General features: G+C 36.5%; 1 pseudogene; it reads left to right on the top strand.

Moving 5' to 3' along the window:
- The first annotated feature begins 34,493 nt into the window (after positions 1–34,493).
- Positions 34,494–51,275, top strand: LOC103159506 (annotated as a pseudogene).
- The last annotated feature ends 20,814 nt before the right edge of the window (positions 51,276–72,089 follow it).

Genomic DNA, 72,089 nt, shown 5'->3' with positions numbered 1-72,089 from the left:
GGACCTGTGCAGATGCCTTATGGCTCTCCCTGGAATGCTTCTCCTGGAGTGGGAACTACTTAGCTCTTACCCCAAGTCTGTGATCTATTCAAAGGCTTCAGCAACCTCCCACACTGGAGTTGACCTTTGCTGCCTTGCTGAGTAATTTTCTATCTTTTACTACAGTGCACTTCCTTCAGAATGCTTGTCACTGAATAAAATAGCATAGCTGTCTCTAACCTGACAAGTCACAGCCTTTCTGAACTTTTAGCCTAACACATAAAATGAGAATAAAAAAGGAAAGAAGGAAAAGACTGAAAATTTTTAGCTCTTTCACTACCTCATAGAGAAAAGGGAAGGGCTAAGCTCATACTCTTCATTTTTAAAATGATTTTTTTTCTGCACCAAGCAGTTCAAGTGCACTCATTAACTCTGTGTCCGTAGCTATAAACAAAATGTATACAATGAAAAAAGACTGCCTCTGGCATTAATAACAAAAAATATGCTAAATCCATAGATGTAAAATTCCTGATTGACTAGGGGCCCCAAAGGTGCATGGAGGAAAGAAGAATCTGGAACAATGTTTAACTGATGACAATGTCCACAGTTAGTCCTAAACCTATTCTAAACAGGAGAATGCCTGTTTATAGCTAAGATTTAGGAGCTGGCTTTGCTAGCTTTTTGAAGAAGAGTATGGTCAAAGCAGCACGCCACTAACAATTTATGTGGTGCTATATTTTTATAGTGTCGGGACAGGAGATGCAAACCCACTCCTTCCCACTACAGCTTTACAGAGAAGACACAAGCTTAGAGTCCCTTACTGGAAATGCTTGGGACCAGCTCTACATAAGTATTCTATTTTACAGTTTTAGAAATGTTTGCAGACTGTACTGGTTGAGCTTCTATAAATGAAAACCTAAAACTGAACAATTTTGACTTTAAGATTGTAGAGCCTTTGATATTTTGCATTTGATGTTTAGGGCTACTCATTCCTTATTAATTATGAAAATGGAAACAGTTCCAATGTGTAACTTAACACACATTTTCTCCATTTGAAATCTCTAAAAACGGAAAAGGTATATAATATATATATTATATATATATATATATATATATATATATATTTATAAAGACAGCGATGTATCTTAAAAGTCAATTGAGAACTTGGACACAACTGAGTTTCTTTTTGAAGGCTGAACTTTGAAGGTAACGAAATGAAAATAAGAAAGGTAACTGTTGTAATAACATTTTGTGTTTTTATTTTCTTGTTTGTTTATTTGTGTCAACTTGACAAAAGCTGGAGCTATCTGAGAAGAAGGAACCAGAGTTGAGAAGATGCCTCCAGAAGTCTGGCCTCAAGGCAAGCCTGTGGAGCACTTTCTTAGTGAGGGGATGTGTAAGGGCCAGCCCACTATGGGCAGTGCAACCTCTGAGCATCTGCTCCTGGAGTGTTTATGAAAACAGGCTGAACAAGGAAGAAGCCGGTAAGCAGCACTCTTGAATTACCTGGGCATCAGCTCCTGCCTCCAGAATCCTGTTTTGAGTTCATGCCCTGACTTTCCTGACTGATGGACTACAAGGTATAAAATGAAATGATCCCTTTCCTCCCCAAGTTGATATTTTGCCATGGTATTTTCTCATAGCAATAGAAACCCTACCTAAGTCACACAGTATTCTGAAATACTGTCACAAATTTTCTTTATTTCATAAAGCAAGAGAAAAAATAGAAATTATTTCCCATTGGATACTAGGTTAATGTTTGGGAAAACATGTTCATTTTTCCAGTAGGTGCTGTTTAAAGAAAATTTATTTAACTGATTTCTTTTTAAATCCAAAATAAGGCAGGTAGTTACCAAAGAAAATGGTTAAATGTGGGACATTGGGAGCAGCTCTTATAAAACAAATGGTATTCTGTTTAAATATACTTAAGGGATGTTCACACCCAATAAATATTGCTCCAATAACTGTTTTCCACTTAGGCAGAGACTGATCTATTTGGATTCAAGTCAGAGTTAATTGCCATAATATTTTGAGTAATGTTACTACATAGTCTGATAGATTTAATTGTCTTCTCTGTGTGTACAAGACAGATCTGATTTCCTGACCCTTGAGAGAGAACAAACAGTTTACTGCTTTCTCATGGTATGTCTACTTTTGTTATTTGAGGAAATAAACTTCAGTCTTAACTGATCTGTGGATATTTCAGTCCATGTCACTTCAAATCTCTGTACATTTGCCTACTTCATTAACTATCCCAGAGAAAGTGAAGAGAGTTTACTGTAACAAAATGTGATACAACATTATGAATACAGAAAATTTTAGTTAGTGTATAACATTTCACAGATAAACAAAAACCTAGATATGATAGTGGGGTTTTTCCTTTGCAGTGGAGATTTTTCAGATGATTGTAGAAGCCATGATGGTTCCCTGATCTGCTCTTGTTTTGTTGTCTACCTGCTGGCTGTGAGCCACCATGTGGTTTCTGGGAATTGAACTCAGGCCCTCTGCAAGAGCAACCAGTGCTCTTAACTGCTAAGCCATCTCTCCAGCTACCCCAGTGCTGTCTTAAGATTCACTACTTTGGTAACTAGTGATGGAGAGCATTAGCTCACATCTGCATCTTTTATCATGTCTTTCTGTTACACAGGTTGGTTATGCACCTCTTAAAATGAAGATACAAGACACATGTGATTCTGAACAATATAATTGTCATCTAGCTACCAAATAGTTTAAAGGCAGCTTAGTTCTTTTGGTTAAAATATGAATAATGCATAAAAGGAGCCTGTAAAGAGAAGTAACTGGAGGGGAGGAAGGATGCTGCTCAATGTATTTTTTGATGAAAATGAGGTGAGCTTTCAAGTATTTTGTTTTCTTTATATTCCCATAATTAAATTTTGTTTTGTTTTCCTAATGCTTTTTCAGTTAGCCTTGATATTTTTAGTACTTATCTGGTCTTGGTGCTTATTTCAAAGCCCTCTTCTTTGATTCATGTGTTGTAAGTTGGTTTATCTGTACAAATGCTAAAACTTGCTGACTTGTGTGTGTGTGCATGTGTGTATATTTGTGTTATAACAAGCCACTGACTAAGTTCTTTTTTTTTTTTTTTCGAGACAGGGTTTCTCTGTGGCTTTGGAGGCTGTCCTTGAACTAGCTCTTATAGACCAGGCTGGTCTCGAACTCACAGAGATCCACCTGCCTCTGCCTCCCAAGTGCTGGGATTAAATGCATTCGCCACCAAGCCCAGCTTACTTTGTTTTTGTTTTGTTTTTGTTGTTGTTGTTTTTTGTTTTTTTATGTTAAGTTCTTGAGGGAAATGAATAAAAATACATGTAATTTCTGAAAATTAATATAGAATGTATATAAGAAATCTTTTTTAAAAATCTGTTTTATTCAAGCATTTCTGAAATTTCCCCAAAAGAAATAATCAGGAAAAGAACTTAAATTTGTATATAAACTGTTGTGTATTTCAATTATTTATTGTGTAGAGTTGTGGACAATAACTTGAATGTTCATCATTATGGCAATAAAAATGTTGCTAAATTCATACAGTGACATGAATTATAGTTTTCAAAGAACACTTATGAACTAGTGGGCATTCATACAGAGTATTGTCAAGTTAAGAAACAGGTAATGGATTCCATGGTATTACATTCAAAATTATTCTTGTTTGGAGACACATGGGTGTGCATGTGATTATCTGTTTGCATTTGTGTGGGTCTAGCCTGTGATTTTCACATTCACAGTCAAGTAGAAAAAAAGAACACTAGGACAGGAAATCCTCAACATGGGTGTTGTTTATTTGTTTTGGAACAATGTGTATTTTAATAAGATGTTGTCTTTGTATGCATTTTACAGATTTTCTATATTGAACATCTATCAATTTGCAATTAAATAATTTTATCTAGGCATGACCAACAATCTAATAATAATAATCTCATATATTAAAGGGTATTTTATCTGCCAGATTAAAGCAAAGATTTATATTCATAAATTGCAAACCACTAGAGTTCTGAAATTGTTCATCTTAAATAATTGTAATATTCCTTTCCCATATCATCTCACTCACTCACACACACTCACACACACACACACACACACACACACTCACACACACACACACCAAATACAGCAAAAATTAGCATTTCCTTATAATTTTATAGTTTGGTATTCATTTTCTTAATTTAAAACTTTCTAATCACATTAAATATATAATTGAGTCCTGTAATCTCAAAATTAGATAGAATATACCTTTGGAGTTAATCTCCAAAAATAATGCACTTTGTAAAGTTTAGAATTTTAATTTGCACAATGATTCTTACACTGAAAACATGAAAGTTACGAAAACATTTTTACAATCTAAAGAGACTCCAGATTGCAGCTGCTATCTGTGTTTAACAATGAAATGTTATCAACATTCATAGCACTGATATTCAGGGGAAAAACTCAATGTACAGTAATTTGTCAGATTAAATATAGCTGTATATAATTTATGTTTTGCTAATAAACTTGTTAATCAAATTCTAGACATTCATTTTATATTATCTGTGCAACTGTGTATACAATCATCGAAGTCATTCAACATAACTGACAAACTTTTAAAAAATAGTATCAATTGATTCTTTTCTTTTTGCTTGAATCTTATCAATTATTGACTTGTGAGGATAATAAACATGAAATGTCTAATCTTCATTTACAAAAGTTTCAGGCCATGTGCAAACATCCAGTAAGATAAATGAAAAGTAAAATAAATTTAATCTTAATTGGCTTTCTCTCAACCTAACAAAATCAAAATAATCAAATCATTCCAATGTCAAATTAAATTACCCTGACATGATCAATGGTCACAAAACAGAATATTTTGCAGTATCAAGTAAAGTACATCATTTCAGTAACTGTAAAATAAAATGGTTAATATCTAAATCCAGACCCAAAAGTTCGTGAATTTTAAATTTTAAATTCAGTTTTGTCACTTAAAGGTGACTCGAAAGGTCAGAAGTTATTGGTCATTCTGAAATTTTAGATTTTTGCCTTTAAAGTATGACCCAAGTTGTACCATGTCTTTGGGCCTCTGGAAGACAGGGTGACGGGAGTGCACACAGTTTTGATCTATGTACCAGGTACTTCCCTAAACACTCAACTAATTGTAAAGACCAGAATGCACTCAAAACAATTTTCTTTCAGACATCTTCCTTTAAGCAAACTTAACTGATCTTTGGTCCTTTCACACAGCATGTCAGACCTTTGTCAGCCATCTGGGGATGGGTCAAAGTCAGAACCATGGAGAGTCCTGTACTCTCCAGTACTGCCCAGTCGTCCAGGGGGTGAGGGTTAAAAAGGCACAGCACCTGCTTTTCCTGGCTTTTCTGCTTATAATCCTTTTCTAATTTCATCTTTGAAATAGTAAACAAAATGAACAATAACAAAAATTAAGGAAAACAAGTTATTTAAAAGAATTTATTTTGGCACAGATTAAATTTTTCTTAAATGCCGCCATCTAGTGTTCACGAGTCCAAATTCTATAACTGACTTATATGTGTTGGTGGTATGGAAGTAATGCTTCCCAGCTTCCCGGAGTCCAACAGCACAAACACAAATTTATTTTCTCTTCCTAAGTATTTAAAGAAAAGTTTTCCAGTATTTAAAATTAAAACCTAATGGTGAAATGAGGAGGAATCCCACTATTTGAAAGCTAGGAATAGACAGTGTATTCTCCACAAAACACAAGCTTCCTCTAAGTTAATTATAATTTTGAATTCCACTTTCTCTCTGTCTTCAACATTTTTTGAAATGTTTTCCTGCCAAACTTTATTCACACAGAAAGAATAACATGTTTAAAAAACATGGACAAATAAATTGGATGGTCATTTACCCCAAACTGACTGAAAATGTCTGGCTGTTACATGCTCAGTACACAAGCTACATGAAATACAATCAAACTAAATGGACCTCTTGGAATGACTGTTTAAGATAAGCATGAGAATGGTGTCAAGCAAGGTGAGTCTTTGGACACTGTTGATGGCAATGTGAAATGATACAACCAACAATTGCAAATGGGCTGGCAGACCCACAAAACTTAAACATAATTCTGCCATGTGACCTAAGTATTTTAATTCTGAGCATACATCAAAAAGAACTAAAATTAAAATAACAAAACCTTTTTGCTCTCCTAAATTCATTATAGCAGTATTGAAATAATAAAATGTCAATAGGCAGATGGATACATAAAGAAAAATGTAATTAATATATAGATTGACTTTTTTGCTTTAGAGGCATTCATATTTACATATCCATCCTCCCATTCCCTCCCCACCCCATCCTCCCATGTTCCCCACCAAGCCACCCCCCACCTCCTCCCCAGGGATAGCGAGGCCCTCCACGGGGAACAATCAAAGTCTTTCATATCATTTGAGGGAGGGCCTAGGCTCTCTTCCTTGCAGTATCTGGGCTGCAATAGTACCCCTCCATAGGGAATACTATCCAAACTGAAAGATGGCAATTTTGCCTTTAAACCAACATAAATGGAAGCATGAGACCATAGAAAAGCTGCAGATGTTAATCATAGGCAAATTTTTCACTATTTCACTTAGACCTAAAATAGCCAAACTCATAGGAGAAAATAGTATGATGGTTCCTAGAAAATTAGGTGAGAGGGATATGGAAATTTGTAGTTTGTCCGGTATAAAGTTCAGATGATATAATGTTTAGTTTCTTTAAAATTTCTTGTGGGGCCACTTGAAGAATTGTGGGTCATGAAAAATTTGGCTAAAGTTAAAGGTTTTTGAATACCCAACAACCAAAAATCAAGCACAGGGCTGAAGAGCTGAATGTATGGTTAAAGAGGATTGGCTGCTCTTCCAGGGGACTGGATTTGATTGCCAGAACCCATATGATGGCTCACGGCCATATTTAACTTAAATTCAGAGGCCCGGCATTCTCTTCTGGCCTTTGCAGGCCCGGTATAATGTAGTACACAGAAATAATCAGGCAAAACACCCACATGCACAGACGTCAATGAGGAGGCCTCCACACAATATGGGAGCCCTGGTAGTGGATCAGTATTTCTCCCTAGTGTAAGAAGGGACTTTGAGAGCCCATCCCACATGAAGGGATGCTCTCTCGCCCTGGACATATGGGAGAGGGACTAGGCCCGACCCAGGGTGATGTGGTGGACTTTGGGGAGCCCTTATTGAGGGCCCTACACTGCCTGGGGACTGGAGGGGGAATGGTGTGGGGGAGAGGTAGGGGTTGGGGGAGAGGGGAGGGAAAGGGAGAAGGGATTGACATGTGAAGCAAACTTGTTCCTAATTTGAGCTAATAAAAAAGCCTCAAAATTAAAAACACAAGGAATCCAAGGTGTTTCTGCCTGTAGTCTTCCATGTTGTGTGTGTGATATCACTGCAGCCTGAATTCTGGGAACACAGGATGTGCACATCATACCGCAGAAGACATCACATTGAGATATGCCAACAAATGCTGCCCTAAATACCTCAGCTGAGATTCAAGACTAGCATATGTTATCATTTACAGTGAATTTTTCCTGCATTTGTAGAAGCAATGGATTAATTATGGGACAGAACATTGCACCATTCCCCAGCATGTATCAAATTATTGTACCTTTGGATAGTATTGCATTAGAATGGTTCATCATGAAATCAGTTTGAGCTGCTAACTCAGTTTTAGAAAGAACCACAAAATGAATTTTGTCTTGAGATTAGGATACAATTTCCAATAATTTCTAAAGTAGACCTAAAGGTGCCTTTACATTTTATGTACTCCCAGCAGTGAAAATTATAAACCAAATTGCCAGTCAGCTCTGGAAAGTGTTGAAGAAGCTCTATACCCTGAAATCTTAAATTTTGAACCACAATTTAATTTTCTATGTACAAGGAAACAAGCATGTGCACCTCAATATTTGCTGTATGCAAATTTGCTTTCATATTCAAAAATTAGAAAGTTAATTTATAAATAATTTGCCAGCTTTTTCAATATGATAAAACTCAATTTGTATAAACTGGTATGGTTTTAATTGCACACTTCTAATATAATGTTATGATTATGGACACATATCTAGATATTTATATATACATATATATTTATATATTGTCCTCTCCTTTCTTCTAAGAATTTCTTTCAGTTTGGGAACATGTGGTTTGCTTATTGACAGTAAATAATAAGCCACTGTACCACACCATTATCTCCTGTATGAGTGAGGGAAAATGTCACATAGTTAGCACAAGACTTCATGAAAATGTAGTTGCTAATTTCCACAATATATTTTCAAAAGAAAAGAAACCCCTGAGAAAAGTACACCTTTTTCCTCTTATTAGGATATTAGACAATATAAATGGATGTATTCACTTCCCTGAAGAGATCTTACTACATGGTACTAATTGGAGTGCTTGGCATGACTCACTTATGAGCCCATCTTATGCCTACATCTGCAACAGAAGAGTATTTCCAGAAAAACATCAATTGTGTGATATTTATGAATTGCAACTACACTCAATTAAAATACAAGGGCTGAAAATTACGTTAGTCATCAAGAAAACAAACAGCATTCTAAGAGAAATGCAGTATTCTTTTGTTATCCTATGTGCACTGGGTGCTGAAACTCAGAGAGAACAGCCCTGCACACCCTTTCCTAAATAGAAAATGAGAAGAAATATTAGAGTTGTGTACAAACAAGAGACCCTCATTTAGTGAATGCTGGGTCTAGAAATCCTCGGCTTAGTAGAGTACAATGAACTTTTCTTCACCCAGGAGCCTTTAAAAGTTAAGAAAACCTTGTTAAAAATATACACTAAGAGAACATTGGTGGGTTTAAAGTGATAAAACCAAGAATGGCAGGGTAAATAGAGAAGAAGTCATGATTTCTTTTACTATTCATTCAAGTGGTTATTCTTAGCAAACATTCATTACAAAAAGGGGCTAACAAATGAACACTGATATCCATTTTATTATATGTAGCTAATTATAATATATGTTGAAGTAAAGTTTTACATACTTAAGTGTGTGTGTGTGTGTGTGTGTGTGTGTGAGAGAGAGAGAGAGAGAGAGAGAGAGAGAGAGAGAGAGAGAGAGAGAGAGAGAGAGAGAGACTTTCAGATGTAGGAACGTGGAACCCTTAAATACACTTAAACTGTGCTTGGAGAGTTTGCTCAGGAATTAAGAGCTCTTGGTGCTCTTCCGGAGAACCCCAAGTTGAGTGGCACAAAAGTGCCTGTAACTTCAGTTCTTAGAGATTTGATACCCTCTCTGGTCCTCTGCAATGAGCATATATTTCAGCCACTGATACTCATGTGTTTCGGCCTAGATAATGTGTTTCTGAATAGCCTGTTTTGTTTAATTATTTAAGACTTTGAGAAGCACATTGCCCAACTAAGTCATGTATAATCCACTATCTTGTCTGAACAGAGAACATTTCTTGTCTGAAATGTTCTGAACAGAGAACATTTTGCTTTTCAGTTGATCAAATCTAAATCAAGGCCTGTACTGCCGTCCACAGTTATAATTCATAGAAGGACAGATTGGGAGACCTCCTTGTGCCATGTTACAAATCAAACATTATAAATATTAATGGAAATTTAAATGTAAACATCCCTTTTAAGGCAAATTAGAGCCAAAACAGATTCTCTATCATGTTTTTTTTCTCAGGCAACTTGGTAATTAAACTTGCTGTGTATACCACTATTTTTCATTTTATAATTTGAAGAGAACAATTCTAATTATTGCTCAGTGGTTTTTATTGTTTCCGAAGCCTGAAGCAAATAAGATGTCAAGGAGTCAATACCTCGATGTCTTATCTTGACCCAACATTGTTAAAAAATTATTTTCAGTACCTACATTGTATTTAGATATGGCAATCATCTAAAATTTACACAATTAACAATACCAAATGCATTAGTAGACCAAAAATAAAGCAGCTGGGTAAAAAGTTAAATATATTGCTGGTAGGAAAGCCTGTGGCACTTCAGACAGGAACTGTTTGGGCTGAATTATTTCTACCAGCCAAAAGATTCTCAAAGTTATATTATTACAGAAGCACACCCATACTTATTACTTAATAATTCATATAGTTTTTAAAAATTCATATACATATATTGCTTCCATAAACGTTTATTCATAAACATATACTCATATATATGCACATATGTGTGTTCTTACAGTGCTTTATATTCTAATATTGTACCTTATTTTATAAGTATAGGCATAATGGCCAATTTAATTTCCTACAATGCCACTCATAGTCTTGTAACTATTAAGTCATTCTGAATATAAATATTGAAATTGTGGAGGAAGTAAGTTCTGGAACAGTTTTCTCTGGAGCTAGTCAATAAAAAGAACATAAATTTATGGATGTTATTTAGAATTATTCAAGAAATCTTCCAAAGGCATCATGTTATTCAAATTAAAGGTGGAGTATTCTGGCCATGTGTTTATAAGCTTCAATTTAGATGACAGCATTGGTCCTAATCAGCAATCCATTGTTAAATCAAAGTATAAATAGAGCACTGTGGGGGAGTGAGCCACCACTAAGAATGTAATACAGTTCTAACCTACATATTGTCAGTTTAGTTGGAAAAGAGGCATCATCTGCAAGTTTCTAAGACATATGAATATTTTATCAATCAATCTTAGAGTCAAAACATGACAAAGAAGTATCATTAAAGCAAATCAAAAGAGCAAGCACTTTTATTGCTATGTGTGCAAATATTAGTCAGCTGAGAGCTCCCTTAAGAAATTAAGACAACAATAAAAATGTAATAAATCACTCAGGTGTACAAATTTGTTCAACTTTATAAAGATACAAACTTCACTAAATTGAAGACATGAAATATTTGATGGAATATATATTTATAATAAAATAAATTTGCAATATAAGAGGGAAATTATGCCTTTTGCTAGAAAGAAGATAACCTAGCTTAAATTTTGAAAACGAATAATAGTAATTCTGTAAAGATGCTCACATTTTTCTTGTACACAAACTTGTACACAGGTTACTCTTGCCATGGTTAGTGTTTGTCTGTAATTTGTGGCTGGTTGCCAATACTTCAGCATTAGAGTGCACATAAAGTGATATGTATACAAGACAGTAGGAGCTCCTTCTTCACAAATACCTCACATAACAACAAGTAAACAAGCAAGGCAATGTTTGTGAATGTTAATAATAAATGCCCAATTACAATGACATATTAACTCCAAGATGAATAATTATCTATTTATATGAAAATAGTCAAATTCTCAAACTTTCCTTATCATTACACAAAAGTGCAAATTTAAAAATATGAGCTTGCCATGGTAGCACATGCCTTTAGTCCAGCACTTGGGTGGCAGATGCAGAGGCAGGAGGATCTCTGTAAGTTCAAGAACAGCTTGGTCTATATAGTGAGCTCCAGCTGAGTCACAGCTACATAGTAAAATCTTACACCAAAAAATAAAGAGAAAATAGTAATATGAAATACTGAAATATTTCACCTCTCAAATCTCTAGTTAGCTCTTTGAATGGTCGTAATTTAATACCATTTAAAAAAATAATCTCTCCAAGCCTTGCTGTGTGTAATGCACAGTTTTTATTGCTTTCTCTTCTCAGTATGGAAAAAAATGAGCAAAAATTTCAACTTTGATATACTTCTTACCTATAAATGTAATTTCTGCATAATCCTCATTAAAATATCTTTCATATGAGCATGAAAAGATAAATAAATAATAATCCACTTCATTATGACAATGACAAGCTCCTTAAAATCAAGTCAGGAGGAAATAGACATTCAGAAAGAAAAAAGTCAATGGATTACAGCACTCATAAAATTATTAAAAATGTTTTAATATGGAAGAAATTTATTAATCTGCATGATTTCAAGATAAGAATCTCAATTCAACCACAGTGCAAAACAAGACAGAATCTATTTTATACAGCAAAAAATATTATAAATGCACATTCCAAAGTGTAATCTGTGGTCATATTTAGTAGGTAGGACTCTCACATGTTTTACCTGGCCTTTGCTCTTTAGAATTTTCTAAACTTTCCTCAGAAGGCAAGTCTAATAACACACATGGTTATTTGTAAATGATCCAGTTGAAAATGTTTCTGAGGAGAAAGGAGAAAGAGGTAAAACAGTATTGACTAGGGCCCTGACCTTTCTTCGCAAGGGCTTATTGCTCATTCAGTCTTTCAATGAGCATTGATGGGCTTTCTGATCCATTTTATTCCATAAGCTAGATGCAGACATCCAAAGATAAGTCAGTCGCAATCACTTTCACGTAAGCCTCAGGTGCTGGCCTGCAGAGGCAATGTTAGTATGATTGCCGCAGAGTGGGTCTTAATGTCAAATAAAAGAGCACACAGGAGTGAAGCTATAAGAAAAACAGAAGGTAAGGGAGGGTTCTAAAATGTAGGCAGAAAATTTCCACGTATAAATTCCAGGTAAAACTGGCTTCAGACTAAGAATACAGCATGAGAAGCTGAAAAACATGGTGTAAATAGAATCATTGCTTAACAAATATTCTCATAAAACTTTCAAATAGTCACTGGAAGTCCTGACTGTGTCCTTGTGGGTACTATCACACTTTTACACTGTGGCTGCAACCAAGAACTTCTGTGACCATGATACTCCCTAGATGTGCTAAGGATCTCACTCAGCTTTGTGCTGATACCAACCTATCATCTGTGGTGTATTACTTCATTGCTCATGAACATAATATGCTACTTCATCCCAATATGCCTAGATCCTGTTCTATTAACAAAAGAGAAACAGAAAAGAAAAAAAAAACAGAGAGGAGAAGAAAGAAAAATCTCAGAAAGTGATCATCTTAACAAGATATCCCTGCTTCATATTTTCATGCATTTATAGGTGTTGCAAAGCATCTTTTCCCATTTTAACTTTTAGTGTTTGTGTCTCACGCTATTTGGCATCCAGCATCTAAAACAAACCACTCTGTGTGCAAATGAATAGCAAACATTTGTTGAATAAACTAATAAATAAATGTTATATTTTATGTAAACAAACTAGGGTTTCTATTGAATTTACAAGAAAGTATCTCAGTCCTAATCACTATGGAAGTATCTGTATAGAAAAATCAGGAAGTAATAAAGGAAAAGATAATAAATCGAAATAATGTAATTTGCTACACCTCCAGCTATTTTAAATTAGTTAAATTCAAATCAATTTTTAATAAAGGAAACAAGTTTAAAAGTTCTGTTTTAAAGGAGGCACATCGATTTCATGAAAAATTTTACTGAAGAAATAAAAACTAGCCTAAAAGCCTAAACCTAACTTATTTCACCTATATTTCAATAACTGTAGTATTTGATAGATAAAAACATTTTAGTGCCGGGTGTTGGTGACGCACGCCTTTAATCCCAGCTCTCGGGAGGCAGAGGCAGGTGGATTTCTGTGAGCTCGAGACCAGCCTGGTCTACAAGAGCTAGTAACTGGGCAGCGTCCAAAGCCACAGAGAAACCCTGTCTTGAAAAACCAAAAAACAAACAAGCAAACAAACAAAAACAACTAGTTACATTGATCTTAAAATAAACTCAGAATGTCTAGCTACTTTTATTGATTCCTCAGACTCCATAAACCCCATGAGTAATGAATGACCAGGGAAGGATTCACTTATTCTCCTCAACTGTATTTGCTGCTTGGTGGCCCAAGAACTTCTCTACTTTCTGAATTCTTCTTTTATATTTACCCAGTGATCCTGTAATGTCTGCACTTATGTAAAAGCAGGAATTTGAATAGAGACATTCCTTATTCTCATGGTGGCAAAATGTCCTTGAAAAATAACAAGAGAGCTAAAAGCTACACAGCAGTCTCTGGAGATTTTTTGTTGTTTTTGTTATATTTACTCAGTACTGGAACATATCTATCCTGTGTAGAAGGGTCAGAAAGATTGTCAGCAAGTGAGTTATATAGACACAGGCAATGTCAGGAGGCTTTGGGCAAGTAAGCTTTCTCACAAACATAAAGTTGCTCTCTTTAAGGCTTGGGCATGTATACATTGCATATGTATGATTCTAAGCTGATGATCAAGGGGCTTTAGAGGGCATGATGAACCATGCATGAATAACTACAAGAATGGATAAATCGTCTTTAATGAAACATGCTTTGTTATGAGGCTATCAGTGATACACCTCTAATCGGCAATATCAGGAAAAAATCTCAAGAACTAAAATCAATGTGAACAGCAGAAATTATATATAAGCATAAAACTGGTAACATAAGCTATGTATGTATGTATGTATGTATGTAACAGTTCTTTATGTATATATTGACTTGTAAAATCATTTTTGTATAAGTTCATTCTACCATGTGTGTTTATATAAATACATACTCACAAACAATAACAAATGAATATCCTTAAGCAACTAAATAAGAATATGATACAAAATGTTGATTTCCTTCCAGAGAATATGATCATTTTAATTTCTCAATGTTGCTTCTGTGTTTTTTCTGTCTATTCAAGAATATATGTATTATTTCAGTAATCTGATCTTTTGGCTTTGTTTTGTTTGTTTTGCTTTTGCTTTCTGCAATGAGACTTCATGTAGCCCAGGCTGGCCTCATGTTCACTATGAATCTATGGCTGGCTTTGAAATTCTGACACATCTGCCTTTACCTTGCAAATTCCAAGGAAAGAAATTATTCATGGGTAACTGAGCGGAGAGAGACCACTGTCTCCCTTTCTAGATTAAGACTAAATATTATTCAGTAGATTGAATACATGAATATAAAAACCAGTGCAGTAGTGTTTGCTTTGATATTTTCTTCTGCTGTCTATGGAGAACACATTGGAAAAGATACTGACATAAGTATTTCCAGTCTCTGTGATTTTAAGCAAAGTTAGAGCTGAAAAGGATTATCACTGGGTTAGGAGGAAAACCCAGGCAACTAGGAAGTGCAGTGTGACAAAGGCAACATGATGAACACAGGCCTTATGCTGCTCTGGCTTGGTACTGGAGCATACTCCCTCAACTTCTCCCAGAACTGGTCTAGGAAACAAGATAGAGTACAAGAAAAGGAGGCCATGTCCCCTTCAAGGAGAGAAAGGATTTGCAATGAACTCAGTAGAACATTTGGCAAGAAAATTAAGAAAGACCTTGGACTCTCTGGCTGCCAGATTAAACAAAGTAAAAGATGTCGTTTATTTTACTTAAGTCAGCTCAGTTGATTCATAATACTAGTGGTAAAAGCCTCTTAAAGGACAGGTCAGGGATCACTAATCCTTTCTTAGTGCCTCTCTTATCTTATTAGACTTAAACTAAAGGAAAAACAATCCAATAAGCAGCCAAGATGCTTACAGAGAATTAAAATGCTTTTGGAGATTGTTGCAGATAGAACAGTTTTACAACTGAAGCTTGAAATAACAGACAACTTTACTTCCAATGAGTTGAATAAAAGGATACTGTACTGAAACGTGAAATATTTGGCAATTATAGCCATTTTTACATCCACAGAGATCACCTTGTAGGTGGTCTCCCAATCTCCCAGACCTCATTCCTGCATGTCATCTTTTACAGTGTTGAGTCTTTTCCAGCTGCCTCCCACTTACAGAATCTGAGACTGCTGGAAGGCCAGCCCCAGAATTTCCTGGGGTTCAAACTAAATAGTGCTGTGGATCAGCCAGTGAATCTTCCAGTGTCTCATTTGCAAAGTAACTGTTGAGAGCTATGCACTGGAGGCTTCTATATAGCACATGTTGTACAGGGCCAGCCCTCTGAAATCTGGCCCTGAGCTAGGGCTTTGATATTTTCATCCTCTCTCTTTGCATGCATATTAAGGAACCATATCAATCTGTGAGTAATCTTCCTATGTCCTCACAGACCTCCATTTTAACTTGGCCTTTTCAGCCTGTACTTTGCCATTCCTTGATACACTTGGAAAATCCTGATTCTATCTTGTAAACATCTGGCTTACACTAGAGTTTCCTCTGGCTGACCACTCGCTTCTAGTATACTACTTAGTATTGCTTAGGAGCACCGTTGCTCTGACTATTATGTCCACTGAGGTGTATGACTGAGCTCAGAACCAATCACTTTTTAAACATTTCATTCTTAAATCTTTCCAATAATTGTTCTATAGCCGAGTCTCTTTGTGCATGCCTGTGGAGTCAGGCTTGCAAAAAGAAATTGAAATAAGAGAATTATGGGCTTTGGAATTTAATAGTCATGAGCTTAAAATACTTTTTATGATTTTCAGCAAAAAACTTGACCCTCTTTGAACTCAATTTATTTTTCCTATTTCTAAATTAGGGGCACTATATCTGGGTCAATGTGCATGTAAGCAAAATAGTATAAATTTCAGATTTTTTCCCCAAGCTAAACTGTTTCCAGTTTTGTTTTGTTTTTTTTTTAAAGATACTTATCCTACACAATCATGATGTTTTGGGAAGGAAAAGGGCAGACAAGTATTAATAGTAGACAAGAATTTTCAAACTCCCTTCTTGTGTAGATTACCAAAATCAGAATGTCACCAGAAAACCCAATGTAGTCTTCATCTGATGCTTAGAAGAGGGTTGGTATTTCACATTAAGAACGTTATTTAACAACTTTTCAGGAAATGAAATGAAAATGGCAGAATTATTAATGTGGTGATGCACAGTTTTTTTATAAAAAGAAAACCACTGCTCTTTTGAAGACAATTAGTGATGTCACTGCAAAGTCCACATTGTCTAATAGATTGGCAAAAGCAATTTTAGGGGGCTAGGTTCCAACAGGTCTCTGGTTTTAAGGGGGTTTATGTCTATGTTGACAGGTTACATACCTGACACTGAGGCTTTTACTTGACTTCAGGAAGGAGTATTATCTCCTGCATAGTATAACACCTACTAAATTCTTCTATATGAATATGTATGTGTTCATAATATATATATATGTATATATACATATGTATACATATATATGTGTGTATATACATGCATATATATCAAATTCATAAAATTGAAGCTTTCTATGAAGCTTTTCAAACATATTTAGTGTTAATTATTCTCTCTCATCTCCGTCTGTATCTTACCCATCCATTCCTCTCCCCACTTAAATCTCCCTCAGGTTTTCATTTTATATGTGTTTCTATATTCTATTTTTTTCACAAATTAATATACAGTATGCTCCAATTTGATATACAGCAAATATTTGTTAAATTATTCTTAAATAGTAAGTGGATAAGTTACCTAATATACTGGATTAAATCCCCATGTAGTGTTTTTACTGTGTTTACTGTAGTTGCATTAACATCAGATCTGTTCTTAATTGGTTCACAATGAAATGCTAGTGTGACAGTCTATAGAGATATATTAATGTCTTTATAGGTATTATCTTAAGGTAATATCTTAATATCATATCAACTAAAATAAGATCATTAAGATAGTATTAACCTAATGTAAACAGTACCATCCATTGTAGAAATAAACAAAGACAAATACATACTAAGTAAATGCATGAAAATGCATAGAAAATTTATCTATGTATAAAGTTGAAGTTTTAGAAGAACTAACCCCTTTAATATCTTTTGTAGTTTGTATGTGTGTGTGTATTTGAGTATATTCATCTATGTGATTGCAGGCATATGCATTCCATATTTTATGTGTAGTGGTAAGAGGACAACCTCATGTGTCAGTCCTTATCAACTAACTTGTTTGAGCCAGGGTCTCCTTTTATTTGTTGATTTTCTGCTGTGTATTCCAGGCTAGCAGCCCTGTGAACTTTGGGGGATAGTCTTGCTTCCATTTCTCCCATCTCCATAGAAGATTTTATATGGATCTTGAGGTCTAGACTGAGGTCCTTATGCTTTTATAAGCTTTTTCAGACCCACTGATCTTTTTTCAAGATCCTATGTGAAACTTCTAGATTCCAGTAATATGAAGCAATACATTGGTATAATTTAAATCACTTAATCTGTGGTTTTTACTATGACATTCTTAGAAAATAATGGGCTAACCCTCGATTCTAGTTTTAAAATTGCTACACTTTAAAAAAAAAACCTAATTTGTGTTCATGATATTAGGGTTAATTTGTTTAATATAGCAATACAGCATTTAAAATTTGAATTATCATCTGGAAACGATACTTTCTTCCTAAAGTAAGCAAATATGGTGTGGTGGTTAAGTGTGTCTTGTTTAGGCAACCATGTTGTTGAGATTAATGGGGACAGCTTCCCTGTCAGCTGATGTCCTGGAAGTCTGGCTTTTACAATCTTTCTTTTCCACAATAACACTCTTCCATGATTTCCCCGAACCTTATCTATTGGGGATTATTCTCTGTACTTTGACCAATTGTGGATCTCAAGGAAATTTTATAAGATCCCAATCCTGGATAAGGCAATCAATTGCTACTTAGAGAGAAATAATCATTTTTTTCTTTTTCCAGGGATTAGCCCCCAATAGATTATACAATCCTAATCGGTCAGCTATACATGTATGTATTTGGACTCAAGTAGGCAGTGTAGGCAGTGTGTGTGTGTGTGTGTGTGTGTGTGTGTGTGTTTGCAATAACAATAATTAAAGAGTAAGAGGTAGTGAATTCAAGTGGAAATTGATAACAGAATGGAGGAAGTTGGAGAACAGAGAGGAATGTAAATTAGTATACATATATGACATTATTAAAAAATAAAAATTAGGCTGGGCAGTGGTGGCACATACCTTTAATCCTAGCACTCAAAAGACAGATCCAGATGGATCTCTGTGACCTTGAGGCCCAGTCTGGTCTACAAAGCTAGTTCCAGAACAGCGAGACTACACAGAGAAACTCTGTCTCAAAACACAAAACAAAACAAAACAAATTAAATTAACAATGAAAGAAGATCTGTCTGTTTTCTTGGTCAAGGGCATGTGATTTGGAGGAAGAAGTGTAAAGAATAAAAGTTTTGACTGTGTTTGGGGGATCAGAGAGTGAATGTAAGCAAAATCCAAAATATATTCCATGACTTTAATACACAATTCTTTCATGGAGAAGTGTGCAATGATATGGTAACTACTGTATTTCTGTTGGGTTGTTAGCAGTGATGCTAAGAACGAGACATGAATGAACTGCAAAGCTTTGGAGAAACATGAATAGCCCTTGTTTCATTTTCAGAGTGTTGTATTCTAGGTCAAGTTTGCTATTAGTACTTGACGGGTTCCAAATAAACAGAACATACATTTCTGGAGACTTGTGACACTCTAACTTAATCTATTTCATTTTTGCGAGTGATGAATATTTTTCTGTATTCTCTGTAGTCTCTAGGCATAATATTTTTTTTATCAATTCACCATGTGTATCCAAATGCTCAGAACTAATTGATTTCTCCAGTATCATTGTAAAAGAGCAGCGAGAAACTAGAATTTTAACTCAAATGTCCTGTTCATCTCTCACTGCTGTGGCTGCTGAACTTTCATTGTAAGTTGGCACTGGCCCAACACTTGATCCTATAGACACACATAAAAAACACAGCACAAGCTTAAAAAAACTGAATAATATAGTTTCAGACTGTTTGAGATGGTAGTAATTGGTGCATTAAAGCATTAAAATCTAGCTGAGAGTTGTGGCACGTGCCTTAGATCCCTGCTTTTAAGGCAAGGACAGATAGATCTCAGTGAATTTCAGGCCAACTTGGTCTTCATAGCAAGTTCTGAGCCAGCCAGGGCTAAATAGTGAAACCCTGTTTCAAAGGAAAATCACATATTAAAATCTAACAATATATATTTACATTGACAGAAGGAAGTGAGGTTTTCCTAACATTTCGTACATCATTGTCTTGATGAACAGTTAAAACCAGTTTCTACTTCCCAAATGAAGAAAAAAGAAGTTATTTATTCAAACCAATAATCATCACTATAATTAGTAAGTAGATCTTCTGGATCCACTCTTTGTAACTCTTCCCTGATACCATCTTGTTCCCAGTCTTCGATTTGATCTGAATGTGCTTACTTAGAACAGAGATAACTTAGAAGAATAGATATTGTGATCATGAAAATAATCTTCATGTCAGAAGAGAGTCTTAGAGTCTTAAAAAAGGAACTAGCAATTATCCCTTCCATACCTCCTATTACCTTTTTTTTTTCTTTTTTTATCCTGGCACTCACTCTGGAGACAAGGACCTCCTATTTCCCTTATGAACCTCACCTTTATTTTCCCAATATAGGTGAAGCTCATGGTACAGTCATTAATAAATTACTAAATAAATAAAAATAAAAATTCAACATATAGTATTCATTATATATTATAATTCCATCTGAAATGCCTATAAAATGCTACAAGGTAGATATTATTAAATGAAACTGGAAACTGGGGGATTCAGAGATTAAATAACTTGCCTAAAATATTAAAACTAGCACATAGAAAAACTGAGTTTGAAGACTAGATATTCAAGTTGATAGTCTTGTTTTTTATGTTTTAAATTAAAGTAGTTCAAATAACTCTATAAGTTAGTATCATGCTGCCTAAAGGTTGTCCTTTATTTAAAAACACCACACACACTACATACACACAAGAATACTTACTGATTTATGCATAAAATCAGTAATAACCTTCCATAATGTTATGATGGGCATCTATGACACACTCAATTCTTCTAGAAGTTTCATTTATAGAAAGTAAGTATTAAGGAAACATGAATCCTAATTTAAATATACTATGTGCTATATCAGAAATATACAGAAAAGTATTAAATAATAAGAGAACTAAACATTTATTTTACTGGGAAAAATTTCCTTTTTCATCAGTTAATTTACTTAATCTAACTTCTAAAAAATATTCTGCCCAGCATACATGAAATTCATCATATTTCTGTTCTTGTACTTATCATATACTAAAGTTACAACTCAAGTATCACTTAAAATAATGTGCCAAGAATATAACCCTTTATTAAGCTGATAATAATGCCTTTATTTACATTGTTATTACAGCACATTGGTAAGAATTTTGCTAAGAGTTATAAAGTACATCAAAGACTTTACTTCATGCATGTGGCTCAGATGTTCACATGGTTAACATTAAATCACGAATGGTTTCTTACTGATAATTTATATTACCTCCTTGACCTTTTTGGCTGTGACAGGGATATTTTCATTGCATCTCAAACTTCCAATTTGGACATCAAGGACTGAAATTCCTTTATGTTCTTGGAGGAGATTTCTTTTTGTCTGTCAGTGTCTGGAAATGTCTATATTAAAACTCTATTAACTACTCTCATTGAGCAACGAAATTCAAGTTTATCAATCCATAAAGTAACATTGAAAGAATTAGGCATTTGAAATATTTCAGATACAAAGTTAAAAGAGAAGCTTTTATTTTTCTTAAAATTTTCTATAGGGAAATACACTTCTCTTACAGTGTAGTATATAAATCATATCTATTTATCTTCCATCTTGTTTCCTATTTAAATATGATTAAGATAATGACAGCTACTTCCCAGTGTCCACCTGAGATTAAATAACAAAAATATCTTAAGTATCTGAAAAATACCTGATGTACACCAAGTATACAGTGTGATAAGGGTATTTATCTGGGCTACACTCGTCATTCAAATTTAAATCTCAGACATTAGTAATGTCAAAGGAACTGTAAAAAAGCAATGCAGGACAGTGTATTGCTTTTATAATGGATGTAATTTCTTATGTAGTGAGCAGAAAATAAATGGACTGATTGGCTGGTGTTAATTTCTGAATTTCACAAGCTCATCCATAATCAAAAATACATCATTGAGCATAAAAATATTGATGCTGGGGACTGGGGAGATGACTCAGTGGTTATGAGCACTGGCTGCGATTCAAGAGGACCTGGGTTCATTTCCTAGCCCTTACATGGTAGATTATATTCATGAAACCCCAATTCCAGGAAGCTGACACTTCCTCCTTCTGAAGGCAGCAGTCATGCACATGGTAAATATGCATCCTTGCATGCAGAACAGTCATACAGAGAAAAGAAAACAATGAATCTTTAAAAAAATGTTGATGATAATCTATGTGCTGGAATTATTCTATCACAGTTAAATTGATATCAAAATTATTAAAGTCTTTGTAAAGAAATATTATAGGGTATGGAAATGGCTAGTGGGTAAAGTGCTTATTGTACAAAAATGAGGAACTGAAATGAATCTGCTGTAAAACAATTTCTTTTATTGTTTTACAGAGGAGAGGAGGTAGAACCCACAGGGCCTTTCTGCCACAAAGTTTGTAAGCACAGTGGCAAGGAACGGACACTCTGTTTCAAAGAAGGTAGAAAATAGGACTGAGATTGGAGGTGGTCCTCTGATCTTCAGTAATGTTCTGTCTCATGCAAATACTACACTCACATAAACACATACACCTATGCATGTGTATGTACCACACACACACACACACACACACACACACAGTATAACAACAAAAATAAGTCAAATGATTTTTGCCAAATGTGGATATAGAAAAACCAGTTTTAACAAGAATAGAAAATCAGAAATTCTCTATATCTTAAGATGTGCTTTAGATTTCAAATATCGCAGCATGATTGAGCCATATTCAATGAACTACCAAGATGCAACATACTAAAATTAGACAATTATCTGTAATTGATAAAATCACTTATAATCAAACTTTGTTCCTTTCTAGAATATTCTCTATGGTGTTGCCACATCTTTACATGCAGATCTCTACAGCATTGAATTTGTGTAGACTTCAGGAACTATGTCAGCAGGAAATTTAAAAATATTTAATCTTCTCACAGTGTTTATATATATTCAAGAAAGTAGAAGTAATTATCTCTCAGTCTTTCCACATCATAGTCATTAACATTATGACAATAAGTAACAACATCTCAAACACTCACTGTGCCTATTTTTGGATTCTTCAGTAAGGACTCAATCATAGTGAAAACCATAGAACTATGAGGATCAAACAACTAATATGTCATTGAAGAATTATAGTATTCATTGGAAGGTTATATATGATTGAATCTTGAAGAAATAACATTTTCCAGTGGTGAAACTGAATAACAAGGATATTTTGAGGAGGGTTTGTGGTGAAGCAAAGCAAAGCAAATTTGAACCTTAGGAATGTCATTTAGCCTATGAAGATGGTGCTCTCTGTCTAGTGGGATATTTCACAAGGTATATTTGTACTTGCCTTGATGGTCCATTTTATTTCAGACTAAGATGTATCCCTGCCTCATAACCATAAATTCCCCCCTTGTGCTGTCTCCATACTACTCATTGAGTGTTAAATGATGTGATAAAAAAAAATGTTGACTTATCTCATAGATAAGCACAAAAAAAGATAAGTACTAATAAGAATTTGAGTCTTGGCAACATCAAGGAGCTGTGTTTGAATCCAAGCACATATGGCAACCTCTTGTATTTTTCCAATATGATTATTGAGTTAAAGGGGAAACTGCTATTAATTAAAGCATTTATTCAATGAAATCTTCCTGGTGATTTGGTACATAGAATTGAATTATAGACCTAAATTATTTAACCCATAAAGAAATTGAGATTGAAATGGGAAATATAATGAATGTGGAAGGTTAAAGATACCTAAATTTGCATAAATAAAGTATAATACGCTAAATAAATTGTGAAAACACATTATGTATCAATGCCTTAGTCTAGCTTGGGAGAGTGTAACAAATTGCCCAAATTTTTGAAGAATTATATTCTCAAAAGAGTTTATTCATCTTCTTAAAGGAACAGATGGACTATGTTTTATTTTCAAACATAGGAATATACACTAGTTAGCTACTATGACTACCACTTGGTAGTTGCATTGCCTTTGAAATTTAACCATTTTAAATATTTACACTCTGTGCTTCATATTCTCTCCTGTTTTGAGGTCAACTAGTATTGAATGTAGATTGTGGGTTGAGTTCAAGCCTATTTACTATATTTTCTAATTTTATTGTTTTTCTATGTTTAACTAACTTTTCCATTAATTTTTTGAAAATTTCACATTTTAATCTTTTTGATCAGACTTTTATCAGGCCTCTATCTACTCCCAAATCCAGCCTTACCTCCCTATTCACTTTGTACCCTCTTTTTTTAAATTAGTAATTACTTGTTTCATGTTATACCTACAGCAGATAATATCACTGAAGAAGACAAGATAAGCTAGGCTTGTCTCTAATCAGGAGGCAAAAGCAATGGACTCACAAGTTCAAATCCAACCCACACTACAGAGCAAGTCTAAGACAAGCCAAAGCAACTTATTTGAAGTGTATTTTAAAAAGTAATGGTAATAACTCAGAAATATAGTATTTCCTTAGCATCCAGCAGGTGTAACAGATAGGAGTGAGTTTATTTCAGTTTATTCATTACTACAGGATGTTGTTATTTGCTTATATGCCTCCATGGGAAAACATGTTTTTGTCACTTGTGCCTTATTTTTGTGATTGTACATTTTATTCACATGATTCTTATTAACCTTCAGAGTATAAATTATCTGATGCTCTGAATAAAGTGGGCTATTATATGAGATGAGACTTTAGTCCACTTTATTTATTGGCTCCATTCTCCAGGTCCCACCACCTCTAGAGCAGCAAATAGTGCTACGTGATACATTATACAGATATAGTTCATTTATCACATTTTCAGAGAATATGATGTCAGCACATTTAAACAGGTCTTTTATGTGAAAAGTGAAGTGTCTCTATGATTATTCATTTTTGTAGTCTCTGAAGTTAGATGATCAACCAAGTTTCTCTCTTTCTTTCTTTTATAATGTGTTTTTAAGGAGGGATCGCTCAGTAGTTAAGCACATATATTGATCTAATGAAGGACCTGAGTTCAATTTCCAGCACCCACATGGATCAGCTTATAGTTGTCTGTAACTCCAAGTGAACATTACTCAATACTTTCCTTTGTACTCTACAGCACTACCACTCATGTATGCATATACATACATAGACACAAACATACACACATAATCAAAACAAAACAATCCCTTTACAAGACACAATTGTTATTTTATCATCATTTCTTGTTGGTATTCTATAACTAAAAGAACTGAAAGCTAAAATGAAACATGTTATAAATTTCTTTTGGCACACATTACTTTAACTGGGATGCCTTTCACTGTACTGAAAGCAATGGAAAAATAATGTGACCATCTCAGATTTTAGAGTTTGTTCTGAGGTCTCTATCTGCACCTCATGTCTCAAGAACATACAACACACAGCATCTTGCTTTCTAATATATAAAACTCATAGGAAGAATTAATTGCCAATAAATATTTATAAAAAGCATGAAGTTTTTAATAATATTAGTTAATCAATTAGAGAGTACCACCTAGGGAGTATGTTACAGAGCAATAATTAAAATCCTAAACTTTGTAGATTAATTTACATAATTATCAGTGGATTTTATTTTTTCTATAAAATAGTAATAATGAAATCTGCATTCTTGAGCCTAGAGACATGGCTCCGTGGTTAACAGGATTTGTTGTTCCTGCAAAAGACCCTGGTTGATTCCAAGCACACATTTGATGACTCACAACCATTTATAATTCCAGCCCCAGGGGATCTTCTGGATCTAGGCCACCATCTTCTGGCCTCTAGGCCACCATGTCCATATGATGCACAATCACACATGCACACAAAAAATCCACACACAACAAACATGAAACGAAATAAAATCTGCTTCCAAGAATTATTCTACAGATTAAGCAAGATAGCTGCTGTAACAGCACACACATCAGTGTTCAGAATGTAAAGACATATCAATTACTATAATAATCTTAGTATCATCACTGCAGTCACTGAGAATCCCAGTTTTTTCATCTGTATACTAGGGAATGTACATGCACATCTAAAGGATATATGGACATAACCTATATGTGTCCAGGAACCAGAACCCTGCAACTACAGGTTTCATTAAACCAAGTAATATGAAAGAGTCTTCCCCAGCTTCTAATTAAACACAAAAGGAGAAACTATCACAAACCCAGAAGATAGAACTAAAAATACTAAGACAAAACTCAGGAAATTGTAGTCTGACTGGAGGAAAGAGAAGCAACAAGCTGAAGGAAGTGAAAAGCAGGTTTGGAGTAGGTGATAAAATGAGAATGGATTTCATAAAGAAAAAAGATGCAAATGCAGATGAAGATGGAAATCAACTGAAACACCCTACAAAGGCTGTTTGAACTGTGAAGTATATTTTTAACATTTTTAAAATTTATTTTAGAAGTACTCTTACTTACATATCCATATCCCCACTCCAGCACCCTCCCATCCTCCCATGCTCCCCAATGACCCCCACCCACTCCCCAGAGACAGTGAGACCCTCCATGGGGACCATCAAACTCCTTCACATCATTTGTGGGAGGTCCCAGGCCCTCCTTCCTGTATCTTGGTTGCAATAGAATCCCTCCATAGGGAAAAGCTCCCAAAGTTCATTTGTGCTCGAGGGATAAACAAGGGCTCCACTGTTAGAGGTCCCATAGACTGCCTTGGTCTCCTAGCTGGCACCCACATTCAGAGGTTTGGTTCTGTCCAATGCTGGTTCTCCAGCTTTACAAATAGGGTCTCCTTGCTCTTACTAGGTCAGGTCAACTGTTTCTTCTGGTATCTCCAGCAACTTCTTGGCTCCTTTGCACTCCTCCCTCTCTGTAACTGGATTCCAGGAATATGGCTCAGTGTTTAGCTGTGGGTTCCTGTTTCTGCTTTGATCAGCTACTGGGTGAAGGCTCTAGGAATTGTAAACAAGGTAATCATCAATTTCATTATAGGGTAAGGGCATCAAAGGAAGCCTCCCTACCACTTCCTAGATTCTTTTTTGGGATCATCCCTGTGGATCCCCTAAAATTTCCCCTGTGCCAGACCTCTCTCCAAACCTGTACTGGCTCTCCCTATCAAGGCATCTCCTTTCTTGCCTTCCTCTATTACTCCCCTGTCTCAGTCCTCCTATTCTCCTCTCTCCCTCCCCTTCTCCACCTCTGCCTTTCTCACCTCTCCTCTCCCCCTACCTGTACTTCCAATTTGGTCAGAGGTTCCTGTCCCCCCCTCCTTTTTCAGGGGGACCATGTGTTCTTCTATAAGGGTCCTCCTTGTTTCATAGCTCCTCTGGCAGTGTGGATTGTAGGCTAGTAATCATTTGCTCTATGTCTAAAATCCATATATGGAGTGAGTACATAATAATATCTTTGTCTTTTTGTGACTGGGTTACCTAGCTCAGGATGATTTCTTCTAGTTCCATCCATTTCAAGATTATATTGTTTTTTTTTTCCCTCTGAGTAGTACTCCATTGTGTAAATGTACCACATTTTCTCTATCCAACTTCAGTTAGAGACATCTAGGTTGCTTCCAGGTTCTGGCTACTACAAACCACACCGTTTTGAACATAGTTGAACATATGTCATTGTTTTATGAATATACATTCTTTGGGTTTATACCCAAGACAGGAATTGCTGGATATTGAGGTAGACTTATTTCCAATTTTCTGAGAAACTGCCATACTGATTCCAAAGTGGTCATACAAGTTTGCACTCCTACCAGCAATGGAGGAGTGTGCCTCTTTCTCCACATCCTCTCCAGCATAGACTGGCATTGGTATTTTTTATTTTAACCATTCTGGCAGGTGTAAGATGGTATCTTATGGTTGTTTTGAGTTACATTCCCCTGATGGTTAAGGATGTTGAGCACGTTCTCAAGTTTCTTTCAGCCATTTTGGATTCCCCTGTTGAGAATTCTCTATTTAGTTCTGCACCCCACTTTTGAATTGGTTGGTTTGGTGTTTTGGTAGCTAGCTTATTGAGTTCATTGTATATTAGGAAACCAGCCCACTGTCAGATGTGGACTTGGTGAAGATCTTTTCCTAGCCTGACGTTTTGTCTTGTTGACTGTGTTCTTTGCCTTGCAGAAGCTTTTCAGTTTCAGGAGGACCCATTTATTAATTGTTAATCTCAAAGTTTGTGCTACTTGGATGTTCAGGAAGCTATCTCCTGTACCAATTAGTTCAAGGGTACCTCCCACTTTCTCTTCCAAGAGATTCAGTTTGCCTGAATTTATGTTGAGGTCTTTGATCCATTTGGACTTAAGTGTGTACATGGCAATAGATACGGTTCTATCTACATTTTCTGTGTACTGTGTACACATCCAGTTATACCAGCACCATTTGTTGAAGAGCTTACTTTTCCCATTGTATAGCTTTAGCTTCTTTGTCAAAAATAAGGTGTTCATAGGTGTTTGGGTTAATATCACTGTTTTCAATTTGATTCTATTGATCTACCTGTCTACTTTTGTGCCAATACCAAGCTGTTTTCAGGACTATAGCTCTATAATAGAGCTTGAAGTCAGGGATGGTGACGCCTGTGGAAGTTCCTTTATTGTACAGGGTTGTTTTAGCTATCCTGGTTTTTTATTTCTCCATATAAAGATGAGTTTTGCACTTTCAAGGTCTGAAGAATTGTGTTGGTATTTTGATGGAGCTTGCACTGAATCTGTAGATTGCCTTTGGCAAGATTGCCATTTTTACTATATTGGTCCAAACTATCCAAGAGCATGGGAGATCTTTCAAATTTCTGGCATCTTCTTTAATTTCTTTCTTTAACGACTCAAAGTTCTTGTTATACAGGTCTTTCACTTGTTTGGTTAGTTTTACCCCAATATATTTTAAATTGTTTGTAGCTATTGTAAAGGGTGATGTTTATCTGATTTCTTTCTCAGTGCATTTATTATCTATATATATATTAGGGCTACTGAATTTCTTTTAGTTAATTTTGTATCCTGCTACTTTGCTGAAGGGGTTTATCATCTGTAGGAGTTCCCTGGTAGAGTTTTTCCAGGTCACTTATATAAACTATGATATCATCTACAAATGGTGAAAGTTTGACTTCTTCCTTTTCAATTTGTATCCCCTTGATCTCCTTTTCTTGTCTTATTGCTCTAGGTAGAACTTCAAGTACAATATTGAAGAGATATTGAGAGAGTGGATAGCCTTGTCTTGTTCCTGATTTTAGAGGAATCCCATTGAGTTCCTCTCAAATTAGTTTCATGTTGGCTGTTGGGTTGCTGTATATTGATTTTATTATGTTTAGATAAGTTACTGTTATACCTGATCTCTCAAAGACCTTTATCATGAAGGGGTGTTGGATTTTGTCAAAGGCATTTTCAGCATCTAGTGAGATGATCTTATGATTTTTCTTTTTTAGTTTGTTTATATGGTAGATTACATTGATAGCTTTTTTTTTTTTTTTTGATGAGACATATTGACTAGTTTATTATATGGCCCAGCAGAGTAGGGAGACTAAGAGAGAAGAGGAACAGGGGTAATGGCTGACCGCCATGGCTGGTCGCCATAGAGGCAGAGAGAGTGCATAGGTGAGAGAGAGCCAAGAAGAAACAGAGAAATAGAGTAGAGAGGAAGCAGAGAGAGAAGTAGAGAAGAGTGAAGCAGGAAAGTTGGGACTTTTAAAGGGAAGACTGCACGTGTGCACTGAGGTTCCACAAAAGCCCAGAGTACTCAGCAGGCCGTAATGTATGGCAGGTGATGTGACAATGACTTAGCAAGTTTTCCTGTGCATGCCCCGACTGTGTCAAGGGGTGGGGTCTGTCTCTTAAGGAGGTAGAGCCGATCAGCGTCAAAGCCTGAACCTTTCATTCCCACTTCTACTTATTATAATAAAAAAAAAAGTGGGGTGTTAGACATGGCAAGTTAAGGAATAAGGGTGTCATATTCTCAAGACTGCTTCCTGCTGACGTGGGGGGGCATTGACCATCTTTGGGGGACCCAAGAAAGTTGGGGTGCTGCCATGTCCTGGGGTAGTTGATTGTTTCATTTCAGTCCAGGCTGTACAGAACTCCCTGACGCCTCTTAGACCTGTTTGTTTGGATCCAATTCAGCTCCCTGGAACTTGCAAGAATCCTTAGAGTTTGTGGAAACATAAGTATTAGACACATTAGCAGCATGTTCATGTTAGAAGCAACTTGGCTGAAAGCACTATCATTTTAAAATTGACAGATTTTTTTTAGGACAATGAAAAGTGTCTTAATCTGACCTTGTAGTTATGATCGTATAGTGGTATTGTTGAACTTCGCTATGAACAATAGCATGAGAAATAGAGAAATCAGGAACATATTTCATTCTTTTTAATGTTTCAACTCACTTTATCATCACTTAAGCCTTTTTATCCTCAGACCTTTATAACTTTAATTCATACACTTTACATTACCAACTTAGACCTTCCATTCTCAGACCTTCATAACTTGCATTTATCCACCCTGTTAGACCTTTCCATCCTCAGACCTTCATAAGTACATTCTCAGACCTTCATACATCTTACACTTTCCTATCTTCACATAGATAAACCCTAAAATACCTGTTCCTGGAATCTCTTTTGCTTTAAGCTGGCAAGACTACCAGTCATCAAAAAGCATCAGAGTTCTTGAGAAGGATAAGATTTTACCTGAATCAATGATTAAAGAATAACAGAGACCTGCCAGCAGGCTGCATGGACAGCCATGCCCAAGGGCCTCCATCCATAGTGGTGGGCTGTGGGACACCTGCTTTCTTGCTGATAGCATGTGACCTGAGGATTACAGACTATAAGGAAGACTCACCTACCATTGGCCCAAGCAACACGGGGAAAGTCGATTCCACTGTCATCTTGTCCACGGTCTGGAGTACCTTGTAGAAGGTGAGGTGAAGGGCAGGGCTGTTCAGTGACTAGTGTTGTCACTGATTCGAGATGAAGTTTCTTCAGTGCCCATCAGTCTTTTTGGAGGAAATGGGGTTGAGCCAGCAGCTGGCCTATCTCTCTGTTATAAAAAGCTTTTTAACAAAACATTTTAAATGCCATATTCTCTAGATCTCTGGGCATTTGAGGGCTGTCTGTTTAGTATCTCAGCAGTTAAGTTTGCTTTTAAATAGAGAAAAATCCATTTTTATAATAAAAGCTGTACCTTTGTAAACGGCTTACAGGATGGACTGAGTGGTATAAATATTTTGTTAGTTTGAAATAGACCTTTGATGGGGGAAATACTTCTTTGTATGTTTATCTTATTGATTGTTAAATAAAGTACTTGCTTGGCCAATGAGACAGCAAGTTAGGCTGGACTAGGAGTCAAAGAGGATTCTGGGAAATGTAGTAGAGAAGTGGTGTTCCAGGCAGGAAGTGACATAGCAAGGAGACTCATATTTAAGAAGAGTAAAAAGGAAGTGTCGCTCTCTTTTCCCGTTCCTGCTCCAGTGGCGGGATGTAATTCACCAGCAAGGAGGGACGCCAATAAGGCGTCCGATAAGATAAGTCTCATAAAATATATAGATGTATGATAATTGAGACTGAGCTAACAGATGAGAATCATAGTCATTGGCCAAGCAGCTTTGTAAGTAATACAAGTCTCTCTGTGTATTCATTTGGGCCTAATTCGGGCGGGTGGCTGGCATAAAGCTCACATGTGGCAGTGGGGCTCAGGCAGCTTTTGGTGGAAAGATTTATCGTAACAGACCTTTGTGATTTTAAACTTTTATCATTTAAAAATACATGAGTTACATTTAAGTTGTATAGACATAGCTTATATTTTAAGTATAGTTAAATTAGACCTTTATGACTTTAAATGTTTACCATCATTTTAAGAAACATAGCAATTTAGAAATATGAGACTTAGCACTGTTTAATTTAAATTGCATTTAGAGCTAGATAAGTATAAAGTTAAATTACAGGTACAGAGACAAGCAGGACTGGATTACAGTAAAGGGGGAACTAGAACGCAATCTCTGATCTGTACATTGTAGCAAATAGACAGGAGATTTAAAGGGACAGAGTAGACTTAAACAGAGGGCCCTGGAAAGGCACAGTATTTAGTAAACAAGCCAAGAACAACAGAGCCAGTGAAAGAAGAAATCACAGACAAAAAATAAAATAAAAAGCAAAAAGATCTGGCAGAAATCAAAAATCTGTTAGACAGGTTTGCTGACACAGGCTGCTGGAGCTGGGTGTGCCTACAGGTAGGTCACATGACCAAGATGGCGTCCCCCAGGTCAGTCCATATGGCCAAGATGGTGGTGACCATAAGCTGGTTTTGTCTGTTTACCTGCTTGTTGGCTGCAACCAGAAAGGTTCCTCTATGCATTTCCCATCAGTGAGGCAAGTGGAAAACCGGCAAAAGCTCCTCTCTGGATGCACGTCTGCCTGTGGTAGTTGCCAGGGGCCTGGCCCCGCAGGGGACACAGCTGTCCCAAAACCGAAAAAGGACCCAGTGGTTGGAACAGATTCCAGCGAACAGGTAGATGAGTGAGTTACAGACACCTTAGTTGGAAAAGCGGCAAGTTGAAGTATACAGAGTTCTGGTATCTCAGGCTGCTGCAGGGAACTGTCAGAAAAAGCCGAGATGGAAGTGGGTTATGAGTTCAGATTTTAGGATCCCCGAAATTTCCCATGCCCCTGGCAGGAGAAGTTAGAGAGAAAGCCTATCCCACCAGCAAGCATGGAAAGAGTTTACTGAGAGAGCCTAAACCAAGTCAGGAGCCAATGTTATGTTTTTATTTAAAAAAAAGGAAAAGAGAAAGCTTTAAGATGAGACATATTGACTAGTTTATTATATGGCCAGGCAGAGTAGGGAGACTAAGAGAGAAGAACAGGGGTAATGGCTGACTGCCATGGCCGGTTGCCATAGAGGAAGAGAGAGTGTATAGGTGAGAGAGAGCCAAGAAGAAACAAAGAAAGTGACATTGATGGATTTTTATATGTTGAACCATCCCTATTATTACTGTGTGAGGTCTTATGTGCGATCTAAGCTTTAGTAATGTTTCTTTTATGAATGTGGTTGCCTTCATATTAGGGGTATATATGATCAGAATTGGCCTTCATCTTGATGGACTTTTTCCTCTGATGAACATAAAATGCTCTTCTTACTCTCTTTTGGTTGATTTTAGTTTTAAGTCTATTTTGTTAGATATTAGGATTGCTATACCATCTTGTTTCTTGGGTCCATTTGACTGGAAAATCTTTTTCCTTTACTCTGAGGTAACCTCTGTCTTTGACATTGAAATTTATGTTTTGTATGCAGCAGAAGGATGGATTCTGTCTTTGTCTCCATTCTGTTAGTCTGTGTCTTTTCATAGGCAAGTTAAGACCATTGACATTGAGGGATATTAATGACCATTTATTGTTGATTTTTGTTTGTTTTGGATTTGTTGGTGGTGGTGTTATTATGTGTGGATTCCCCCCACCTTTTATTCTTTTGGTGTTTTGTCAAAAGCCAGCCCTGGTCAGATATAAAAGTCTCCTTTACAAGAGGCTTGGCGACCTCCATGCTAAACTGCCAATTTAGTCAAGCACCCCACCCCTTAGGTTATTGTTCTGAGATAAACCACAAGAAAGTTCCAGGACACCTGCCCAGGCCTGATGGCATTTAACACCCATTTCTCCCCTTCTCTTACTTCCTCTTCCTTTACTTCCTCCTTTCTTTTTAAAAACTCCTTGCTTAAGTTTAATAAACAGACCTTGACAACTATTGCTTCGTCTCCCTCTTTCTTTCTCGCCCATTTATTTTCAGGCTTAGTCCCCTAGCGACCCACAAATTACCAGAACCCCGAAGGCCAGGGAAGTGTTTATTAAAGTGGGGTGTTTTTGTGAGTTTAGTTATCTTCCTTGGGTTGGAGTTTTCCAGTACTTTCTGTAGGGCTGGATTTGCAGATATGTATTGTTTAACTCTGGTTTTGTCATGGAATATCTCGTTTACTCCATCCATAGTAATTTAAAGATTTGCTGGGTATAGTAGTCTGGGTTGGCATCCATGTTCCCTTAGCCTTTGTAGAACATCTATCTAGGACCTTCTGGCTTTCAAAGGTTCCATTGAGATTTTGGGTTAAATTAAGATAGGTCTGACTTTATATGTTACTTGGCCTTTTTCTTTTCCTGCTCTTAATATTTTTTTCTTTACTCTGTAAGTTTAGTGTTTTTTTTTATTATGTGGTTAGGGGACTTCTTTTTGTGGTCCAGTCTATTTGGTGTTCTGCATGCTTGTTTTATTTTCATAGGCATACACTTCTTTAGGTTGGGGAAGTTTCCTTCTATGATTTTGTTGAGTATGTTTTCTGTACCTTTGAGCTGTATTCCTTCAACTTCTTCTATACCTATTATTATTAGGTTTGGCCTTTTCATGGTGTCCCATATTTTCTGGATATTTTGTGTTAGGGATTTGTTGGACTTGAGATTTTCTTTGGTTGATGACTGTATATCTTCTAGTGAGTCTTCAACACTTAAGATTCTCTCTTCCATCTCTTTTATTCTATTTGTTTTACTTACATCTGTAGTTCCTGATCATTTACCAAACTTTTCTATTTGCAGAATCCCCTCATTCTGTGTTTTCTTTAATGTTTCTTGTGAGCTTTTAAGCCTTGGAACTGTTTGTGTTGTTTCCTTCACTTGTTTGGTTCTTTTTCCTTGGCTTTCTTTAGATCCTTTAAGAGATCTGTTTATTTCTTGAAATTTTAGTTTGTGTTTTCCTCCATTTCATGTAGTTTTTGTTTGTTTTTTATTCTATTTCTTTAAGGGATTTTCTCATTTCCTCTTTAAGGGTCTCTTAAAATATTTTTCATAAAATATTTTTAAGGTTCCTGTTCTTCTTCATCTGTGTTGGGCTTTAAAGGTCTTGCTGGTGCAGAGTCTTTAGATTCTTGTGGTGTCATATTGGTCTTTCTGTTGTTGAGTGTGTTCTAATACTGTCATCTTCTCATCCTTTCTTTGAATGGGTACAGGTGGAGTCTCTTTGTCTCCTCTAGTCTCCTGGTGGCATATGTGGGCCAAGGCTCAGTGTCTGCAAGTCTGGATGGTCTGGTCTCTCCTGGTATTCTCCTCCCTCAATCAGAGGTCAGATGATGGAGGTGGAACCAAGAATGAGGTGTGGCCAGACTCACATGGTCCATTCTACTGGAGGAGCAGGCTCAGGAAGATCCAAGGAGTGGTATATGGTGGGAGTTGGGGCTGGAGCAGAGCCCACACTCACCTCAAGTAGAAGGCAGCATTTTTCTTGAAGTGTCTGAAAATAAAGAGAAAGACATGCTTTTAAAGAAAACTGTGACTCCATTACCAAAAGTTTCCCAGCCCAACATCATCCTCAGAAAGAAAATAGAAAAAGGCTACTGTATTTTCTCATGAATGTATAGTATAAAAAAAATGTTTCTACTATTCTATTTGAAACTTTATTCTAGATTTAAAAGTAATGTATCAAAACTGCTTAGTTTCTTCAACAAATGAATACTGTCAATATGATACTTAGCAGGTAATGTCTGTCCACCTCTTATTGACATTTAATTGAATTTTCTACATCCAGAGTACCCTGCCACACTGTCATTTTCAATTTTTAAAGACATCCTTGTCTAGATAATTTTTTTTCAGTAACAAAATGCAATCTCTGTTATCTAAGGAAGATACTGTTCCTGTCTATGTTGCTCCTTTTTTTTTAATAAATATAAAAATCCCTAGGACTCATGGGCCAGCCAACCTAGCCTATTTCACACGTTCCAGAAAAATGAGAGTCCCTGTCCCAGAAAACAAGTTAGATGACATTCAAGGAAAACTGCCAAATGGTGCTTTCTGGCTTATACACCACATGCATGCATGTGTATATGCATCTTCAAATACACAGGCACCATTATAAGTATATGTATGTATGTATGTATGTATGTATGTATGTATGTACACACAAACAAACTAGGATACTTACAGAAGACAAAAAAGAAAAGTGGTAAAAGCTCATCTAGATAACCGATCTAGAAAAATTATTTACTAGTATCTTAGGAGTTCTCTTCAGTGTATTATTTGGTGGCAGCACATACCCTTAATCCCAGCACTTAGGTGGCAGAAGCAGGTGGATCTCTGTGAGTACAAAGCCACCCTGATCTGCAGAGCTAGTTCCAGGACAGTTAGGGCTGTTACAGAGAAACCCTGTCTCAAAAAAACAAAAACAAAACAAAAAGCATTCTGAGTTACACAGGATTAAACATTATGGCTTATATCAAATATGTGTATCTCTTTTTCTTAAAAATGTATTTCTCCACTTCCCCTGAAGATATATACAGCTAAATGTCTTTGATTGTATGACACATAAGGAAAAAGCATCACTTCCCATTAGAACTTTTAATATTCAGTATGATTTTTTAAAGTGTGCATTTCTCCTGCCATCGTGGTCGTTAAAGCATATGTCAAGAAAGAATGTGTCAAGATTGAGCCACTGTAAGCTAAATCTCCAAGTGTCTATACCTACAGAAATTTTCCAGCCTACATGACACACATAATAAGAGAAAAATTATTTGTGGTATGTGAAGTCAGATGAATTGTGGAGACTGTTTATTACAAGTTACATCCTGTCTTCTCTGGACTATTGTAAGTGATCTTACTTTTTTGTCTTCATATTTATTAACCCACAATATATGTGTTCTGCTAGGAGATCTTCATAGAAAATTGACTAATTAAATATTAATTCCTTCATTAAATTAAAGTACTTTTAAAATTTGGATGTGGCTCTGCTTTTAGACATTACTTGTCATAACCTAGGAACTAAAATGTACTTTTCAAATAAATATCATTTAGAAAATATTTACTGAATAGATACTCTTATATTTGTAGCACATAGAGAAATTAGACTTATCCTGAGTGTTGAATGAAAAACAAATGAACATGCACACATATGCTTATGTATATGCATATGCATATATATATGAGTATATATAGTTTATATATAAAATTGTGAAGAAGTGGAAGATCTAAAGACTGTATACTCCTTAATTATAGCTTGTTACTTATGAATTGAAAATTAAGTCTTGCCTCCTACTCACTAAAATACCATTTTCAGAATTACACTTTCACAATAAAAGCACATAAAACATATGCAAATGAGCATAATAGAATAGGAGTAATAGCAGTAAGTTTTTTGTCTTTAAGTGAGTAAAGATGGAGATCTGCATTACAGTGAACCACAGCATTGCCCATTGGGCTCAATTATTTGGGCTCCATGTGTTCTTGAAAAGGAGCAATTAGATATCATGATTAATGTGCAGATCTTATAGTGCATTGTTTCCTTTTCTGTTAGTCAGGTTTTTTTCTAACTTTTCAAAAATAAAGGTATTTTCCACTCCTTTAACCTCAGTACCCTATTTTCTTCCCCAATGAAAAATTCAACAAATCCATATGATATTCCTCACGTGCCCTCTCTAAATTTAATTTATTACAAACTGGAAAGAATCCAGGAAAGACATTTGAGAAAAGAAATATGTCATTCAATTTTGTAAAACCGAATTGAAATTTTAGAGGGCATTCTCCCTTTCCTTTGCCTGTGTTTATACTGAGGGTGCTGTAACTGGGTAATGGAAATGTAAGGTCTTTAAAAAATAAGGCTGAGTCTATAAGCACATAGAGGTAATAGCAGTGGTTTGAACCTCTATCATACTAGATTTTCCATTTCCTCCTATTGAGTCTTTTGGCTACTTCCATATAACCACAATTTATTCTTTGCCAAACATAGTTAAAATATCAACTCATACAAGAACAGACGGGGCATAAATGGAAATAATTATTTAGGCTAATATAGAAAAATTCATGAGATAAGATGTTGAATTTTCCATTTGGAAGCTTTAATTATGAACAAGTACTCTCTGTTTGTTTGCCTTTTAAATTATATGAAGACACTTGCTATTCAGAGTGTTTTCTGTGAATAACATTCAAGTGTAAATTGGATACTTTCAAAATTTCCTTTGTTGGCAAGAAACTATTTTCTGAAATAGCTAACTAGAAGTTAATAGTTTCATAATAATTATAAGAAAATTAATATCAATGACAATATTATAAGTATTGAAAAGTGTGGCATATTTAGAGACTAGAACATGGAATTGGTGTGGTACCCAAGGGCCTAGTGACTACAGGGGTGTTTCTCTATCTTTGAACTTGCAGGTCAAGTGACAGCAGGATGTATGACAGCAGAATACACAAAGAGAAAAGATTGGGGATAAGTTAATAGGACTTACAGCCTACAATCCAAGGAAACACTGGTTGTAAAATGAACCTGGTAATAAGCTATTTAACTTCAATCATTCTCTACTTTCCATTCTCCATAGTGATCATACACAAATCAATCTCAAATAGGAAGAAAGGAATGCATTTATGCCAAAATAAAAGCTAGCTCCTCTGGAGTATACAATGAATGCAATAGGCAAGTAGAATATATTGAATACATTTAATTCCTCCATTCTCTGATTTGTTTCATAGAATACTTTCCAAAATAAGTTGCCCTTTCCCCAAAATAACTATTCATGATTTGTAGACAATTTGCAATTGATTAACAAATACTTTTCATTTCTTTAAAATGAGATTATAATGCTGATTGGTTTAAGAACTAAATAACAAATATCTAGACCAGAAGAGGTTAGACTGGACTTCTGGGCAGAGAGAAAGAGTGAGGGGACAGGAATCTAGCTTTGAAAGAGACATCAAGGACACAGACAGGAAATAGTAGGTACAAATGGAAGAGGGGTAAAAAGCCATGGGGAAAAACATAAATTAATATAAATATGTTAATTTAAGTTATAAGAGCTAGTGGGATAAGCCTAAGCTATAGACCAAGCTTTCATAATTAATAGGAAGTTTCTTCATAGATTTTTGTGAGCTAGTAGACCAAAGTAGAATCCATCTACAAATGGTGGTATCCAATGTGGGGGCAGATATTTCCACAGAAGACCTGAGAAAGCTTTAACAAAGGATTACAGAAAAACAAAAATGGAGTCTAACATGACTTACACAGTTTTTTTATACAGTTTCTCATCTGGGTTACAGTCCTGGCCACTACCTATGGGCTTGAGCTTCCAGTGTGGCATAAGCTAAGCTGTGCAGCAGTTTAAGGTTTTGCTGGTACAGACAGAAAAGATTACAGATATGCAGTAAAGTAGTTTCAGACAGAAAAAAAAAACCTCTAAACAGGTTACAATGAGCTTAAAAAAAAGGATATAAACAGTCATAAAAATAAAAGTTCAAAACTGATTAATTCTTTAAAATGAGAAATAAAGTAATTAAAAAAGAATAAACTGCATAAGGACAGGAAATAATTTAGCATGGAGTGTTTGGACCTTATATGGTGCTTTGTTTAATTATGAATTCTTGCAATGCTAAAGGACAGATAGACAAAAGCTAATGGGAGACATTGGATTGTGGAAAGACTCCTGAATTAAACCAATGTATATACTTTAGCAATGTCTTTTCTTTAAAACGGAAGTCAACCATACTTGTGTTAATGCAGATATATATGTTACCATTGAAAGTTTGTGTTTTCTATGAGGAACCTCTTTCCCTCTCAGCCTGTTGGAAGGAGAAAGAGGCAGAAGGGGAGACAGAGTTTGGTGAAACAGCGCAGTTTTATTCCAGAGTATGAGGAATATACGGGACTGGGGAGCCTGGGGACAAGTCCTATTTGCATTAAGTGGCATGCTCCTATCACAAGTCTTAGTATGTGGCAATAGGGTCCTATAGTAGAGCTCCTATCATAAGTCTTCTTAGCAGGGATCTGTGCCAAGGGTAAGAATAAAGATGAATTGGGCATCTTGTTTAGAGACAGCTTCCAGATAAACTCAGTCCTCCAAGCTCAGGGACATTCTCCAGATAAGGGCAGGTAGAGAGCAGGAGACCTTGCTGGGGAGGGAAGGAGTTTCTATAATGCAAAGCTTAGAGAAAGCTGTCAGGCTATGGAAGACTAAGACCTCTAACAATGTATTCCAACAGTTTACAGAGCAAGCGGACCAGTCACTAATGAAAACACATGGGCCAGTTGCTCTCACCTCTCTGAGTGCATTTGTTGCAGTTTCTCAGGATTCTAAATCCAGAACAGCTTCAAGGTTGCAGGCTGAGATGCTCCAGCCTCATAAACTATTCCAGCCAGGATTACAGATAAACCTTACACTTTCCCATTACACAGAGACGGGACCATAAATGATATAGCTAGCTTTTCCAGTACTTGACCATTATCCAATTTTTATTCAAGGTCACATAAAGATGTCAGTGTCCCCAGACAACTGGAAGCAGTCTAAAGAACACATCACCCACATTCCCAAGAAGTGAAGTGTGTGGTTTTTGGTCATTCATTGGGTTACTGATATTTGTCATCATTTAGGAGGTTTGCTTACAAATTGCTATTGATCATGGACAGGAAAAAACCTAAACAAATGAGTTTAGATTCACAGCTCTCTTTTTCAAGAAAGGGGGGATATAGTATAGAAATGATGGGATAAAAGGGTGGGTTGTTGAGTCTACTTTTAAACAACCACTAGTCTCAAATACTTTACATTAGTAAGGAGTTCTGTATACTGATACAAAATTCAGGTTATTGTTGTTACAGCATAAACTATATTTGTTTTTATTCCTGTTTTAGATATTATACCTATGCAGCTCATTTAAAAATGTGATATAAAGTCCCAGTCCTTGAAAATTATTATTAGATACCATTTGGGATAATTAAGTAACACAAGTTAGTAGTTAGTCATCTATAACAACCAAACTTGTAGTCATGTTAGGTATGTTTTCAAGATCATACAGAGATATATTTTAGATGGATGGATGGATAGATAGATAGATAGATAGATAGATAGATAGATAGATAGATAGATAGACTCCAAACACTTCAAAGACCTACAGGACATGGCCTTTACAATATTTTAATAACAAGACTTTTCATGACATTAAGACACATCTACTCATGACAGCACCAATTTACTTCAAAATAGGATGATTGACATCAAACAACCTCCATATGGAGTTTGCTTTCAATGACTCTTCTGCATGATGTCTGATTATAGGGTTCCTTATTTTATTTGAAAGAAGTTTGTATTTCAGATATACTCGCAAAACCAAATACAGCTCATGATCCAAATGAAAGAGATGCTTTTCTCTTGGTCAAATATGGATAACTGAGAAATGGGATCATAAATTGGGTTGCCCTGGGTAATGTACTCTATTCTAGAAGAGACTGCATTAGCTTATACAGTCTCCTAAGTGTGAAGTCTCAAAGAAACCTTGGAGAAATGGCTGATGCTGTCTGAGTTTCAGCACCACATGAATGGAAAAAAAAAATGAGGACATGATTGCTCCAAGGTTGGTAGAGGAGAAGGGTTTATTGTAGACCAAGGCAGACCAAGAGAGGAGCTTCAGGCCATGTGGTCAAGAGAAACCCAGGAAAACAAGAGTTTAGGCAAATGGTAATCAGAGCTGCAGGCATGGAAGCACAAGCCCAGGACCTGGGAGGGAGAAGTTTAGGGTAGGGTGGCAGGGTGAGAAGTGCTGGGAGGAGCTACAGGTACTGAGTGAGACTTGTCCCAGGTTTCTTTGGGACCTTACACAGAGTGCCATTCCTTTTTCAGATTGGTCCAAAGATGAAGAGTTTGTGAATGCTGATAGGAGAGTTATAAGATGGTAACACCACACAGGCCTCAGTGAATACTAACAAAACTCTGTGCCGATATACAGCTTGCTCCTTAGGAAAATAACAATGGCCATTAGATTCACCTCTTATTAGCTTTTAGTGAGTATATGCAATTTATGTGTCTGGTGTAGTACCTGGGTAATAGAGGCATTCAGTGTGTTTGCTTCTACATAAAGGTCTTTGAAAACAAACCCAGGTGTTACTCCTTTAATGGTTTTATGGTCTCATACTAAATTGAAACACCTGAAAGGGAAGCCCCTGTTCAAATTTCTCATTGTTCCTCACCACCTATTCCTCTGTAGTCTCCATACTCTAACTCTCTTTCCCTGTCTCTGTTTATTTCCAGGATTTGTTTTGTCTAGCAAGGAGCTATAAAGGTTGAATAGCAAAGAAAGACTTAAAAGTGCTCTTTGGTGACAGAACACACATGCCAGGGGGGAGTAAAGCTACCACCGAGATTTCAGCCAGCTACCATGGGAAGCACATACCTGCATAATCAGGCTAGATGAAAGTTGAGAGCTTCCTTGCTGATGCCATAGGGGGTAGAAGGTGGGGCTTGTGGGGAAGCTGTATTCAATCACAGCTGGAGAAAGGGGACTCAAGAGAAGCCAATCCCTATTAACCCTAATTATGATTGAAAGCCATGGAAACATTCAATGAGAGACTTCTGAAATGACCATCTCTAGAGCCTTAAAAGGATGGCCAGCCAACACAAAGTCCCCATGAACCTGCCTTTCTCTATCAAGCATGTATATTACACCAGATTTAAAAGGAATCCATTAAAGCAGAGGCCAATAATCACAGTTTGCAATCTCCTCATGATCAGTGGAGATCTGCAAGCTACTGTGTAGTCTGAGAAGCCTTGCTGAGCAGATTGTCTTCCTAGGTAACTGCTCTATGACAGTGTGAATAATCACGCTTATTGTTAGTCTTTATGTGTCATCTAAATATGTACCTGTTTAAGATTCTTCCACTGTTCAGATAACATGCAGAATAAAAAAGTCAAGGGGCTGTTTAAAGGAGAAAAGGGAAAGGGATCAAAAGTGAGAAATATACAATATATTAAGCGGTGTATGTCTCTGTGTGTGTGCGCGCGCACACGTGTGTGTGTGTGTGTGTTACACATACAATGAAATACAAATGATAGAGTTTCACATCTTTTATTTAGTAATAAAGTAAATTTATTTATTCATAAGGTTAAATGTAAAAATAATTTTGATAACTTTTTTTAAAATATCATACCTTATTCCTTCTGAAAACTAACCTTGATGATCATGCTTTTCTTCCATCTATTTCAGGCTTGAGAGATTTGAGGGCTGATATAGAAAAAGTGTGGCCATAGTACGAAACAGTACGGTGAAACAGCTGTTTTGGGAGGCCCTTGAACAGTGAGGCATGTGAGGTGAACTCCTCACAGTGTGGCACCATTCAGAAAGTGTGTTATCCAAAAGGGAAGAGCAGCTGGACCATTCCTGGGAACATAAATGTTTAGGTGTGTTTCAGAGTGTGTCCCTAGGTCAAAGAGCTCTGAAGAACAGCACGGAGTCAGTTTATGATGAACAGATGTGGAGTTCAATTTCATAAGGCCTATAAGACAGATGGGCTTCTGATGGTGAGCAATTTGTAAGGAACTTGTACTAAAAAGAACTGACAATTTCCTGCTGAAAGAATACCACATGAATTTTAAAAAAAAGAATACACTTTTCAACTTTCCCTGGATCCAGGCAAGGCAACTCTAGAAGGGAGGGAAATGGGAGGGAACATAATACACATGTGATAGTTATTCCCACTCCTATGAAGGTCAGAACCATCTTCTTCCTGTGGACGTTCTCTTCCTCCATTGCCTGATATAGGCCTTCTTTAATCCATCCTTATTGCATGAGAAATCTCATGGACATGAGACACAGGCCATTTTGAGCCTATTTATGTAATATAACCCTACCACATTTGTATCTATTGCTATTGCCATGGTTACTAGAGACATGGCCAGGAATAGTAATGAAATGCAGGTAGCAATGTATATTTTGTCTCTACCCACATATGCAGGAACTAGATACAAGATTAGAAATATGCTAACTTCATAACATAGGTTCTGTGCCTCCATCCAGTCAACATGACAGCTTGAGCCATGTATGCACCACACCGAGACCGTTATAGTATATCCAAAGTACACTGTGTGCAGTTAAACAAGATAGAGACAATATGGTATTAGGCCAACATATTTCTCAAAGACTTCAGAGTGTAGCATGGCATCACATCATCATTTACTCAGGGAATGTATTCTCATCAGATACCTTTCCAGTTTCTGAGGCACTAATGACATACAAGGACTAAGTCTCCAGAGACTGTTTTACTCAAGACCATGAAAGCCATCAGGGAGATGGAGAAGACTCCAGAGCTTATAGTGATGAATGATTATTTATTGATTATAAAGCACTCAACCAAAGTGATCTAAGGGTCAACTCCACCTCTGATGGTTTACTGATAGAACTAGAATCTAGCTGAGTCTTTGCAGTCTTATCTCAGACTTACTAAAGACTTGAAGCACACTGGAGAAAGGAAGAACAGGAAAAGAAACTGAGCCTCCATAGCAGGTTAGTCATCCCTGGGAGTTTGATACTAATTATATTCATGTAGACTCATTTTGTGAAGGGCTAGTTCCCAACTTGTGACAGTGTTAAGAGGTGAATGCATCATGGGAGTGACAACTTCACTATGGAATAAATCTAATAAAGGTTCTGTTTTTAGTTGGTTATTGTGACCAAATAAATAGAGCTTGGGGGCATGGTACAAGCACTTGGGAGGCAGAGGTAGAAAAATCCAAACTTCAAGGTCATTTTTAACTATATAAAAACCTTGAGGCTAGTCTGGTTTTCATCAGATACTGATTGGGGAAGGGAAAAAAAATACAAGAAAGCAGGGTGGTGGTGGTGGTACACACATTTAATCGCAGCACTAGGGAGACAGAGACAGTCAGATCTCTGTGAGTCCAAGGACAACCTGGCTTACAAAGTGAGTTCTAGGACAGCCAGGATTATAACACAGAAAAACCATGTCTAGAAAAAGGAAACAAAACAAGATAAAATAAAAAAGATTGAACCTAGTTGGACATAGGTAATTAGGATCCTTTCCTCTATCTTCGGGAGCGATTTCTTTTTCCAAGCCTCTTCTTTCTCATTTTGACCACTATGTGGTAAGTGACTTTGACCTTCAATGCCCTTCTACATGTTTTGCCTCTCCCCAGGCCCTACACAATGGCACCAACCAAACATAGATTGATACCTCAGAAAACGTGAGTCACTATAAAACCTTCCTCCTTCAAATTATTTTGTCAAGTATTTTGACATATATATATATATATATATATATATATATTTAAAAATCAGTAAGGCACACTATCTGAAATATTCTATTCCATATTCTATTCCTTTCTTTGGACTATCTCTATGGACAAATTGTTCTTGAACTAAAATTTTAGTTGCAAAAAAGGATTTCAAGGAAGTTTACTTAGAACATTTCTATGCTTGTATGTAGACTTGCAGTTTGGTATGGCTCAAAATCGCCTAGTTGGGGACAGGTGAGGCAGCTCAGCACCTAAAATAAAACTTGCTACCAAGCCTGACAACCTGACTTTGATGCACAGGAGCTACATGGTTGTAGAGAACCCGTTTCCACAAGTTGTCTTCTTATCTCTACATGCGTATTGTGACACATGCAGATCTCTGTTAGTTCAAGGCCAGCCTGGTTTACAAAGTGAATTCTATGACAGCCAGGACCATAACAAAGACACACACATGTATGTAATAATTTTTAAAAGTATCTCACAGTCATTTAAAATAGATTGATTAATACTGCCAGTTTCCACATTTTTATTCATCATTCTCTTATTCTAATTACTATTGATTCAGAAACAAAAATTCAACATTGCCATTTGGAAGCTGGCAACTGGAGGAAAGATGGTTTACATCTCAAATGGACACATGTTGGATAGCCTGAATCAGTCCCTATGGAGATTGTCTTTTATAACAGATTTCTTCTGGGGAATAGCAGAATTTGTGGTTTTTTGTTGTTGTTGTTGTTTTGTTTTGGTTTTTTGTTTTTTGTTTTTCAAAACTCTGCTTCAGCAAGATGTGAAAAAAAGAAGAGGCTATGGAAGCTTATCTAATTCCAGATACGATGATGGAAGAGGGCCACCTGGAAACTCTCCATGAAGAATGGGTCGAATCAGTCATCTTCAAGGCTTCAGCCTTCCTCCAATGGCTGGTGGGTGAGAAAGGTAAATGTCTGCTCTAAGAAGCAGACAACTAGACATACACATGTGTAGAAGGAAGCCATCAAGAGGTGAAGAGCAACTCACCGTAGGACAAGATGGTGTATGTCTAAACAAGGACTCTTCTGTGTCCTCACAGATGAATGAGGTCATGTTGGGAATTCCCTCTACAGAATCTGGCATGACTGAAAAGCAGTTCTATAAATGTACATGTTTGTCTCCTTATCTTTTTTGTACAGTTTGCTAAAGTATTAATATAGTTTTAGTAAGTGAGTATTTTTAGGTTGCTAAACTTGATTCTTCATCTTTATATGATTAAACCCAAAAAAATCCCTGATCTGGAAGAAATAAAGCCTATGTATTAAAAAAAGTCAACATTGTTATTTAAGATAAAGCAATGGCCTTTTCTTCTCAACTTTTATCTCATTTAAAACAAGATTTTCAAAAATACAATTATTAGTGTACTATTTTTTGTGTATAGTGTATATATATGGTAATATATTTAACAGTTGTGACATTTTAAACCATGAATGTTAATGTAAATGATATGTATGTCGGGACGACCCTGAGATGATAAACAACTGTTAGATTTTTTTATAGATCTGAGAGTGGAGGTGTTTGTGAATGTACATGTGGAGGTTATCAATTAGCCATTCCTCAATGTCATTCCTCAATAGCTATCCACCCTGTTTAAGACAATGTCATTCTCCTTGGTAGGCCTGGAGCTCACCTATTAGTCTGGGCCAGCAGAGGCCACACACCTGTCTGTGTCCCCTACAACTCCACATTGGTGGGATTACATGCACCTGGCACCATGCCTGGGTTTTTAAATGGGCACTTGGAATCAAATTCTAGTCTTCATGCTTGTGATGCAAGCACTTCACCTATTGAGGCATCACTCCAGTGCTCAAGATTATTTTTATTTAATTCACATTAAGCTAATTTTGCCATATCTTACATTTGAAAAAATGAATTTGTTCATTTTAAATGTATTTTTAATAAATGAATCACAGCCTCTCATTGGCTAGTATGCCTACTATTTTGTTTTATTATATTTCATGTCAAATATCCCAAACACTTTTCTTTTTATCCTGTCTGTACTGTAAGAAGACTTTTCTTCCTATAGCTATATATTTGTGTAAGATATCAATGCATTTTACATGCAAAATTATTGTTAACTATGAATTTTTCAAGTAACAAGTGGTACATTTAAAGAAGAAACACTGAACATATATTTTTTGTTAATGTAAGAGAAACAACCATTTTGTTAATGTGCAGACAGTACACTCACTATCCAAATAACTGTGTAGAGCTCAGAAACTGGCATACTCAATTCAACTGTACATTTTAACAGTTAATGTTGAAAATCATGTGTTTGGTATGAAGTACCTATATGGTGAAATGATTTAAACAATCCTATAATCCTACACTTTTACCCAGCAACACCAACCTCACTTAGACAGTTTTGCATTAGTTTTCATTTCATGTCTCCAAGAGAGTCTTGGAAGCCAGTATGAATCCTGATGAAGAGCAAATAACACATGACACCTCTGAATTCATGTATTTTTGTTTCTTCAATTGGTTAATTAGTGAATGTGTGTGTGTGTGTGTGTGTGTGAGTGTCTGTGTGCGCACGCGCACGCGCGTGCGTTTTTAAGCATGGGGTACATGTAAATAATAGGTACAGCTTTGTGAAATCAGTTCTTTCTTCCCACCATTATGAGCAGTTTGGATATCCAATTCATCTCCCCAGACTTGCATTGCAAGTGCCTTTATCCACTGAATCATTCTCTGGCCCACTTATTTTCTTTTGATCAAAGGGGGAGAATTTTCAAAGTGATCATTTCTAATTTTAAACTGCTAAAACCTTGCATTAACAGTCAATTTATCTATTAAGCACCTGAAGGCATTCTACTACATAAACTTATCTGAGGCTAGAAAAAGAAATAGATGTGTGTGCAAGTTGTTTTTAGATATTATTTAGATATTTTATAAATCAAATTATATTTGTTTTATACTTCATACTGTAGTGGACAAGTCATCTCACTGAGATACTGGGATCTGAGAAAGTTTCTTGACATTACAATACATTTTTTAGATGGTATATAGGCAGTGAAGAGATGATCCAAAGATTAGATTTCCCCACAAATCACTCATCAAGCTCCTGGATCTTGTTTTGAAGATTGTTTGATGCATCAACATGTCATAAACCAAGCAGTTCCAAGAATACAGGACCAACTGTTACATTGTATTCAGACAATGCTCCATCACTTGTGGGTTGATAGTAGGGGACACATAAGATGATCCTATAACTGGCCTAACCTTCCATAATCTTCTCACTTTCCAACCACATTTAATATACTCTCTTTTCTCTTGGCAGTATTTGCCCCAGCCTCATTCATCTTCCTCAAATCTGTGAATGACATTTGGAAGTCTTTCTTGTAAAACCCCAGTCCTACATACATACATACATTCACACACACATACACACACACACACACACACACACACACACACACACACACACACCAAATGCAAATCATTGACATTTAAAAAACTGATTCTGAATGTAGAAGAACAAGTAAGATAAAAGTCTTAATTTTTCTGAAAGGTAGAAATTATATTTAAATTCTTATAATAGTTAATCAACAAAAAAAGAAAACCACATATACTATATACTCTTTTATAAAATAATGCAGTTTATGATGGAAATTTCCCTATGGAAATCTTATCTCCATGCAATTGTTCTCATTTTGTCTTCATTTACAGTCAGACCATCACAGTTCTGTTATCAGTTCATTTCTATTAGCTTTAAATATTACTCACAAAAGTAATAATCACCTAGCACCGCTTGTGTGCAAGAGATGTTGCTGAATAGTTGCTAAAATGTTTCACTAATGAGTATGTTTGATTTTTTTTTGTTGAAGCCAATACATTTCCTTAATGTGTATATATACATAAGTGGGTGTGTTTATGATTATACCAGGTATAAAGAAATTTACATTGGGTTGGATTTTTTAGCCCTAACACAGTATGTAAATGTCATCACCCAGTGTGGTTTCTTAGACATTAACTTTACTTGTCTTAAAACAACATAGTATTTTGTAACATAGTTGAACAGTAATCTTCATGCAGATGTTTTCATAAATTCAAAATTTTACCATTTAAATAGTACAGCAATAAATATCTTTTGAAAATACATGGCTTAGAATTCAATGACTCTAGGATGGAGTCACAGCTATGAAATCATAAAATAAACAGATAAAAAATAAATATATCTTTTAATTTCTTAGTCACTTCTATTTGTTGCCTCAAAACATGGCTCTAATTTTATACCAAGAAACATAGTGATATTCTTATCTTTCTCTCTCTGACATTAGAACATTAATTTGTTTAAATCTAGTATATTAAAGTTGTAAATATATTTTACTTAATCACTAGTAAAATGCAATGTTTCTGTATTTTATTATTTGTATTACTTTTCATTTGAGTTGTTCTTTTCCTAAATTTGTTGAAATGAGTGTATATAGGGGGCATAGAATGGGACTGATGACTGAACCCAAGGTCTCAGACAAGGTTAGTTGGTACTCCATCCATATGCCACATTCTAATACATCTTTGCCTAAGTTTTGGAGAAACCTGTTTTATAATGTTATCTCTACTTTATGTTTTAGGTAAATATGATATCCCTTTCCCATTTTATAACAGGATAAACTGGGATGTAAAGAAATGATGTCATTTTCCAAGGGTCAGGTAATATAACTTTCACAAGTACTCTGCTTGACTCTGAAGCTCTTAACAGCAACTGCATTATTTTTGCAGCATCCTTTGGGGTATTAACTGTCTTTACATAAAATCTATTTCCTCCAAGTTCTGTTTAAGAAGAAATTATGTTAAAAGTGTAGACATTTCTTTGTATATAACTATTCATTTCATTTTCCTTATGAATAATATGCTTATTTCTATAGGAAACTGAAGCAAAACATAATTTTTTCATTAAAATTTAACTATTCAGGTAATGATCAAAACTCAGTGAACAATTCACAAACTACATGCATAAACCATAAATGTTTATTTTTCTCCTTTTACTGGTGAAAAGTTGCCATGGAAATGAGAATCTTCCTTGAATATTGTGTGTACATTAAAAGATAATCCTTATCTTTTTTCTTATTCTTCAGGTACATGTTACAGAGACAAATTTGTACATATTATCTGTAGAAAACTGGAAGTGTGTTAACTTGAAGAAATGACACATTTTAGTTACAGGTTTCCTGTATTTATTTCAACCAAACTTATGTTGATCAAGGAGTGAAAGATTTTGGTTGCTACTCAACATCCTCTTTATCAGACATCACTTGATTGATAAGAATGGAGATCAGTATCTTCCACTTTAGTGTGGATTTCCTTTCATCTTTTGGTTCTATGAAGCAATAGCTAATTTAAAGTTTAATATCTTCCTTTTGTTCCCACACACAGCAGATGGCCCTGACAAAACCACCTCCTACTACCTAATTCCTTTGTGACATTAATTATTCATCAGAAAGGAAGTTAGAAAATAGTATCTTTCAAATTCCTGGCTCACTTAATTGAATAGATTAAAGAAAATATCCTGTGGTTAGAAAAAATATATTAAAACACAAGAAATCATTAAAAAGTAAAACCAAGTGGCCACCCATTGAGGATACTTCTAACAGTTGGATGGATTCAAAAGAAAATATAATGAATACAAAATACATGAGGACATCCTTTGCTTTAGGGCTCAGTTTCCACAGATGTTTACCCTTGGGCTCTAGAAGGATGGCCTAAGAAAGAAATTAAGAAATTACCCTTTATGTTTTGTTTTGTTTTCCTATCTGTACATGATTCTAAATCCTTTATGTATCTAATTGTCCTAGTTGTCTGAGAGAATAATTCAGTACTGAGTTCTTTCGAACTTTCAATTTCAGTGGTGTGTGTGTGTGTGTGTGTGTGTGTGTGTGTGTGTGTTTGTGTGTGTGTGTGAGAGAGAAAGAGAGGGGGTAATTCTTGTGAATATACACATATGTATGCATGTGTGCATGTGTGACAGTCAATGTCAATGCTCTCAATTACTAGCTCTCCATCTTATGTTTTCAGGCAGGGTCTCCCACTGAATGTGCAGTTCATCAGTTATGCCAGACTGCCTGACTAGAAACCTTCTAGGATGGAACTGTCTCCACTCCTTGCATCCTCCAACTCTGGGGTCATAAATATGCACTGGTGTGTCTAGTTATAATGTGGGTGTCAAGGATCCAAACTCTTCATGTTTATTCATGTTTTTATTCACAGATCCAGTCATCTCTCAAACTCTAAATTGTATTGTTGTTTTTGGTTTTTTTTTCTATGTTTATGGGAAGGTAGGTGGGTTTGTGACAATATCATCTTTATTGTTGTCCATCTTAACTTCAGGTCCAGTTGAAAATGGCCTGAAAAGTTTGTCTACCTCATATTGATAAAAAAGGACTAATTAAGTATTGAAAGAATCCTACTTAAATTTAAGTTTTCAGTTCAAACCTGCTTAAGAAAATTCCATCCTATAGCCCAAGTGTTAAATAAAATAGAAATTACTATGTATTGTACAAAAATAAATATAGGACTCCACATTCTCCTAATTCTTTTACTGACAACCATTGTTTTAAATGCAAACAAATAAACTCTCAAAATAATTGTTAAGATGAGTCCCTTTCTTTTTTTTTTTTTTAGTATAAGAAAACAAAATTTCTGGGCAGAGTGGTGCATGCCTTTAGTCCCAGGACTCAAGAGGAAGAGGTAGACATATCTCTGTGTTCTAGACCAAGTGTGTTCCAGGACAGCTGGGACTGTTACACAGAGAAACGCTGTCTTGAAAAACCAAAACAAACAAACAAACAAAAAACTAAATTAACAAAGTAAAATACACACAGACAAACAAACAATAACCAAATAAAAGCACATAAAGAAACTATAGACTCTATTATACATTGGCCAACTACTTCTGAACATGAGTCCTTTTCTGGAGTGGTGGATGTAAGTATTCAGGCATTTTTACTGGCCTGTCCTTGGGTTCTGGCAGGATATTCCCTCAGCTGCAGCCACTAAGAGCACCACCTGTGCATATTTGATATGTTTCCTTTTAAAAGGTCCCTGCCCACCTCCCATCCCCCCCTTTATTTCTCTCCCTGTCTGTGTCTGTTCCTCTCTCCTTTCCTAGCTCTCTTTCCTCTTCTCTTCTCTCTCCCCATCTTTCCTCTCTCCTCTCTTCTGCTGCTCCTGTCTCCAGAGGCTAGCACCACTGCTTTCCCATTTTTAATGATCCCTTTCCCTAAAAAGAAACCCCTCTTCTTGAACCCTGTTGCATGGTGTCTTTGTCTTGAGTGCTACTTTTCTTAAATTACAACACTTGATATACCCAGTATTACACCATTGGAGACAACTGACTTGCCCTTTCCCCACAGGTATAAATGACAGCTCAGTTGTTAACCTTGACCTTAGTGACTAGCTTTACATTTATTCATTTAAAAAATAAAACAAAATAAGATACGATACAAAACTATCATATTGAAGTTGCTCAAAATAAACCATCAGAAGTAAAATAGTCCAAGACAAGGTATAAGAATCAGACCCACTAATTCACATACTCAGGAATCCAATTAAAACACTAAACTGGAATTCTTAATATATAAGTGAAGGACCTGGTGCAGACCCATGCAGGCCCTGTATATGTGGCTGCATTCTCTGTGAGTTCATATGTCATTGGACCTGTATTATTTAATTTAACCTAGATCCCTGTTGTATCTAATTTCAGGTTCTTGATAACCCAAGCAATGTTAAGTATTGGTTCCATCCCAGAGAGTGTGCATTAAGTCAAATAAGTTATTGGTTGGTTACTCCCACAGGCTTTGTACCATGACTGTATAAATGTACCACACATTCTATATCCATTTGTAATGATAACTCTGCCATCCACCTGAGTTCTGCCACCACATTAGGGCCCCCAAATAACAAACAGAGATTAATATTAGGGACAATGCTGTTGGACAATGACTAGGATTTCTTATTTGCTAGCTCTGTCTTAAGTATCAACCATAACCATTCATCTATATATTTTATAAAGACATCTTATCGAAGATGCCAGTGGCATGCATCCTCTCTTCATGGGATCACATAGTGACTCCTATCTTTCCTACATTTCCCAGAATCCTCCTTCTCCCCTAGTCCCACCTAACTTGCTTCCCTATTGGCCAACAGTGCTTTATTTATCAACCAATAAGAAAAACATATGCACAGGACTTCCCTCATCATTGATTCTTTTGTTAGGACATCTAGTTTTTTACAATTTCTGGCTATTATGAATAGAACAGCAATAAACATGGCTGAGCAATGTTTTTGTGGTAAAATGAAACATTGAAGATGAAGAGTAGTATAGAGTTACCTTTAGGTGGATGGGTTTCCGTCTTCCTGCAGGACTACCCATACTGATTTCAATAGTGTCTTTATGAGTTTGCACTCCTACCATCAATGGATGAGTTTTCTTCATATTGTAGATCCTCACCAGCATGAGCTGTAAGTTGCTTTGTTGTTCTTAGTCATTCTGACAGGTATAAGATAAAATATGAAAGTAGTTTTGATTTGCATTTCCCTAATCACTAAGGATGTTGAACATTTCCTTAAGTGTTTCTTGGCCATTTGAATTTCTTCTATTGAGAATTCTCTGTTTAGTTCTGTTACCATTTTTTAACTAGATTATTTGTTTCCTTTCTACCTAGTTTCTTGAGTTCTTTATATATTTTGGATATTAAGATTCTATCAGATGTGCAGTTGCTAAAAACATTTCCCATTCTGTAGGCTGTAACTGTTTCTGAATGACAGTGTCCTCTGCTATGCAGAAGCATCTCAGTTTCATAAAGAGTCTTTTATTAATAATTAATTTTAGTGCCTTGCTAATGGTGTTCTAACCAGAAAATCTTTTCCTATGCCAATGTGTTCAAAGATATTTCCCACTTTCTCTTCTATCAGCTTCAGTGTATCTGGCTTTATGTTGAAGTCTTTGATCCATTTGGAGTTACCTTTTCTGCAGGGTGATAAATATGGATCTATTTGCATTCTTCTAAGTGCAGTCATCCAGTTCACCACACTGTTGAAGATGCTATAGTTTTCCAACGTGTATTTCTGGCTTCTTTTGCAAAAATCATGTGCCCATAAGTGTGTGGATTTATGTCTGGGTCTTTTAATTCAATTCTATTGATCAACATATCTATTTTTGTGTAAACACCTTGCTGTTTTTATTATAATAGCTGTGTTGTAAAACTTAAAACTGGGCATAGCGATACCTACAGCAATTCTTTTAATATTCACGATTGTTTTAGCTGTCTTGAGTTTTTTTTTAATATGAAGCTAAAATTGTCCTTTCAAGATCTGTGAATAACTGTGCTTTAATTTTGATGTGGATTACATTGATCTGTAGATTGCTTTTGATAGGATGTCCAGTTGTACTATGTTAGCTTTGCTGAGGTTTCTATTTGGGTGTTTGTTGTTTTTTCGTAAATTGAATGATTTTTATATCTGCTTAGCATGTATTGTGATCTTGATTTGCTTTTCCACATTGTCTACCTTCCCCTGGAGATAAGCAACTCATGTTTTCTTACAGATTTATAGAGACACAGGCAAGCTCTAGGTGCATCTAATCTACAATTTTCCTTCTGTGCAACTTTGTCTTAGTCTCTAGGCACATTAATTCTTAAAATGTTTAATAAAGCAAATGATAATTTCATAGTTTTAATTTTTGATTATTAAGACAATATCTGACTTGATTGGAAGGTCATACATTTACATTAATATAATTATGCATTAAATTTTACATTCAGTGCTTTACAATTTGCTTTCTTTTTGTCCTTTCTACTCTGACATTATTTAGCTCTTTACTGATTCATTAGATGGGTTGTTCTATATGTGTAATGATCACATTATATTTCCATTTTTAGATCATTGATATGATTCAGTTGGGTTTGTTAACATCGGACTTAGCTTTCAGAGTTTACCTGTAGATGAAATACATGTTTGGATTTCAGAAAACCTCACTGTGCTATTTCTATTTTCCCAGAACTTTTGTAATATTGAGTTTATACATGTTACTTTATACCAAACACACATATTTAACATGATTAGCACCATTTATTTCTCTCTAGATACAAATTGCTACACAGCTTCATTTTCTAACTTTCTAAGGACCCTTTTAACCATTCCTCAGTTCGTAGTCTGCTAGCAGTGGGCTCTCTCAGTTTATTTGCTGAATTTTAAGTACTCATGTCTTGATTACTTTTATATTGATAGATATTGTTACAATACAGGAAATTATAGTCATGTGCATATAGGCATATAAATATATAAGAATATATAAATATTTAAATAAATATATTCATGTCTATTTAAAGTGCTGTTTCATTTTATACTCTCTCAAATATTTTATTACCAGATCTCACTAGCCTAAGTTTATTCTTCCGTGCATAACCTACCAGTTTGTACTCTTTCTACTTATAAGAATATATGGTATTAATTTCTTTTTTCCTGCAGTTCCTTTACTCAGTTCATTGGCATTTAAATGTTTCTTCTTCCTGCTTCCTTTCCATACCTGTTGTTGATTACATTTTATACTTGTATCATGGATATATCTGAAGCTAGAATTAGCATGCCTCTTTCTGTCTCCTTTTGTTTCTTATATTTTGGATAGTTTATGTTGCTATGACTTTAGGGTAATTGGATTGGTTCACTGCACAGGACCCACTTATCATTACTCCAGTATGTGTTTGGTTTTGGATGCTTTCTTTTCCTCCCTAGAATTTCTCCTTGAGAATCATTTATATTCTCTTAATGATGGTCATATTTCCTTCTCGTTGGGGGAGCACATGCAGATATCATAATGTCCATATCTTCTCATCCCATCACTTATTTCAGTTCTTGACTTATTGTCATACCTCAATTATTTACATGCTGTCTTATTTTTATTTATTCCATGTGTCTTTTGTGTCATATACCTTGATCCTATTCATTTCCCCATCCCTTCACATCCACCCTCCACCCCTGACAACCCCTTTACCCACAAATAAAACAAAATTTAAGAGAAAAGGGGGAAAAGGGAGGGGATTAAAAATCTCATCATAGGAACTGATGTGTGACACAATGAGTCATGTAGTAAACACTTTTGTCCATATATCTTTACTTGAAAAAGTTCATTCAATAAATCATTGGTCTGTTTTGAAGTCTCTGATTTCTACTACACTACTAATGGTGGGCCTTTCCTAGGACTTTTCTGTATATCCTGTTGTTGTCCTGTGTTGTGGAGATACTGGAGCTGTGGGTCTGTGGAACCCTTCACATGTTCCAGCAGATAATAGACGGGGTGGATGTAGGGGAGGGCATTGTCATAACCCTGATTCTGGGCCTGGGCAGCTGCAGGGTTGGTCCCCCAGCCAATTATCCCCTGTCCTCACCTCCAGAGTGACCTCTTCAACATTGCCCCTGGATAATTCACCTCATGCAGCAATGAAGAAGGGATGGAGTCGTGTCTCCTTTTTTGTCCCGCAGTTCTCCCACACCTACACCATTAGGGCCAGCTCTATTGTGTTGCCCTGGGGAGATACAGGGGTCACTCTATGGACTGCTGCACCTGGTAAAGGACAGGGACAGGCCTCCCCCTGGCATGACCCCAAGACCAGATCTTCCAGCTGTCTCAGTTGTTGATGGGCAGGAGGTGGGGAGGAGGCTATCTCTCCTTTGCCTATGCTGCCCCACATGTCAGATGAGTAATGGGGAAATGTCTCCCCTGCTCATAACATTGGGGCTGGGTCACTATCACCTCCTTTTGGCCACCAGACAGCTTTGCTCTGTTGCCTAGGCAAGGGGTATGGCCATTTCCTGAGTGTTGTAGATTCAGCTTTCTCATTTGTGGCAGGGTAAGGGGTGAGCAGTAAGGGGGGCATCTCTCACCCTCCCATACCACCACATGGCAGAGGAGTAGTGGGGACAGTTCTCCCACGCTTACAATTTTGGTGCTGGCTCACCTACACCTCAGCCAACAAGGTTGGCTCTATTGTGTTACCCATGTGAGGTGCAGGACCTGCTTGCTTTCAGATTTTTTTATTATTGTATTTTTTTATTATTTCAAGATAGAAACAAGCTTGCTTCACATGTCAATCCTTTCTCCCTCTGTCTCCCCTCCCCCCAACCCCCCAGTACCCCACCCCATCCCCCCTCTGTTTCCCAGGGAGGGTAAGATTCTTATTGGGTGCTGGAATTATAATTTCTGTATTACTGTTCACGTGGTATTTCTCCATTCCTTTGAGAATAGCATTTGCTTTGACTTAGGGTACACTTAAGTTTTTTTTTTTTTTTTTTTTTGTAATTACTTTGAGTCTTTCAAGATTTTCAGATTACGTTAAGGAGAGCATTTACTCTAGAGCTAAGACATTAAGCACCAGGCAAAAATATTTCTGAGTATTCTACATAAGTGGCTTAATGATTATTCCGTCTTTCTATTCTACCTTCTGGGTAGATTCTGGGAAGGACAGAATCACATGTCCTTCCCAACTCGCAGAATGAGTTTTCTTTTATCTACTCCATATAAGCTGCTCTTCTGTCTAGTTTAGGTAACTTCATTTCATCTGCTAGGTCAGTGAGGAGGAGTCCCTATAACACTGCAGAGAGTTGCTTTCCTTCTCTACTTCTTCCCCATCTTTCTTCTTATTCTTTCAGATTCTAGTTGTCCTGCCCCCCTCAATTTTGACCTCTGTTTCTTGTACTCAGAAAACCACCCAGTTTTGCTTGTCTTCTTTCTCTATACTCTCTCTATACTGTACTTTCTCTATACTGTATACTGTAATCTGAGAACTACTGTTCTGTGTGTTTGTGCAAACACAGGATCAGTTTGTTTGTTTCTCTTCTCTGTGATTGCAGTGCCAGGCTTCTTTTTTTCAGAATCTGAAATATTTGCCTTATGATCCTCCCATTTTCAATGTGTTTTCATCAGGAAGTCATATTCCTGTCTTATGGTTATTCCACAGGCTTATTTCTGAAGGTTATTGAGTTAGTTTGGGTATAAAAACTACTGAAAAGAAATTAATAAGTTTCAATAGCTTCTATAATAAAAACTGATTTCTTGTTTGCAACACAGGGATATTGGGTTGTGGCTTAGCCAGGTAAGCTGGGCCACAGCAGACTCCGGGTTACCAAGTTCCTTTTCTTTCTGTGCCATCATGCACTAAGTCCCCCATGTTTTCCTTGGCACTCCCTACATTTAGTTACAATGATGATGAAAGCAGAAAAGAGGGTCATGTTCATGTACCATGCTTATAAATGTCACCACTGCATTCCTTCAACCTGACTTCAGTAATTTTTTTCTGACCAATTTGCAAGAGAAGCCAGGAAATGAAGCTTAACTGTGTATCTAGGTTATTTCTGTACAACAGACATAAAAATGGAGCCATACATGCAATGTAAATTTTATGGTAGCCGCATTATGTTGTAAAGTTAAAAATACAATTACTTTAATAACATCTCTTAATAGAGGAGCATATTCAAAATTTTAAACATTTCAATGTATATTTAACAAAATTTATAATATCTTTTACATTCATTTTCATAACAAATCTCTAAAATCTGACATTTATTTTATAGACATTAATTACACTTTAGTTCAGATAGTAAATTTTAGGTTGAAATACTAATTGCTTTTTACTTTTCATAAAGTGTGTGGTTAGAATGTCTTTATGGCCTTATCACAGTTAAATTGGAAGCCTTTCTTTTCTTTTTTCTTTTTTGGTTTTTTTCAAGACAGGGTTTCTCTATGGCTTTGGAGGCTGTCCTGGAACTAGCTCTTGTAGACAAGGTTGGTCTCGAATTCAGAGATCTGCCTGCCTCTGCTTCCTGAGTGCTTCCACACAGCAGGAAGTCTTTCTTTTAAAAATATTTAATTAGATGATAGATAAGATATAGATAGATGATAGCCTTCATTTATTCTTTAATATGGTGATCAGTAAAAAATATTATTTTCAATAGTTACAAAATGTTTTCTGGACATTTTTATTATCTTAATTAATTGCACAAATAATGGGTTCTACTATGGCATTTTCATACATGTACATAATGCACTTGGATCAAATTCACAGATAATATAGGATGGAAACAATGTTTGGAAGCCACAGCTCATTGGCCAGAGTCAGGATGCAGACTGTATTTGAAAAATACAGTGGCTAAGAATGGCTTTTAACATTCAAAAGTACCTGAAAATAAATCAAAATAATAATATTTCATGAGACATCATCTTTTTAAGAAATTTGAATTGCTTCCTTCCCCTTCTGCCGACCCATCAGAGACCAGATGAGGGATCCCCTGCTTTTACCCAACTCCTGTCCAAAGCGCCATTCACCCAGATCCCCCCAGGCTTGTCCCTGCTTGAAATAGACATGCCCAGGCAGGGAGAAGCTCCCTGAATCTGGGTACAGGCCACTCTTCCTTCCTTTCCCAGCGACCGATCCGCCAGGAGGTGAGTGATCCACCACTCTTACCCAACTCCCTATCAAAGCTCCATCCAACCCAATCTCCCCAGGGCCTGCTCCTGCTTAGGGTAGACCTGCCCAGGCAGTGAGGAACTCTCAGAGCCTGGAAACACCCCACTCTTAATTCCTGTCCCGCCCCCACACACCGGATCCCTATGGAGGCATAACTCCTTCAGAGTGAGGAGACTACGAGGAGAGGCAAGACCATCCAGAGCTTCAGACATTGAATTCCTGGCCCACACACACTACAGCGTAACAAGAGGAGATAGAGAGATCCTACCTGCACTCACTGGAAAAAGATATGGGAAGAAGACAGAATTAGAACTCGCTCAACAACAGAAAGACCAATATGACACCACCAGAATCTAGGGACTCCACTCCAGCAAGAACTGAAAAGCCAAACATAGTGCATGAAGAAGAGATGGACCTCAAAAATTATCTCAGCAAGATGATAGAGAGAGGAAACAAGAAAATCCCTTAAAGAAATAGAAGAAAAAGCAAGCAAAAAAATTACATGAAATGGAGGAAAAGACAAACCAAAAAATTCAAGAAATAAACAAATCTCTTAAAGAATCTAAAGAAACCCAAGATAAAACAACCAAAAAGTGAAGGAAGCTCTTGAAACAGTTCAAAGCATGAAAGCTGAATTAGACACAATAAAGAAAACACAGAATGAGGCGATGCTGGAAATGGAAAGACTGGATAAACGATCAGGATCTAAAGACGAGAGTATAACTAATAGAATCCAAGAGACAGAAGAGAGAATCTCAGCTATTGAAGTCTCCCTAGCGGATTTACATTCATCAACCAAAGAAAACCTCAAGTCCAACAAATCCCTAACACAAAATATCCAGGAAATATGGGACACCGTGAAAAGACAAAACCTAAGAATAATAGGTGTAGAAGAAGGTGAAGAAACACTGCTCAAAGGTACAGAAAACATATTCAACAAAATCATAGAAGAAAACTTCCCCAACCTACAGAAGGATATGCCTATGAAAGTACAAGAAGCTTATAGGACACCAAACAGACTGGACCACAAAAAGAAGTCCCCCGACACATAATAATCAAAACTCCAAATCTACAGAATAAAGAGAAAATATTAAGAGCTGCAAAGGAAAAAGGCCAAGTAACATATAAAGGCAAACCAATTAGAATCACACCCGACTTCTCAATGGAAACTCTGAAAGCCAGAAGGTCTTGGATAGATACCCTACAAGCACTAAGGGAGCATGGATGTCAACCCAGACTACTGTACCCAGCAAAACTTTCAATCATTATAGATGGAGAAAACAAGATATTCCATGACAAAAACAGATTTAAACAATACATATCCACAAATCCAGCACTACAGAAGGTTCTGGAAGGAAAACTCCAACCCAAGGAACATAACTACATAGTAGGAGACTTCAACACCCCCCTTACGGCACTAGACAGGACCACCAGACAGAAACTTAACAAAGAAAAAAAGGACCTGAAAGAAGTTATGACCCAACTGGGGTTAACGGATATCTATAGAGCATTCCATCCAAACTCAAAAGAATATACCTTCTTCTCAGCACCACATGGCACCTTCTCTAAAATTGACCACATAGTAGGCAACAAAGCAAACCTCCATAGTTACAAAAGAATTGAAATAACCCCCTGAATCTTATCAGACCACCATGCATTAATGCTAGAATTCAGCAACAATACAAATGGCAGAAAACCTGCAAATTTGGAAAATGAATAACACCCAATTGCACCATCCCTGGGTTGAGGAAGAATTAAAAAACAAATTAAAGACTTCCTAGAATCTAATGAGAATGCAGACACAACATACCCAAACTTATGGGACACTCTGAAAGCAGTGCTAAGAGGGAAGTTCATAGCACTAAGTGCCCACATGAAGAAACTAGAGAAAAGTCACATTAGAGAACTGACAGAACAACTGAAAGCACTAGAGCAAAAAGAAGCAAACTCACCAAGGAGGAGTAGACGCCAGGAAATAATCAACCTGAGAGCTGAAATCAATAAAGTAGAAACTAGGAAAACATTACAAAGAATCAATGAAACAAAGAGTTGGTTCTTTGAGAAGATCAACAAGATAGACAAACCTCTAGCCAAACTAACCAAAAGGCAGAGAGAAAGCATGCTAATTAACAAAATCAGAAACGAAAAGGGGGATGTAACAACGGACACTGTGGATATCCAGAGAATCTTTAGGTCATACTTAGAAAATCTGTACTCCACAAAATTCAAAAATCTAATGGAAATGGACAGTTTCCTGGATAAATATCACTTACCAAAATTAAATCAAGATCAGATAAACAGTTTAAATCGACCCATAACCCCTAATGAAATAGAAGCAGTCATCAAAAGCCTCCCAACCAAAAAAAGCCCAGGGCCAGATGGCTTCACTGCAGAATTCTACCAGAAATTCAAACAAGAGCTGATACCAGTACTCCTCAAACTGTTCTGCACAATAGAAGTAGATGGGATACTGCCAAACTCTTTCTATGAGGCTACAATCACTTTGATACCCAAGCCACACAAAGATAAGTCTAAGAAAGAGAACTACAGACCAATATCCCTCATGAACATCGATGCTAAAATATTCAATAAAATATTGGCTAATCGAATCCAAGAACATATCAGAAAAATCATCCACCATGATCAAGTAGGCTTCATCCCAGGGATGTAAGGATGGTTCAACATACGAAAAACCATCAATGTAATCCACCATATAAACAAACTGAAAAAGAAAAACCACATGATCATCTCACTAGATGCTGAAAAAGCCTTTGACAAAATCCAACATCCCTTCATGATAAAGATCTTGGAGAGAACAGGAATAGCAGGAACATATCTAAACATAATAAACACAATATACACCAAACCAATAGCCAACATCAAACTAAATGGAGAGAAACTCGAAGCCTTTCCTCTAAAATCAGGAACAAGACAAAGCTGTCCACTCTCCCCATACCTCTTCAATATTGTACTTGATGTTCTAGCTAGAGCAATAAGACAAGAACAGAGGATCAAAGGGATACAAATTGGAAAGGACGAAGTCAAACTTTCACTATTTGCAGATGACATGATAGTCTACATAAGTGACCCGAAAAACTCTACCAGGAAACTCCTACAGCTGATAAACACCTTCAGCAAGGTAGCAGGATACAAAATTAACTCAAAAAAATCTGTAGCCCTACCGTATACAGATGATAAACTCAATGAGATAGAAATTATGGAAACATCACCTTTCACAATATCCACAAGCATCATAAAATATCTGGGGGTAACACTAACCAAAAAAGTGAAAGACCTGTATAATAAGAACTTTGAGACTTTAAAGAAATAAATTAAAGAAGATACCAGAAAGTGGAAAGATCTCCCATGCTCTTGGATAGGCAGAATTAACATAGTAAAAATGGCAATCCTACCAAAAGCAATCTACAGATTCAACACAATCCCCATCAAAATCCCAACACAGTTTTTCACAGACATTGAAACAACAATACTCAACTTTATATGGAAAAATAAAATACCCAGGATAGCCAAAACAATTCTTTACAATAAAAGATCTTCTGGAGGCATCACCATGCCTGATTTCAAGCTCTACTATAGAGCCATAGTTGTGAAAACAGCTTGGTATTGGCACAAGAATAGACAGATAGACCAATGGAATAGAATTGAAGACCCATATATTAACCCACACACTTATGAACACCTTATTTTTTTACAAAGATTCTAAATCTATACAATGGAAAAAAGATAGCATCTTCAACATGGTGCTGGTACAATTGGATTCAGACATGCAGAAAATTGCAGATTGATCCATACCTGTCACCATGCATGAAACTTAAGTGCAAATGGATCAAAGATCTCTCCATAAATCCAGCCACACTGAATCTTCTAGAAGAGAAAGTGGGAATAACCCTTGAACAAATTGGCACAGGAGAACGATTCCTGAACATCATGCCTGAAGCACCAACACTGAGGTCTGCAATCAATAAATGGGACCTCCTGAAACTGAGAAGCTTCTGCAAGGCAAAGGACACAGTCAGTTAGACAAAACGACCACCCACAGAATGGGAAAAGATCTTCACCAGCCCCACATCTGACAGAGGACTGATTTCCAAAATATACAAGGAGCTCAAGAAGCTAGCCACCAAAACACCAAACAATGAAATTAAAAAGTGGGGTGCAGAACTAAACAGAGATTTTTCAACAGAGGAATCTGAAATGGCTGAAAGACACTTAAGAAAGTGCTCAAAATCCTTGGCCATCAGAGAAATGCAACTCAAAACAACTCTGAGATACCACCTCACACCTGTCAGAATGGCTAAAATCAAAAATACCAATGACAACCTATGCTGGAGAGGATGTGGAGAAGAAGGAACACTCCTCCATTGCTGGTGGGAGTGTGAACTTGTAAGACCACTTGGAAATCAGTATGGGTTGCTCAGAAAAATGGGAATCAATCTACCTCAAGATCCAGCCATTCCTCTCTTGTGTATATACCAAAAAAATGCATGTTCATACAACAAGGACATATGTTCAACCATGTTCATAGCAGCATTGTTTGTAAAAGCCAGAACCTGGAAACAACCTAGATGCCCCTCAACCGAAGAATGGAAAGAGAAAATGTGGTACATTTATACAATGGAGTACTACTCAGCAGAAAAAAGCAATGAAATCTTGAAATTCGCAGGCAAATGGATGGAACTAGAAGAAACCATCCTGAGTGAGGTAACCCAATCACAAAAAGACAAACATGGTATGTACTCACTCATATATAAATTTTAGACATAGAGCAAAGGTTTACCAGCCTATAATCCTCTTCACCAAAGAAACCAGAAATCATGAATGACTCTAAGGGATAAATAGACCCCAGGAATGGGAAGTGGCATGAACTCCCGAGCTAATTGAAAGCATGAGGGTAGGGGAGTGGGTGCTGCCACAATAAGAGCACAAGAAGAAGAGTAGAGGAGAAGAAATGGAGGATCAGAGATATTGAGTTGGGGGAAGAATAGAGGAGAGAGAGCAGAGATGAGAGATACCATATCAGAGGGAGCCACTATTGGCCTGAGAAGAGATCTGGAACTAGGGAGATCTCCAGAGACCTACAAGGATGACACGATCTGACAGTCCGGGCAGTGGAGGAGAGGATGGCCTAGAAGCCCTTCCCCTAGAATGAGATTGATGACTACTCTCTATGCTATCCTAGAGTCCTCATCCAGTGGCTGATGGAAGCAGAGACAGACATCCACAGAAATACACTGAGCTGAAATCTGGAACCTAGTTGAAGAGAGGGAGGAATGAAGAACGAAGGGGTCTGTACCAGGTTGGAGAAACCCACAGAAACAGTTGGCCTGAAAAAGGGAAAGCATATTGACCCCAGACGCTCTTTGGGAGGCCAGTACAGGACTGATCCAGCCCCCTGATCATGGATGCCAATGGGGAGGCCCCTGCACTCCTGGGAGCCTCTGGAGGTGGACTGGCATTTTGCCCTGGTGTGTGTGGTGGACTTTGAGAGCCCATCCCACTTGAAGGGATGCACTCTGTCTCTGGACACATGGGGAGGGGCCTAGGCCCAGCACAGGAAGATTTGGTAGACTTGGTGGAGCCCCTGTTGGGGGCCCTACCCTGCCTGGGGAGTGGTGGGTGGATGGGGTGGGGGGTAGGTTGGAGGTGGGGGAGAAGAAATGGGGGTGAGGGGAGGGAGAGGGAGAGGAGAATTACATGTGAAACAAGCCTGTTCCCTAACTTGAATTAATAATAATAATAATAATAATAATAATAATAAGAGAAAAAAAAGAAATTTGAATTTAGTTGCTAATTAAAATGTCCTTGGAACCACCTATATTAATTTATTTACACATTGTTTATGGCTAGTTCCATACTGCTGTGAAACTTGAGAAGGTATATGATAATATATGGCCCTCAAACTCCTAACTATCTACATATCCTCTACAAGAAGTTGTTACCAAAAAACATAAATAGAAAATTACTGAATATAGGTGAATATTTGAAATCTCTTCTTTTACTCATAAAATGCATCATTCCTCTAGGAATCCTTAGGGAATATAATTTGGAGATAAGTCTCCATGACCACACACTACTTAGCATAGAGTGAACATTGACATCTATATTTCGGAGATACGTTAAGGAAAGGAATTCTTTATATCCACAGATAATTGATTAAAAATAAATTGCAATAAAACACCAAATACTTAAAAACTGACACGTAGATTATTAGATCATACCAAAGTCATAAAAATGGAACGGCTGTGTCACATGAGAAGTCACTCAGTCGTGGCAGCTCTAGAGACACTGCTGTATCCAGGGAGGTTATCTACAAGTCTCACAGTGTTTGGTCTGCTTCCTGATTTCTCTTTACTTACATTCCACAGCATCTTATTCTGGGGTCTCTGTTGTCACATCTGTAATCCCCACTTACTCACCCCTCATGAGTTCTCTGACTTCTACCTAAGTCTAGCTAGTCCACTTGGCTATTCATCCCACTAAAAACAAAACTAGCAAAATCTATGCTTCATCTGCCAGCCACCTGGTACTCCTCAGTGTTCTACCTGAACTCTTGGGTATTTGGTGCTGCTGACAGTATTGCTGAGAGAGTCCATGTGCACCTTTCACTCAGTCCAGCCACGGCCCCAGAACTGCATGCTCTCTTGAAAACGCCTCAAAACCCTCTCCTACAGCATGAAAGCAGCAAAAGAAGAGGAGAGGGAAAATCGACCCAGAATCTGGAGACCTTTCTATGCTGCTTGAAGAAGCCACAAGTAAAGTGATAATGGACAGAATTTAGAAATGGCCACTGGAATCTCGGTAGTATTTTCACCTCATCTATCTTCTCAGTGTTATATGCTGGGATTGGAACCTGAAAATATATTTTCCCAGCTTCCCGGCTAGTTGTTAGGGTTTGGTCTGCTTGTCAGTGACATTTTTGAGAAATGCAGAACATGAAGAGAAAGAAGCCGGCACAGCCATTCCCTCACAGCAGAAGCTGGCACAAATGTGGGCTGGGGTAGAGGGGAAGTTCTCAACAGGTTCTCAGCAAAATTTTCCCAATCATCTGCCTTGCTGATGACAGCAACAGACATTATTGGCAGTGTCTACACTCAATTACTTTACCTTCTCATTTCCTGGAAGTTAATAGGTTCTTACAGACTCTTTGCTCCCAGAGCAGTTTCAATTGTTTTTTAAGTGACTAAATCTTTTTTTTTTTTTTTTTCCTTTTAAAATTCTTTCCTGTTTTTTTTTTTTTTTTTTTTAAAATCTTTGAGTGGTTTCTTATTTTCTGTCTTGACTGGTCCATTTCACCAGCATCAATTTTCTGGATGGCTGGGACTGTGTGAGGAATAAATGTAAATTCATGGTGCTCACTTACTTACTCTTCATTTTAGTAATTAGATATGGGGAATTAAGATATGCTAAAATCCAATCTAACCTAGGCATGGTCTGTTTTCAAGGCACACAACATCTAGATGAATAAATAAATCCAAATCGTGGTGATGTACATTGAAATAAACTGAATCTATAAGAAAAGAAAGTATGAGAGTGCAAGAGAGAAATACTATTTGGCATTTTGTAATCATGTTGTGTAGTCTTCAGGGAATCTGATATGGTGTCCAGAACAATGTTTATCCTTCCTTGATATTCATTACCTTGACATACATAGAATTGATTTAAGATATTAGGTAAATTTATGATTAAATATTTGATATTTATGTGAGCCTGCATCTATGTTTATATTTGGGTATGTTGGGGCAGGGTCGGGGGCATAGAAAAAGAGGGAGAGAGATGGTAAGAAAGAGAAGGTAGAAATTTATCCCATTACAACTATTTGGAAATTCCCCCAAACTCCATATTTTCCACACAAGTCTCCAATGCAACTGTGATGAGAGGTGGAAGCTAACAAAGATGACTTGAACACTAGGACCTGCTGACATGAATCAATCACTGTCATTTTCCTGACAGTGCTTACCAGTCACAAGACCAGGCTTGTACAAAGCAGCTCTGATCCCTCCTCTTCTTTACCAGCTCTTTTCCTCTCACTCTCCACCATGACAGCAGGAACACAACTGCCTAATGTTTGCAACCTACTGGACTTCCCTGTGTCCAGAATTATAAGAAATAAATTAGTCTTCTTTATGAGTTTGATGAGCAGAAATGAACCAAGACACATAGATTTTGTAGGTGTCATTTAGATTCCCATGGGTATGATATTTTTATCTCATGGCTAATATTTCTCAAAGAATTTTTTCTGAAGTTTGACAGTGGGTTGTATTCATAGAAAAATACAGAGTAAAAAGGTAACATGCATGGTTTTTTTGCTTCTGATCACTAAGTATAGTGGGAAATTACCAATACGGAGTCAGGTAGAAATATAAGGGTATTTAATAGGGAAAAGCCTTACTTACAGAGCAACCTAGCCAGATGGCATGGCATCGGTCTGTACGCAAGCCCAAAAAGTGAAACCGAAAGAGAGACACAGTCCCTTTCTAGTCTTACTCTACATCACCCTGACCACGCCCTTGCAAGCATGGTCAGGCACACCTATAGACAGCCCCTAAGTAGGCGTGGCTACAGCTTCTCCTACAACTAAGTGTCATTTGATTGCTCAAATCATTTTTCAGAATTTCCCTAGTTGATGGCAAAACCCTGCTTAAAGCACTGTTATAATAAACTATAATATCCCTATTACCTAACAGTTCTAATTGCACGTTTTGTTTTTCATACACAGGGAGCTTTTGCAAGATGGATTTTAAAATGCCACTGTGTTAAGTCTCTGGAAATCAGACCTTGTCTGAGGTGCTTTTCTCCAAAGTGACCACTGCTTGTGTGGCACACTTGAATGTACAACTGTGTCACTTTAACCACAGCCTGACTCCTGTGAGCTTATAACTTATAAATTATAAATCTGGTGCTTATAATTTAATATTTTCTTATTATAAGTATTATACTTCTAATTAAAGAAAGATGCTATTATCCATATACAGTTAAGAAATGTATGTTTGGAAATTTTAGTTCTAAGTGATAATGAGAGTACAGCATGAAGGGAATCTTATATATTGGCTATGGAATAACTCCAATAGTTCTGGTTGACAGAGTTATGTGTCAGTGGATTGAACATATATTGTTGTCCTGACAAATTAATTTCATTTTCAAGAACTTTTATATTCTTATTTTCTATAACATGGAAAAGTTTCTAATGTCTTATATAATTGGAAAGTCCTAGAAGTGAATTGATATAGAAATGATTAAATGTACTTGGGACTTGATTATGAATTCACCATAAATATGTTCCATGTAACTAGCCTACCATCATCTATGTCAAATGCTAATACTAGGATACCTCAGTGCTCTTAACATGTTATCTCATGAATAAAGATATATCAGAAATACTCTATTAGTTTTCTGTCACTATGACAAAATACTCCACTGAAAAATAGCTAGGCAAGTGTTTTGGTTCCAGTTTTCATTGCTGTGAAAAGATACCATGACCACAGCAACTCTTCAAAGAAAACATTTAATTGGAGTGGTTTGTTCATACTTTCAAAGGTTCAGTAAATTATCATCATGGTAGGAAGTATGGAGGCATGCAGGCAACATGGTGCTGGAACTAAGAGTCCTACATCTTGCAGGCAAATGGAAGGCAACTGACTGTCATTGTGGGAGTTTTAGTGACTCCATTTTGATCTGATGGGTCAAAAGTGCATACTTGTTTTGCTCAAGCTTTGCTGAAATGGGACAAACAGGTTGTTTTGTCAAGAAAACAGCATTCATGTTACCTCCTTGAAAACACCATGTTTTCAAGTGATTTAACTCTTCTTGGAACCCAAGGTACCTTCAGATAAAGAAGTCTGTAACAATTTGCCTATTTCTGAAGTGTATATAAGCACTAAGGAGAATAAACTAGGGAAAGAAATATTCAAAGAGAGTCCTCCCCTGTGCAATTCTGTCTTGCCTCTGTTTTTTTCCTTTAATCCTCACACCCTATTTCAGATACTGTTGGGCAGGTTCTGACATGTCACACTGAAGGAAACTTGAGCAAAAGAGACTTCAAAGGCCACCCCCACAGTCACACACATTCTCTAACAAGGTCACACCTTCTAACAATGCCATTCTGTTTGGGTGGCATTTTCTTTCAAACTTCTACAACATGGAGATGATTTATTTCATCATTTACTTTTAGATCACAATTAGTCCCTGAAGAAAATCACAGCTAGAAGTCAAGGCAGAAACCCAGATACAGGAACTGAAGAAAAAGCCATGGGGGAATATTGCTTACTGTTTTATTCTCTCACTGGATTGCTAATACTGCTTTCCTACATAACTCAGGACCACCTGACTGGGTTGGTATCATCTACTGTGGGTTGGCTCCTCCCATATCAGTCATTAATCAAGAAAATACCCTATAGACTTGCCTATATAAGCCCATCTAGATGGAGACATGTTCTCAGTTGAGGTTCCTCTTCCCAGAAAACTCTAGGTTGTATCAAGCTGACAAAAAACAAAAGAAAACAAAAAACCCACAAAACAAAACAAAAAATTAGCCAGCACAACTATTTCAAATATTTCAATTAAGAGAATAAAGAATGGCTCTGTTATAAAATACAGACTCTCAATAGTTCCCAGTAAATGTTTCTTTCTCACTAGTACTACATAATAGTGGCTTGTTACACCTTGAAACATGACCAAAAAATCACCAAAGCTTCAGGATCCTTTTGATATTAGCATGCACTTCAGTGGGCTTTCAAAGAATGTAAAAAAATTCTCTTAAAAAAAGATAGTTTGTACTGTACTGCTTTCATTATCTTCTATTAGAATATCACATCTAAAGAATTAGAATTTCATTGATGTAAATAATTTACACACAAAGTTTAAAGTCTAGTTTAGAAAATTTCCTTTCTCCTGACTTAATACTTGCAAAGGAGTGAAGAGAACAGGCAATTTTCAGAAAATGAACAAATCAACAGCAATTTGGTGTGGGGAGTATGTTTATATTGTTGTACTGATTGATTCACAGTTTACTGTAGTTTTCAGATATGATATACTTTTGTACATCAAACTTTAAAAATTAAAATGTATATAATCCTACATAATTTTATATGGATTTATTAATCATATTTGGTTTCAGCTTCTCTTTTTGACAAAATTTCCATGTTAGAAATGGTTTCTCTTCCTCATATTTTAAAAGTATACTTGGTTGGTGTGGGAAGAGTAATCTAAACTGTTATAATTTTAAGAAAATAATCAGTTGTGTTAAAGATTCCCAATGGAATGTGAGCAATTGTGTGGTTCTCCACTATTCATTTGTATGGATATGGGAATTCAAATACAGAATATTCATCTGTGAACCTGGACCCTGTAGAGCAGAGAACTGATGTCTCAAATAGGATGAAACACTTAAATGAGAATTTGACAAAAATGACAGAAAGCCTCAGTAAGAGATGAATGGGAAGTTGTATTGCCATAAAGCAAAGATGCTACTCAAGCAGGCTGTTCATAAAATAGTGATTTTACTCCCCATGGTTTTCCCACTCTGTTCATAGTCCTTGACTTGCTTTGAAGACAGAAGAAATCAAACTGTGACCACTCATTGCCAATAAGTTTCTTAGCTATATGAACTTTATAATATTTATTCAGACTGGTTAAGATGGCTCAGTAGATAAAGGTGCTTTCCATCCAACCTAACAACCTGAATTCTATAACCAACGCTCACATGGTAGAAGGAGAAGATCAGTTCCCCTACCTACAAAGACATGCACATACACATACAGAGAAAGAGAAACATATTGATACACAATACTATAGCACATACAATAAATAAACAAATAAACAAAATAGATATAATTAAAATTTCTAATCCTTAGAATGCTAAATATAATCCTGTACTGTATTAATAAGTACAAGCTTAAGGACAATGTTGTTTACTTCTGTTTACCTATAATAATTTCTTCATAGACCAGTAGGTCATACAAGCAAGATTTCAGACCTTGGGTCAGTCAGTACCAAATTCATGTATAAAGGTGTGGCCAATAAGAAGGACTATACAAGGATATCCAAAAGTCATACACTGAACAAGTTGATATTGTGGTTTCCAAAGAAAAAGCAATGTTTTCCAGCTGCTTTGCATTGTACCTTCTTATCTTGGCCAAACCCACTACTTATCTTTGCTTTGTTTCTGTGTTGCCAAGCAACATCCCAAGGAATATCTCAGCTACCGGTTGTCTCCAAACTGAGATGAGAATTCCTTGCTTGTTAGACAGGACAATTTTGTCATTTGGTAGGACTGTTCATCATGAAGGGAACTTACTAGCTGTTTTATCTAACAGGCTCTTTCTCAGATGTCTTTAATTATTTTGAACTGACTAGCCCAATTTTGTGAATGCTGACACATGGGGAGGAATTTTGGAAGGCATTCATCAGTAGTAAACTAGTCATTTGCTGTCATCTCTTAGTTGATGGCATTTTCCATCTCACCAAAAAACCCATCAATCTCTTGCTTCCACATAAAAAAGCCAATTAAAACAAAAGCCATAACTCTAAATAGAGTTGAAAAAACATTGTATTAGAAATTTGCCTTAAGACATACAGTGTAGGGAGTTGACACCAAATCAGCCATGTAACATTCAAAATGCAATTTGTCCTCCCTACAGGATGTGTAGGGGTACAGGTGGCACAGAAATTGTCAGAGTGACCAATCAATGACTGGTTCAGCTTGAGGCTCATGCCACATGAGGGTAGAAGAGGGAGCCTACCTCTGGCATTCCAGGTCAGCATCCAGAGGCTGAATAGCCCAGAGTCCTAGAATCAAACACTACTGGACATACATACATACATACATACATACATGCATGTATGCATGCATGCATGCATACATACATACATACATACATATCAATGCAATGATTCCTGATGATATTCTGCTAAACTCATAGCTTGGTGC

This window comes from Cricetulus griseus (genome assembly GCF_003668045.3).
Source record: "Cricetulus griseus strain 17A/GY chromosome 1 unlocalized genomic scaffold, alternate assembly CriGri-PICRH-1.0 chr1_1, whole genome shotgun sequence".
Taxonomy (NCBI): domain Eukaryota; kingdom Metazoa; phylum Chordata; class Mammalia; order Rodentia; family Cricetidae; genus Cricetulus; species Cricetulus griseus.
Note: the sequence above shows the minus strand (reverse complement) of the source record. Positions and strands in the feature narration are given on the sequence as shown.